Raw genomic sequence first — 60,948 nt, 5'->3', positions numbered from 1 at the left:
TGACTGGCCAAAAGAAAAGATTTATTCTTTAGAGGAGACACAGACTATACCCTCTAAGAATTTATCACCCTATCAGCCATGGGACAGCCCTCACTGGGGCAGAGATTCATCACCTTTGTAAATGAGAAGCAGTAGAATCACTAATTACCATGTTGTGAAGTGTTCCCTCCTTATCCAAGATTTATTTCTCCTTACCTATGATAAAATTACAGGCTACTCTCCTGACATGTAGGAGATGATCCCTAAATTTGTAACCACATTGCCTTAAGCATCCTCATGCCGTACCTGTGCAAAAAACCAGAGTCTCTATTCCATGCAATGTTAATCTGCTACTGACTTTAATCCACATAAAAGATTTTACTAGATGTGATTGTGTACAAAATGAATCCCAGCATTTGGGAGGCTGAAGCAAGAGAATCTCAAGTTTAGAGCCAGCCTGGGCTACATAACAAGTTCCAGGCCATTCTGGACTATGTAGTGAGACACTGACTCAGAAAAGCACACACAAAAAAAGAAATGCCTATCATCCCAGTCCATCCTCCACAGAAAGATTCAAAACAGTCTCCTTCTTCTCCCAGCAAGATATACATCTTATTCATTTAAAGATGTGTAGTTTCTCTATTAGTATGACACAGATGTCACCTCATCAAATGATCAGGCAGAGCAGTCCCATCTTACAGGCCACTCTAGGGCAGAAACCCATGATCCTCTCTCCTCTCTTTCCCCTCCTAATAATTGAGATGTGTGAACCCATGCCACTGTTGCACACATCAGAGTGGTACGCAGCTACTGTGCTGGTTTTCTCAGTTCTCTACATTAGAGCAGAGGTACTGATACCAAACCCCACCCAGTTGCCAAGGTACAGACCTGTAGGTGTAGATTTTCCTCTCCGTAAGATTTTATATTGACCTCAGTCTACATAGACATACAGGTAAAAGACCTTGTTCTAAGGCCTCTTCATAGATTGGTGGGATATTCCCATCTCTTCACAGGGTAGATGCAACACACAATTTCTTATTTAGGAAAAGAGACACTATTATAACCCCACCCCTTGAAAGAGTCTCCCCTCAGTATGGGGGGATTTAATACCAGTTCCTTATTATTATTTTTGTCCATCCTGGGGCTTGTACTTAGGTCCTGGTGCTTTCCCTGGGTTTTTGTGCTCATGGCTAGTGCTCTACCACTTTGAGGTATGGTTCCACTTCTGGTAGTTAATTGGAGGTAAGAGTCTCACAGACTTTCCTGCTCAGGCTAGTTTTGAATCATGATTCTTATTTATGAGCCTCCTGAGTAGCTAAGATTACAGGCATGAGCCACCAATTCCTTATTTAGATCTCAGCTCCAATTCCTTATTTAGGGCATAAAGTTGTACGATAGAGGAATAAGGATCAAGCACCCAAATTAGTGCATTGAGCCACAGACTACCCAGGAATACTTCAGAGACACCCTCTCTTTCGGTGACATAGCACTTGTATGTATCAGTCATATCAGACCCTAGCTCCAGTGTACTCTTCTTCAGTTTAGCAATTAAATTTTTAAGGCTTCCTCATTATATTCTTTGACATTTTATTTTGCCTTTAGAGGGTTTATTGATTGATTGGTTAAGTTGTGTTGGTCCTGGGGCTTGAAATCTGAGCCTGTGAAATGTCTTTGTAATTTTTGGTTTTGCTTTTTTTTGGCTCAAGACCGGTTTTCTACCACTTGAGCTACAGCTCCACTTCTGACTTTTTTTTTGATAGAGATGAGCGTTTCATGCTGTATTGCCCGAGTTGACTTCTAACTGTGATCCTCAAATGTCAGACTCCTAATTAGCTAGGATTGCAGGTGTGAGCCTCTGACGCCCAGCTTTTACGGGTTTGAGAGGGCCTTGGGATTCCTGAGTTTGGCTTCAAATTTCTTGCTTCTATTCCCACAGGAAAATAGCATCCTTGAGGGTACCTGTTTCAAGCTCATCTGATCATCATGGTAAAGCTCCGACACAGTAAGTAGCCTTTCCCACCCCTTCCTCATCCTCTGCTTTTAATAAATATTCATAGTATTTCACAAAAACTCCTTTTTTTAAAGAACTTTTTTTTGACTTTTTATTTTGCCACCCTGGGGCTTGAACTCATGGCCTGGGCACTGTTCTTGGGCTTTTTTCAAGGCTAGCGCTCTACCACTTGAGCCACAGCACCACTTTCAACTTTTTGTGTGTATGTAGTACTGAGGAATCGAACCCAGGGCTTTGTGAATGGTAGGTAAGCACTCTACCATTAGGCCACATTTTTTTTTCACTTTTTTATTTTTTGAGATAAGAGTCCCATGATTAGCCTAGGTTGCCCTTGTATTTGTCATCCTTTTTGTCACAGTCTCCCAAGTGCTGAGATTATAGGCGTGTACAACCTACTTGACTCACAGTAATATTTAAAAATTGCTCAATACATTCTAGATCTCAGGCTGGCTCTTTTACATAGTGAATTGTTGCTGCCCTTATGACCTCCTTGAAAGGTAATGTTTCCCTTTATCAATACTTCCATTTTACAGAGGAGAAATTAAGGCTCAGTAAGATCAAGTGACTTGATTTGAGGTAAATAGCAGTGAATACTAGGTATTAAATAGCAAACGTTTTTTTTTCTTTTTTCTGTCTTGAACTCAGGGTTTGGGCACTGTCCCTGATTTTTTTCCCCCTCTCAAGGATAGTGCTCCATTCCTTGAGCCACAGGTCTACTTTTGACTTTTTTGCTGATTAATTGGAAATAAGAGTGTCACAGACTTTCCTGCCTGAGCTGGCTTCAGTCCTGGGCTGGGTTCATGCCCTGATCCTCATTGGTCCCCAGCCTTTAGTTTACTTTGCTCAAGGCTTGTGCTCTACCACTTGGGTCACCCCTATACTTTCAGTTTTTTTGGTGGTTAAATGAAAATGAGAATCTTAGGAAATTTCCTGCATAGACTGGCTTTCAACCTTAATCCTTGGATACTCTTGAGTAGCCAGCCATACATTTTTTTTTTATTATTGTTAACGTAAGTTGTACTAGTTAAATTCTAGAGCCACACTAGGTTTGAATTTCAGTTCTCCTGTTTGTCCATGCACACAAAACTCCATTTTCCTTGCCTATAAAACAAAGGCAATTAATTACAGTATCTACGTAGTAGCATTAAAAGTTTGTTGATCATGGGGCTTAAACTCAGGGCCTAGCACACTGTCCCTGAGCTCTTCAGCTCAAGGCTAACACTCTACCACTTTTAAAAAAAATTTAGTTGCTTTAATGATTTTTTCATTTTTTATTGTAATTAATATCATGTAACCCTTCTATTAATTACAATAAAAATATAAAAAAATTAATAGAGGGGTTAAAGTTATATTCACCAGATAGAAGGTGCACCAGATAGAAGGTGCATTACTTCACACACATTGATACCCCTTCTCATGTTTTTGTCCCCATTTCCCTCCCCCCAGCCCCCTAGCACTCTTCCACTTTGAGCAACAGTGCCACTTCTAGTTTTCTGGTGGTTAATTGGAGATAAAGGTGTCATGGACTTTCATGCCTGGGCTGGCTTTGAACCAAGATCCTTAGATCAGCCTCCTGAGTATCTAGGATTACAGGTGTGAGCCACCGGTGCCCACCTTTATTAATTTTTAGTAGGTGTTATACAAAGAGGGTTTCAATTCCACAAATTAGGTTATGATCCCTATTACCCCTTCCATTGGTCTCCCCCATCTTAACCCATCCCTGCCTTCAAGTTACATAGTTCAATTTTACATAGTCTATATTAAAGAAAATGACTATATTTGCTCACTCTTCTTTCTCCACTCATTTGCATCTCCCTGTCTTGTTAGTCCCCCCCACCCCCAGCATATTTCAGCTTCTTGGTATTGATTTTCTTATGTGTGTGCTGGTCCTGAGGCTTTAATTTAGGACCTGGGTATTATAATTCCCCCCCCTTTTTTTTTTCTCAAGGCTTGCCCTCTACCATTTTGAATCATAGCTCCACTTTAGGCTTTTGGGTGGTTAATTGGAGATTAAAATTCTCACAAACTTTTCAGTCACAGCTGGCTTTGACCTTGATCTTTAGCTCTCAACCTCTTGGGTAGCTCAGATTTTAGGCGTGAGCCACTAGTGAGTTATTCAAAGGAGTTACACTATTGGACTTCTCCCCTATAATTATCCCAATTTGTGTGAATGCATATACCCCTGTATGTGTTATTGTATATGTTGGTATTTTATTTGTTTTTGTTGGTCATGGGGCCTGGGTGTTGTCCCTGAGCTCTTGTTCAAAGCTAGTGCTCTACCAATTTGAGCCACTGTGCTGGTGGCTTAACTGGAAATGTCTCATGACTTTCCTCTCTGGTCTGGCTTTAAACTGTGATCCTCAGATCTCAGCTTCCTGAATAGCTAGAACTTTCATATATGAGAGCAAAGCACATGGGGTTTGTCACTTGAGCCTGATTTGCTTTTCACTAGGTCCTTCCATTTCTCTGCAAATGATATAATATTCTGATAGTTGAGTAAAATTCCACTATGTATAGGTACCACATAGTCTTGATCCACTCATCTGTAGCAGCAGTTTCTATAACTTGGCTGTTGTGAATGGTATAACAATGAACATGATGTGCAAGTGTCTTAACTATATCCGGATATGTAAAAATCTGGGTAGATGCCCAAGATTAGTATGGCTGGATCATAGGGTAGTTCTTTTTTTTTTTTTTGCCAGTCCTGGGCTTGAGCTCAGGGCCTGAGCACTGTCCTTGGACTTTCTCAAGGCTAGAGCTCTACCACTTGAGCCTCAGCACCACTTCTGGCTTTTTTCTATGTATGTGGTACCGAGGAATTGAACCCGGGTCTTCATGCATGCTAGGCAAGCACTTTAACCACTAGGCCAAACTCCCGGCCCTGGATCATAGGGTAGTTCTGTGTTTAGCTTTGAGGAGTCTTCAAACTGCCAGGCAGAGTAGTTATACTAGTTTACATTGCCACTAACAGTGCAATAGGTTTCCTTTTCCCCCAAATCCCTACTGGCATTGTTAGTGTTTGAATTCTGGGTGCTGGCCATTTTTACTAGACTGAGATGGAATCTTGGTGGTGTTTTGATTTGCATTTTCTTTATGGTGGTTAATTGGAGACAAGAGTCTCATAGACTTTCCTGCCACAGTTAGATTTGAACCTTCTAGCTCTGATCTCAGCCTCCTGAGTATCCATAGCCTTTTTTAAAAAAATTGTTTAGGTTGTTACCAGCTATACTCTGGGGCCACACTAGGTTCGAATCTCAGCATATTAAGCATTTATGTGTTTTTTTGGCCATTCTTGATTTTTCTGAGAAATTTGTATTTCATTTCTTTGTCTATTTATTGAGTTATTAATTTGGGGGAATTTAGATTCTTTCCTTTCTTTTCAGTTTGTGTTCTGGTCCTGGGGCTTTAACTTGGGGCCTGGGTGCCGGCCCTGAACTTTTTTTTGCCATTCCTGGGGCTTAAACTCAGGGCCTGAGCACTGTCCATGGACTTTCTCAGTGCTAGAGATCTACTACTTGAGCTACAACAACACTTCTCCCCTTTTCTATGTATGTGGTACTGAGGAATCGAACTCCAATCTTTGTGTATGCTAGGCAAGCACTCTCTCTACTACTAGGCCAAACTCCTGGCCCTGAACTTCTTTTGCTCAAGGCTAACGCTCTACCACTTGCACCACAGCTCCATTTCTGACTTTTGGAGGGAAAGGAATAGTTTATTGGAGATGATACTCTCATAGACTTTCCTTCCCAGGCTGGCTTTGAACCACAGTCCATAGATATCAGCCTCCTGAATAGGGATTTAGTTTGTTGGGTTCCTTGTACATTCTGTATTTTAAAAAATACTTACGATTTTATCTAACCAGAATTAAAGATTTAACCTTTTATTTTTCTCCAATTGTTTTATGTAACTTGCATATTTTAAAAATTGTTATCATAAAGGTGATATATAGAGTGGTTACAGTTATGTAAGTCAGGTAATGAGTACATTTCTTTTTGGACAATGTCCCCATTTCCCTCGCTCCTGCATTCTCCAGTAGTTTAGTGCCATATATATATATATATATATATATATATATATATATATATATATATATATATATGTATGTATATGTGGCTGGTCACCTGTGGCACATGCTTATAATCCTAGTTATTCAGGAGGCTGAGATCTGAGGATTGTGGACTGGAACTAGCCTGGGCAGGAAAGTTCGTGAGATTCTTATATGCAGGTCATTACAGAAAAAGCCAAAAGTGTTGCTGTGGCTCAATTGGTAGAGTGGTAGATATGAACAAAAAATGTAGTACAGGGAGAATGCCTAGCCCCAGAATTCAAGTCCCAGGACTGGCCAAAAAAATTAATTTCTTTATTTTTCTTCGAAATTTATACCCTGTATACACTTAACTAGTCACCAAGTTGTCTGCTTCTCCTGAGCTGCAGGTCTTCAATCTCTTTCATTGTATGTTAATACTGGGGCTTGAACTTAGGGTGTCATACTCTCACTTAGTTTTTTTTTCTCCAGGCTAGTGCTATGCCACTTGAGCCACAACTCCTCTTCTGGCTTTTTGCTGGTTTATTGGAGATAAGAAACTTACAGACTTCCTTGTCTACAGTCCTCAGGTCTCAGCCTCATGAGAATTACACCTGTCCTCCAGAATTAGACATCCTGCGTGCTAGCATGATAGGCATGTGCTGCCTGTCTTGATTCTTGAACCTCAGGGCTTACGTACTTTCCTTGAGCTTTTTTTGCTCAAGGCTAGCACTCTTTACATCTGAGCCACAGCTCTCCTTATGGCTTTTGGTAGTTAATTGGAAATAAAAAGTCTCATGGCTGCTCTGGCTGGCTTTGAACCCTGGTCCTGAGATCTCAATCTTCTGAATAACTAGGAATATAGGTATGATCCACCATTGTCCAACTGGATTTTCCTTTTGTTTTGTTTTAAAATATGACAACTTTATTCTTGCATATATATATATATATATATTTATATTATATTCAGGGTGTTGTCTGTTTGGGTAAACCCAGTACAGCTAGCTGGATTTTTCTTAACTTGAAAACAGACCACGAGGACTAGTTGTTCTTTTTGCTTTTAGAAGCCTTTTCCTCCCTTCTCACTCTTCAGATGGATAACTCTTTCTCTTTAGATTTCCCCGTCTACCTTGCTTGCTCTCCGAATTTCTCTTCTTACCCTTCCTTGGCTTCCCTTCAGTGCACCCATCCGAACTGAGTTATTGTCACTGTTCATTTGAGGCTCTCTACCACTCCACTGTTAGCTTCTTATTCAAATCTGATATATCATTATTCTTCAAGGACTAAGCATGATCAGGCATCATTTTCAGTATTTGTTGTGTGCCAGGTACTAGTGTATGAGTTAGTACTGCTGGCACCATTCCTTTCCTTACACCAAAATGCCTATAAAAGAAAAAAACATGTGACAGATGCTAAGGGAAAACTAGGGTGTCAGGACAGAATGTCTGTGTGTGTGTGTGTGTGTGTGTGTATGTGTGTGTGTTGGTACTGGGTCCTATACTCAGGGCTTTGTGCCCTGCTTGGTCTTTTCACTCAGTGCTGACACTCTGCCACTTGATGGGCTTCCATGTCTTTATCCTGACATAGTCTACATAGAAAATGTGATCTTAGGACCAGGAGTGTGGCCCAGTGGTAGAGTGTTTGCCTAGAATGCACAAAGCACTGGGTTTGATTCTTTGGTACCATATATACAGAAAAAGCCCGAAGTGGTGCTGTGGCTCAAGTGGTAGAACACTAGCTTTGAGAAAGCTCAAGTACAGTGCTTGGGCCCTGAGTTCAAGCCCTAGGACTGGCAAAAAAACAGAAAAAGAAAATGTGGCATTAGGCTAGCTACTATTCACTTGTGCCTGTAATCCTAACTGCTTGGGGGGCTGAGATTTGAAGATCAATTGAAGCCAGCCTGGAAAGGAAAATCTATGAGACTCATATCATCAATTAGCAGCAAAACGTTGGAAGTAGAGCTGTGGCTCAAGTGTTAGAGCACCTGCCTTCAGCCAAAAATCCAAAGGAAATTGTGAGGCCCTGAGTTTAAGCTCCAGTACTGGGAAAAAATGGCAAAAGTGTGGTCTTGGTAGAGTAGAAAAGAATTATACATAATCTCAGTTACCCTGTGTCCTTTGTGAATGGATTCCTCTAGGGTTTTGGTGAAGAAAACAAAATCAATACAATTGTTTTATATAATCATTAAAATCAAGAAACAAAGCTATATTAGTACTAAAATGAAATAATCATTTTCCAGATAATATCAGAAAAAAATGAATATTTCAGAATGTCTAGTACCCGATGACAAAAATAGTGATCATGGTAGAAAAGACAACAATTAGCTGTTTCAATTAAGTAGGCTATATATGTGTACCTAAGAATCGTGGCAGTTTAAGAAATGAGGACGTTGTATATGGAAAGGTGATTTGGAAAAATTGTATTGTATGGAAAGATCATTAGATGGAAAGGTTTCCAGGATTTCTTAAGGGAAAAAAAGAAAGCAAGTTGCCAATGGGACTGCACTGTATTACCTTTTATGGGAGAGAATGAGAGGGGAGAATAAGAGTATAAATTTGTGTTTGATAACGAAAAGAACATGGATTCTTGTGACCTTAGGGGACCATAGTGTACTAGCGTAGGCGGGGAGACCTTTCAAAATACAATGTTTCATTTTTTATAGTGCTAGATTCTGAAGCCAGCATCTTGTGCCAGGTAAGCATTGTCCTGTTGAGCTATATCCCCAACCTGAAAATATACTTTGGATTTTTGGAACCATCTGACTGTCAATAGTTAAAACTTTTAAAAGAAATGGACTACATGAGTGGTTCAACAGTAGACTATTTGGCTAGAATGTACAAAGTCCTTGGTTAGATCCCTAACTCTGCAAAAGAACTCAGTCCTTGGTTTAATCCCTAACTCTGCACCCAGGCCCCAACTTCAAGCCCCAAGACTGACCAAAATTTTTTTTAAAGAGTACAACAGATAAATGTTCTAACTTAACTGGGTGAGGTGGTTCATGCCTATAATCCTAGCTACTCAGAAGGCCTGAGATATAAGGATCTCCTTTCAAAGCCAGCCCGGACACTAAAGGCCTAAGGACCATGAGACGCATATCTCCAGTTGATTACTAGAAAACCACAAGTGGCGCTATAGATCAAGGGTAGAGCGGGAGCCTTGAGCTGAAAAGCTCAGGAACAGTGCCCAGGCCTGGAGTTCAAGCCCCATAACTGGCAAAAAAAAAAGTACTAACGTTACCCCAAGCATTAACATTAGGAGAAAAAAAATGATGAAAATTAAGTAGGAAAACTCTTTTTTTGTCAGTCATGGGGCTTGAACTCTGGGCCTGGATGCTTTCCCTGAGCTCTTCAACTCAGGACACTGTCCTTGGGGTTTCTCAAAGCTAGCACTCTGCCACTTGAGCCACAGAACCACTTTCTGTTTTCTAAAGGTGATTAATTGGAGATAAGAGTCTCATGGACTCTGGGGCCGGGAGTTTGGCCTAGTGGTAGAGTGCTTGCCTAGCATGCATGAAGACCCGGGTTCAATTCCTCCGTACCACATACATAGAAAAAAGCCAGAAATGGTGCTGAGGCTCAAGTGGTAGAGCTCTAGCCTTGAGAAAGTCCAAGGACAGTGCTCAGGCCCTGAGCTCAAGCCCAGGAATGGCCAAAAAAAAAAAAAAGAGTCTCATGGACTTTTCATGCCCAGAGTGGCTTTGAATTGTGATCCTCAGATCTCAGCCTCCTGAGTAGCTAGGATTACAGGTGTGTGGCCACTGGCACCTGGCAGGAAAACTTTTTATGTGCACACAGAACCAAGACTTACTCTGATAAACTGCAACAGAAATAAAGATTATACTGCCTGTGAAGATTTCTGGGAATGGTGGGGAGTGTTAGGTGCAGCTGTGTGATGGCAACTGTTCCCTGAGCTAAGTACCTACTTTTTATGGTACCAATATGGTGGCTTGAACCCAGGACCTGGGTTCTGTCCCTTAGCTTTTTTGCTGAAGTCTGGCATTCTTCCACTTCAGCCATAACTCTACTTTGAGCTTTTTTTTTTTTTTGCCAGTCCAGGGCTTGAGCACAGGGCTTGAGCTCAGGGCCTGAGCACTGTCTTGGACTTTTTCAAGGCTCTACCACCTGAGCCTCAGCACCACTTCCGGCTTTTTTCTATGTATGTGGTACCAAGGAATCAAACCCGGGTCTTCGTGCCTGCTAAGCAAGCACTCTACCACTAGGCACTTTGAGCTTTTTGCTGCTTAATTGGAGATAAGAGTCTCAAGAGCTCTACTGCCAGGGCTGTCTTTGAGCCTCTACTCAGATCTCAGACCTGAGTAGTTTAGGATTGTAGATGTGATCCATCAGTTCCTTACTTTAATAGTTAATAATACTGACTGATTAAATCTGGTAGGTTTACAAAGAATATTCAGATACATTTGTGTGTGTATGTGGTGTGGGGAATTGAACCTAGAGCCTTGTGTGTACTAAGCAAATGCTCTCTCAACCACTGAGTTATACTTCCAGTGCTCCCAATAAAACTTTATAATTGGGGGCCGGGAGTTTGGCCTAGTATAGTGTGCTATCTAGCATGCACAAAGACCTGGGTTTGATTCCTTGGTACCACATACATAGGAAAAAGCCGGAAGTGGTGCTGAGACTCAAGTGGTAGAGCTCTAGCCTTGAGAAGATCCAAGGACAGTGCTCAGGCCCTGAGCTCAAGCCCAGGACTGGCAAAAAAAAACAAAAAACAAAAAACACAAACCTTTATAATTGTTGAGCATTATTGGATGGGTATTAAAAAGGGAGACATTCTAACGCTTTCAAAGCTTACAGCTACCAGGCATGGTGGCACACACCTCTAAATCCCAGTACTCTGGAGGCTGAGGTTGGAGGATTGTGAGTTTGAGGCCATTTGGGGCTAAATTGTAGGATCGTGTCTCAGAAGAAAAAGATTGCCATTGTCTTTGTCAGTATGGATTATAATTTCCTGGAAGCAGCCTGCTTTTCTTATCTTCTGGAGAGGAATCGAGGCTTTGTGCAAGAGTACAGTGTAAATGACTAGATTTGAGGAGTGAATGAATGAATGGAGAGATCTGCCTTTTGCGTGTTGATGCGCGAGTTGATGAAGTTACTCATTGGTGGATGTAGACATTGAGATACTGGAGATCTATTTTACTTATTGTTGGTACTGGGGCTTGAATTCAGGAGATTTAAAAATAATTCTTGGCATTGGAGGTGTGGTTCAGGTGGTAGACGGCCAGCCAATGAGTGAAAGTGACATACTAAGTTTAGGTTATGTGTTTTGTGGGTGGGGTGTGTATAGGAGAGGATTCTTGAGCTTGATTTTGGTAGCTCACGCCTGTAATCCTAGCTACTCAGAGGCTGAGCTCTGAGAATTGAGGTTCAATACCAGTCTTGTGTTCAAGTCCTGTATCAGCACGCACACGTGTGTACACACACACACACACACACACACACACACACACACACGCACACACACACACACAATCTCTGTACCAGTTGTGCCATGATAAGTATTTCCTCTCAAGCTTTTGGAAATCTAATGAGCTGAAGCTCCAGTGCTGTGAGCAATGTCTGACTCAACCTTCATCCACTCCCTCCTCCCTTCTCCCTTCTCTCTAAAACAGATGCTCTTCCCTGTCCGACTGATGTATTTTCTTTCATTGTGTTCCTGTGTCCAGCACAGAGGCTCAGTTTTCCAGGGAAGTTAACAGATGGAAATTTTTGAATAAATGACCAAACCACGCGCGTGTGTGTGTTGTTCGTCTTTTGGCTTGAACTATGGGCCTGGGCGTTGTCCCTGAGCTCTCCAGCTTAAGGCTAGTGCATTACCACTTGAGCCACAGTGCTACTTCCAGTTTTCTGGTGGTTAATTGGAGATAAGAATCTGACAGACTTTGGTGCCCAGGCTGGATTTGAACCACAATCCTCAGATCTCAGCCTTCTGAGTAGCTAGGATTACAGATGTGAACCATTGGTGCCCAGCTCATTCTCCCCCCATCCACCATTTTTCACATTTTTTTCCAGTCCTGGGGCTTGAATTCAAGGCCTGGGCACTGTCCTTGGGCTTTCACAAGGCTAGGGCTCTACCACTTGAGTCATGGAACTACTTCCAGCCTTTTCTGTGTATGTGGTACTAAAGAATTGAACCCAGGGCTTCATGCATGCTAGGTAGGCACTCTACCACTAGGCCACACTCCTGGCCCAGCAATGTTTTTTGTTGTTGTTGTTTAAACATGAGTATTTTGGAAAATAATTTTAGGTTGTTAGTTTTTATTTTAATTAGTTAATTAATTAATTTTATGTTCATCCTGGGGCTTGAACTCAGGGCCTAGACACTGTCCCTGAGCTTTTACTGATGACTAGTGCTCTACCACTTTGAACTGCAGCTCCACTTCAGGTTTTTTTGTGAGTCATGGGGCTTGAACTCTGCCTGGGTGCTGTCCCTGACTTCCTCAGCTCAAGGCTACCGCCCTACCCTTGAGCCAAGCCCCACTTCTGGTTTTCTAAAGGTTAATAGGAGATAAGAGTCTCAGGTCCTTTGTGCCCAGGCTGGCTTTGAACCTTGAACCTCAGATCTCAACCTCCTGAGTAGCTAGGATTACAGACACCTCACTAGGGTTTTTGAGTAGTTAATTGGCACTTTTCTCCATGGGCTGGCTTTGAACCATGATATTCAGATTTCAGTCTTCAGAGTAGCTAGGAGTATAGGTGTGAGCCAGTCCTGGGGCTTGAACTAAGGGCCTGAGCACTACTTTTGGGCTTTCTCAAGGCTAGAGCTCTACCACTTGAGCCACAGCGCCACTTCTGGCTTTTTTTTGTATGTGATACCAAGGAATCAAACCTGGGTCTTTGTGTATTGCTAGGCAAGCACTCTACCACTAGGCCAAGTTCCGGTCTACTTACAGGTTTTTGTTTTGTTTTGTTTTTGTTAATTAGAGATAAAACTCAGATTTTTCTTCTTGAGTTGGCTTTGAACTGGGCTCATCATATCTCACCTTCCTGAATAGAATTATATGTGCAAACCACTGATTCCCATTTCTCTTTATTTTTTACGGTTTTGTTTTAATTATAACTAGTATACTTAGTGTTGGAGATTCAAACTAGGCCCTTGTGTGTGTTAATCATATGCTGTACCACTGAGCAATGTCCTTAGCCATATTTTTTTTTCTGTCTGTAGTATTACCAGAAAGGAGCAAAGGTGGTAATTGTTGTACTCTTGAAAATGTCTTTTATTTTCACATAAGAGTGATGTATTGGTCAATTAGAAAATTTGGCATGCAACATGTTCCCTTTTCTTAGGATTTTGTACAAGGTGAACATTCCTAATCCAGTGCTCCAAACTCTGAAACTTTTAATGTGCCAGCATGGTGCCTCCAGTGGAAAATTCCACACTGTGAACTTTATAGTCTCATGTACAAAATTACTGAGAATATTATATAAAATTACTTTCAGGTTATAAATATAATACATATGTGTGAAACATAAATTCATCTCTTCTTCAAGATCTCTCTCTCTCTATCTATATATGTGCATATATATATATATGACTATTCCAGAGTCTGAAAATATAGAAAATCAGAAATTTTTTTTAAATGCTGGGTGCTGTTGGCTCATGTCTGTGATCCTAGCTACTCAGGAGGCTGAGTAGAGAACTGAGGATCGAAGTTCAAAGCCAGACTGGGCATGGAAGTCCATAAGAATAATCTCCAGTTAACCACCAGAAAGCTGGAAGTGGTGCTGTGGCTCAAGTGGTCCAGAGTTCAAGCCCCAGGACTGACAAAGTAAATGTTGTTACTGGGGTTTGAAATCATGGCCTGGTGCTCTGGTTTGGCTTTTTCACTGAATATAGGTGCTCTATTACTTGAGATAAGGCTCACATGGGCTGGGAGTTTGGCCTAGAGGTAGAGTGCTTGCCCAATATGCATGAAGATCGGGGTTCTAGTCCTTGATACCACATACATAGAAAAAAGCTGGAAGTGGTGCTGAGGGACGAGTGGTAGAGCTCTAGCCTTGAGAAAGTCCAAGGACAATGCTCAGGCCCTGAGCTCAAGACCAGGTATGGCAAAAAAAAAGACAGATTTTTTTTTTCTTCCCAGGCTGTCTTTGAAGCCTCTTGAGTCGCTAGGATTACAGGTGTGCGCCACCATCGCATGGCTAAATTCAGAAACATTTCTGATCCCAAGGGACTCAACTTATAATGATTTTTCTTTTGTCCTAACTGTTCCAGGTTGTAGCTTTCAGAAGGCTGTTTGCTTTTCTTTTGTTGGAAGCTTATCATAAAAATTTTCTTTTTCTATAGAGTTCAGATGTCTAGTGTGTGTGTGTGTGTGTGTGTGTGTGTGTGTGTGTGTGTGTGTGTGTGTGTGTGTACATATGTACCTGAATTCAGTGCTTCTCACTCAGTTTACTTGCCCATAGCTGGTTTTTTTGCCATACCTCCAGTTTGGCATTTTGTTGGTAAATTGGACTTTTTTTCTCCAAGGTGGCTTTGAACCTTAATCCTCTGAACTCCCATTCCTGAACAGCTAGCATTAGAGATGAGCCTACCCCCCCTTCTCTCTTCCATTTCTGGGGCTTGTACTCAGCGCCTCAGCACTATCGTGAGCTTCCTCAAAGCTAGTGCTCTAGGGACCGGGAGTTTGGCCTAGTGATAGAGTGCCTAGCATGCATAAAGACCCAGGTTCAATTCCTTGGTGTACCACATACATAGAAAAGCTGGAAGTGGTGCTGTTGCTCAAGTAGCAGAGCGTTATCCTTGAGGAAAAAAGTCTAAGGACCATCCTCAGGCCCTGAGTTCAAGCCTCAGGACTGGCAAAAAAACGGTAGGTAGTGCTCTACTACTTGAGCCACAGCACCAGTTCTCGCTTCTTCTATATATGTGGTACTGTGGAATGGAACCTAGGTCTTTGTGCATGCTAGGCAAACACTCTACCACTAGGACATGCTCCAAGCCCCAGCATTGTCCCCAGACCAGTGTTGTTAATTTTGATCTTTACAATTTTGGTTGTACTGATATTTATCCTTAAACTCAGGGCCTCATATTCCCTTGCTTGGCTTTTTTACTCAAAGTTGGTGCTTTACCACCTGGTCCACACCTCCACTTTTAGCATTTTGCTGACTAGTTGGAGATAAGAGTTCCATTGTTTTTTCTGCCCTGGTTGGCTTTCGACTGGTATCCTCAAATCTCCTCATGAGAACTTAGAATTACAAGTATGAGCTACCAGTATCTGGCTCATTTGTGCCTTTTTTTTTTCCTTTTGAGTAGTTTTGTTTCGATTATTAGCATTTCCAAGTTTAAGTGTTTATTTTCATCCATAATTATATTTCTTTGGTTTTTTGTTCTTTTTTTTGCCAGTCCTGGGTTTAAGCTCAGGGCCTGAGCACTGTCCTTGGATTTTCTCAGGGTTAGGGTTCTACCACTTGAGCCTCAGCACCACTTCCGGCTTTTTTCTATGTATGTGGTACCAAGGAATCAAACTGGGTCTACATGCATGCTAGGCAAGCTCTCTACCACTAGGCCAAACTCAGCCCCTGTTCTTTGTTTTTTTGTTTGTTTGTTTGTTTTACATAATCTCTCTCTCATTTTCTATTATTGTTTTACTCAGCAGTGTTCTTTTTTTTTAACTTTTACTATATCGATTACATTCTTATTTAGTATCAACTTCTGGAGTCTTTTTTTTTTTATCAGATCATACTATACACATTCAGCATAACTTCTGTATGAACAGACTGTAGAAATGATCCCTGAAAGTACAGCTGTAAGTTTTTGGGTTGATCTTTCTTCTGTAGCTGCTTTGAAGTACCTTCTTGAATTTCCTCAAGGATTTGCCACAGTATTTTAAGTTGTACTTCCTGTATTAACTTTGCTTCAGTGTAACCTACCCAGTGTGTTTGTGCAGCCTTTGTGTGCGTGTGCGTGCTGGCGTTTGTGTGTGTGTGTGTGTGTGTGTGTGTGTGTGTGTATTTCAAGCTGCTTTTGTGTTTGTGTGTATCCTGACCTAGAACCTCCTCCCCCTCTAGGAATTCCTTTAGCCAGGGAAACTGTTCTTCCTTCAGTGGCCAGCTGTGAAGGGGATGACAGATGGGACTTTCCTTTGAAGCCAGGAGAGGCCTCTTAAGTTCCTGGGCTTTGTTAGGGCATGATGGTATCTGAGGGAGGCAGCAGTTGAGCTGAGTAGGGCATATGTTGTTGGAGGCAGTGAACTGAAACAGGATCAACAGCAAGGGGTAGTTTTTTCATATACACAGATATATGTATAATAATGATCATATATACTGTATTAATATATACTGCTATATAGTAATATATAATAGATAATATAGCTATAATTATGCATATAAATTATGTAGATATATCTACATAAATTATATCTAAATAGTTTTTGTGTGTGTGTGGGGGTCATGGGGCTTGAACTCAGCCTGGGCACTGTCCCTGAGCTCTTCAGCTCAAGGCTATCACCCTATTCTTGAGCCAAGCCCCACTTTCCGTTTTCTAGAGGTTAATTGGAGATAAGAGTCTCAGGTCCTTTTGTGCCCAGGCTGGTTTTGAACCTTTATCCTCAGATCTCAGCCTTCTGAGTAGCTAGGATTACTGGCATGAGCCACCATGCCTGGCTCTAAATAATTTTATATCAAGCAGATGTATAATTATATATCTGTATAGTTTATATAATAGACAAATAATATAATATACATATAGATTGTATATGATATAACATAGTAAAATAACATATGTATATTATATAATACATAGTAAAATAATACACAATTATTATATATTCACACAACATGATAATATTATGTATGGCATATAAAGACATGTAAATATATAAAAGTAATGTTTATATATGATATAAATATGAATATAATTATATAAATATAAAAAATTATAAGTAGTTATAAAAAGAGCTGCCATTCAATGAAGTAGCTTGTAAATACAATGAATCTCAATCAGGGTCATCCCTTTCATCATTCTCCCCCATCCTTTCCCAACCCACCCTTTTCTACAAGGGCTAGATCTTTCTGCATAAGCACATCACCCTCCTGTTGATGCCAGCTGCTGTACCTCACCCCAGCCCAGAATTGTTGAGATGCTATAAGCAGATATTTGGGGCTGAGGATGGAGAGGGAGTCCCAAGCACCCATTGAGGCCACTCTAGAATTCTCTTCTGAATTGTTCACGTTTGCTTTGAAATAACTCTGCAAATATACATACACAGTACTTCTTTTTGTGTCTTTTGTCTGGTGTTTGAACCAGACAGACATGTTTTTTTTATTTTTTAATTTTTTTCTTTATTAACGTTGATTTTTACATCATATTTTAAATGACAGGTTTAACAAAAAAGTGTTCAAGAAGGGAATCTCTATTTACAATCACTGGGACTTAGTATTTAGAACTTAATCAAAATTAGGCTAAGGGTTTGTGTGTCATACAAACATATTAATTTTAGAAAATAAAACATTATGTCTATAGAGTCAAAGGTTTTTATATCTACATAATTATGTTTATATTTCCATTACCATGTCCATGGCATTGGGTATGCAGATATTGAGTCCTTGCTCCTGTACTCTTTGGATCAAATAGCCACATATTAAGGATACCATGTGCCTTTTGTTCCTTAGGTCTTCTCTTGTCTCACTCACCATAATTCGCTCTAGATTCATCCACTTCCCTGCGAATGCCATTATTTTATCTTGTGTGTTGGCTATGTAGAATTCCATTGTGTATATATACCACATTTTCTGTATCCATTCATCTGCAGTAGGCATGTGGATTGTTTCCATCGCCTGGCTATTGTGAATAGTGCAGAGATGAACATAGCTGAGCAGGTGTCCTTATCATATCTTGGGTTATGATGTTCAGGGTAGATGCCCAGAAGTGGTATGGCGGGATCGTAGGGAAGGTCTATTTTCAGTTCTTTAAGAAACCTCCACACTGCTTTCCAGAGTGGCTGAACTAGTTTACATTCCCACCAGCAGTGTAGTGGGGTTCCTCAGACATGGTTTTTGAGGCATCCTAGGTTTCTACATGTGTCCTGGCTTTGATGAGGCTGTCAGCATACATTGGATCGGTAGATGATGACTCTTTCTTTTATTTTGTAGAAAACAAAAAGCCAGGCAAAGGCTCCAAAGTCTGTAAGAAGGTAAGTTGGCTCTACCTTCAGGTGATGTATACCCATTCCTTGGAGACAGGCCAGCCAAAATTGGGTGACACTGGGTAAGATACCATAGTAGAATGAACACAACTGACTTTTTCTAGTGGGGGCTACAGCAGAGACTGAGCAGAATATATTAAATTTCTATCACAAACTATACACATACTGCTTTGATTTACCATGGTAGGGATTTTTTTATGCCAGTATTGGGGCTTGAACTCTGTGCCTGGGCACTGTCCCTGAGGTCTTCAGCTCAAGTGCTTTACCACTTGAGCCACAGCACTACTTCCGGTTTTCTGGTGGTTAATTGGAGTTAAGAGTCTCACAGACTTTCTTGCCTGGGCTGGCTTTGAACTGTGATCTTCAGATCTCAGCCTCCTGAGTAGCTAGGATTACAGGTGTGAGCCACCAGCACCCGGCCCCATAGATTTTTTTCAATGTTGGTGCTGTGCTACTTGAGTCACAGCTCTATTTCTGGCTTTTTGCTAGTTAATTGGAGATAAGAGTCTCACCAACTTTCCTGCCTGGGCCGGCTTTGAACCACGATCCTCATATCTCACCCTCCTTTTTTAAAAAAAATCAGTTGCCTGGCTTGAACTCAGAGCCTGGGTGCTGTCCCTGAGCTCTTCAGATCAAGACTTGTGCTCTACCACTTTGAACTACAGCTCCACTTCCAGTTTTCTGGTGGTTAATTGGAGATAAGAGTCTCAGAGACTTTCGTGGCCATGCTGGCTTTGAACCTCGAGCCTTGGATCTCAGCCACCTGAGTAGCTAGGATTACAGGTGTAAGCCACCGACGCCAAGCTTATCTCAGCCTCTTGAGAGTAAGTAGAATTGCAGGTCTGGGCCACTGGCACCCAGCTGGTAGGGATCATCATTATCATCACCCCTGTTTTTCTTTTCTGTCCTGGAGATGGAATCCAGAGTTCCTTACATGCTGAACAAGTGAGTGCTCTACGACTGAGCCACATGCCCAAACTAATAATTTTTGATTTCCAACAAGTTCCCAATGTGGTCCAAAGACCAAATTTCATGAGCTGTGTTTCAAGAAAGGGTTCCCTCTGTTTTTCTGAAGCTTTCCCAGCAACTCTTGCCTCCTATTCCCCATCCCCGACCCATTGCTTTTCTGAAATCTTTAGTCAGGTCCTACTTGGCTGCAGATAACAAACAGACCTCTCTCTCTCTACAATGGACAGTAGGGACAACACCGTTTTTGTCCACTCCTTCCTTTCCTATACTTCTTTTCTTTTCCTTTTTTGTTTGCCAGAACTGTCCTTGGGCTATGGCATCACTTTCCACTTTTCCTATGTATGTGGTACCGAGGAACCTAACCCAGGTCTTCGTGCATTCTAGGCAAACACTACTAGACCAAACTCCTGGCCCCCCTCTGCTGTATTGCTGTTGCAGCTTTAATCCCTGCTCCCCTGGCACTAGTGTGATTTCTTCAGGCTTATCAGGTTTTACTTTTCTCTTGCATGGTTACCAGCCTACCAAACAAAATGGGAAGAAAACAACTTCCAGAGGGTCCTCGGGTTTCCAGCTTGTTCATGGTAACGATCATTCCAGCCGGGAGGCTGAGTTAAAGAAGAAAAGGGTAAGCCTTTTACCTTGGAAGCTGGGGAAGCTAGCTTTGAATGCTAGGTCTGTAGAAATGTTTTTAGGAGGGTAGAGGCCAGAGTTGTTAGGGTACTGAAGGCTCTTTGTGGATGGTTGAAGTGTGGAATGTCACCTTGATACAGGATTATCTGTCTCCATTTTGGGGCATTCTCTTTCCCTTCCTCATTCCTAGCATTGGATTCATGCTTTCCTGGAGGCATCTCATGCTCTGTCACCAATCTGTTCTCGTCTCTTTCGCAGTTCTTTCCTCTTCCTATATTTATTTGTTGAGGCTGCGTCTCATTATGTTGTTTAGTCTGGCCTTCAATTCTAGGTTCCAACCATCTTTGTGACTCAGCTGTCTGAATAACTGGGTCTATAAGTGCGGACAATGATACCTGACTTCCTCTTCCTGCTTTCAGAATGGTAGCACATTCCAGGATCATGGCTTTTTTTTTTTTAGGTATTTCCTCCTGTAGTACCTTCTCTCTGTGCTTCATATATCACCACCTATTTTTTTTTTGCCAGTCCTGGGGCTTGACTCAGGACCAGGGTACTGTCCTTGAACAAATTTTGCTCAAGGCTAGTGCTCTGCCACTTAAGCCACAGTGCCCCTTCTGGCTTTTTCCTTTCTTCTACTTTTTTTTCCTTTTTCTTTTTGTCAGCTTAAACTCTGGGCTTAGGCATTGTCCTTGAGCTCAAGGCTACCGCCCTATCCCTTGGTCTTCCTCTTTTTTATTTTGGCCAGTCCTGGGCCTTGAACTAAGGGCCTGAGCACTATCCTTGAGCTTTCTCAAGGCTAGAGCTCTACCACTAGAGCTACAGCACCATTTTGCCTTTTTTCTATGTATGGGTCTTCGTGCATGCTAGGCAAGCACTCCACCACTTCACCAGCCCTTCGGGCTTTTTTGTATATGTGGTAATGAGGATTTGAACCCAGGGCTTTGTGCATGCTAGGCGAGCACTCTACCACTAGGCTACACTCCCGGCCCTCCACCCTCTATTTTTGTGCTAGTACTGTAACTTGAACTCCGGTCTTTTTTTTTTTTTTTTTTAATTTCTTTTTTTTTTCTTTTTTTTTTTTTGCCAGTTCTGGGCTTGAGCTCAGGGCCTAAGCGCTGTCCTTGGACTTTCTCAAGGCTAGAGCTCTACCACTTGAGCCTCAGCACCACTTCCGGCTTTTTTTGTATATATGTGGTACCAAGGAATCGAACCCGGGTCTTTGTGCATGCTAGGCAAGCACTTAAACCACTAGGCCAAACTCCTGGCCCGAACTCCGGTCTTTTATTGCTCAAAGCTGACTGCAATTTGAGCCACATATCTACTTCTGTTTTCTTTCTGGTGCTGATCCTAGGGCCTGGGAGATGCCCTGAGCTTCTTTTGCTCATGGCTAGCACTCTACCACTTAAGCCACAGTGCCATTTCCAGCTTTTTGTTGTTGTTGTTGAAATTTTAGTGATAATCAAGAGACTCACAGACTTTCATGCCCAGACTGGCTTTGATCCTTGGATCATTAGATCTCAGCCTCCTGAGTAGCTAGGATTACTGACATAAGCCACTAGTACCCAACTTTCACACATGCACACATGTACACACACATAAATATATACATATGTATATGTATGGACATATACATATTTATATATTTTATAAATATATACATACTTTTATATGTATATAAAAATATATACTTTTCTCTGGCTGCTACTCCAACACTTCATCTGTCTTTCTCTTCTCAAATACTATCGTCTCCTCTCCTGCTTGCCCCTCTCCCACCTCTGATTTGTCCATGTTGTTCTTCCATCTGGCATCCATTACTTCCACTGCAGACGCAGTCAGCTCTAGTCTCAATATGTTTACTTGTTAGGTTGAAGAAATGAGGGAGAAACAGCAAGCAGCCCGGGAGCAAGAGAGACACAAACACAGAACCATGGAGAGCTACTGTCGGGATGTTCTGAAACGCCAGGAGGAGTTTGAACGAAAGGTAAGAATAGCCTTTTGGGTTGGGAGTGTAGCCTAGTGGCTTGCCTAGCATGCATGAAGATCCAGGTTTGAGTCCTTGGTTCCACATACATAGAAAAAGCCAGAAGTGGTGCTGAGGCTCAAGTGGTAGAGCTCTATCCTTGAGAAAACCCAAGGGCAGTGCTCAGGCCCTGAGTTCAAGCCCAGGACTGGCAAAAAAAATAATAGCCTTGGGCCCTAAGTGGGAATAAATGGTGTGGGTTTACTGTACCACTGAAGGAAAATAAAGGTTATGGGGTTAGTGTGTGGAGCAGAGATGGCGGGTGTGTGTGTGTGTGTGTAATAAATGAAGAGAGGAAAGAAAGCAGGGGATCAGAGGAGGGAGGATAAAGAAGGAGTCTTAACTCATGACAACACATTCCTGGAAAATGCTATTTTCAAGCTTTAACCCCCAAGATTAGAAAGTGGCAGTGGATGGGAGAAGGGGGACAGAACAACATGAAGGGAGGCTTGAGAGAGAGAGAGAGAGAGAGAGAGAGAGAGAGAGAGAGAGAGAGACAGAGAGACAGAGAGAGAGAGACAGAGAGACAGAGAGACAGAGAGAGACAGGCCTGTGTGAGGGTTTTAGCTTTCCTGTAGGCCTTCTTACTGTCTGTCTGGCATCTGTTCTTGTCTTACACATAGAATATGCACCTGCCAGCTCAGGCTTGCTTCTCTGAATTCCACTACAGATTTTTGCCTCCCCCATCCCATGCTTGCCATAGATTGTTTTTCTCACAACCCTTCTCTCACATCCCTCCCTTACATATACGCCGGGCACATTCAAGCCTCTGGCTGGTGCTTGAATCCACACATGCATCCTCACTTGCGCACGCCAGAACCATGTGTGTCTATCTATACTTGTTCCACTTCTCATCATTTTTGGTTCATCAAAATTACTTTTAGGTGGGCTGAGACTCACATGGCTTTCCCAGCCTTCTGTGCCTTTTAAAGCCAGGATTTGCTCACTTTGTGTTTCTCTTCTCTTTCTCCCCTTCCTTCCCTCTCCCTCTCATTCTTTCTTTTCCTGCTCTCTCCACTCCCAAATCCCCTTATTTTCTCCCCTCCCCCTTTCTCCCCCTTCTTTCTTCCTGTCACTTTCCCCACCTCTACTCTCCCATTCTCCCTGCCCGTTTCTCTTCCTCCTGCCCCCTCTCCCCCTTCCTCTTCTGCCTCTCCTTCCCTCTCTCTTCCTTTTTCCCTTTCCCTACTTAATGCTCCCACTCTCCTCATTCCCCCCTCCATTTTTCCCCTTTCTCTTTTTTTATCCTTTAGGAGGAAGTTTTGCAGGAATTAAATATGTTTCCTCAACTGGATGATGAAGCCACACGGAAAGCTTACTACAAGGAATTCCGGAAGGTACAGAGACCTATTCTTTTTGGTCCTTTGTGAAAGGTACCAATCAATTTCCCTTCCCTCCCTTACCCTCCCTTCCCTTGCTTTGCCCTTGCCCTTCCCTTTCCCCTTCCCTCCCTCCCCTTTCCCTTCCTTTTCCGTTCCCTTTCCCTTTCCCCTTCCCCTTCCCCCCTCCTCCTCCCACCTTCCCCCCTTCCTCTCTCTCTCTCTTCCTTCCTTTTACTTTCTGTGATAGCACTTGGGCTTGAAACAAAGGCATGGGTGCTCATCCCTTAGTTTTTTCATCTCAAGGCTGGCATTCTGCCACTTGAGCCATACTTCACTTTTTGATTTTTGGTTGTTACTTTTCTTCCCTGGCTAGTTTTGAACTTTGATCCTCAGATCTTAATTTCTGAGTAGGATTACAGGCCTGAGCCACTGGTGCCTAGCCCAGTCCGTTTTCATTTCCTCTTCATTTCTGTTTTTGTTTTCCCCTGACTGAGACTGAGACAATTTCTTTCATGGGCTCAAGTGTCTACTAAACAGTCTGTTTCCTGCTTTCCACCCTTCCCCTCTTCTTTGACCTGCAGGTGGTAGAATATTCTGATGTGGTTCTGGAAGTCCTGGATGCCAGAGACCCATTAGGCTGCCGGTGTTTCCAAATGGAGGAGACTGTCCTGCAGGCCCAAGGCAACAAGAAGCTAGTCTTGGTCTTGAACAAGATTGGTAGGTGTTGGGAAGGATTGGGTAAGGTAAGGAAGACCTTAGAACTTGAAAGACTAGCTTGGACCAGATAGTAATACCCAGCAACTTGGGGGTCCTAATTATAGTCATACAAGGTAAGAATTCTTGTTTGACTTTTCAAAGGCAAGAATGTAATGTGAAGACACAGAGTGTAGCACAACATGAGGAGGGAATCCAGACGCAGGCATATCTTCTTTTTAGTTTCCTTTTCTTGCCATTTTGAGCCATTTCTGCAATTGCACAGAAAATGCCTTCCTCCAAACTGGAGCCCAAAATTACGGTCTAAATGCATGTGAGCTTGTAGGAGTTGCTGAGGTCAGGGTCTTGGCCTACCTGTGCTATTTTCTTTGCTCTCTTGAGTAAGTCATTTCAATTCTAAGAGCTTCTACTTCTGAAACTATGCACTTAACCATAGATGTCTGAGCCTTAGAGGTTTGTTGAATTAACAATAAAGTGCTTAATGCATAACCAGTTCATCTATTCTCTTGATGGTCTTAATGATAGTCTTTTTTTTTGCCAGTCCTGGGCTTGAGCTCAGGGCCTGAGCAAGGTTCTTGGATTTTCTCAAGGCTAGAGCTCTACCACTTGAGCCTCAGCACCACTTCCGGCTTTTTTCTATGTATGTGGTACCGAGGAATCGAACCTGGTTCTTCATGCATGCTAAGCAAACACTTTAACCACTAGGCCAAACTCCTGGCCCTTAATGATAGTCTTTTATTCTTTATTTTTGTGCTAGTCCTGGGGCTTGAATGCTGGGTTTCAGCACTGTCCCTTAGCTTTTTTTTTTTTAATTGAAGGTTAGTGCTCTGTCGCTGAACCACAGATCCACTTCCAGTTTTTAGTAGTTAATTGGAGATGAATGTCTTACAGAACTTTACCTTTCCTGGGTGGGTTTTGAGTAGAGATTCTCAGGTCTCAGCTCCTAAGAAGCTAGGATTATAGGCATGAGCCATCAACACTCAAATGTCTTTCCTTTCTTTGGTGTTAGTATTAGGGCTTGAATTCAGGGCCTCACACTCTTGCTTGGCTTCTTTTGCTTATGGCTGGGAACTCATCACTTGAGCCATACTCCACTTCTGCCTATTTGATGGTTAATTGGACATAAGAATCTCATGGATTTTCATGCTTGAGTTGGCTTTGAACCACGATTCTCGGATCTCAGCCTTTTGAATGGACATGAGCCACACACACAGCTTAATCATTGTTATATGCACAATATAATTTAGTACAAGTAAATTAAATTTATTGATCTTTAATACTCAGGAGACTGAGATGTGAGTAGTGTAATTTGAAACCAGCTCGGAAAGACAAACTCAAGAGACTGTTTTTGTGGATCGTGGGGCTTGAGCTCCACCTGGGCACTGTCCCTGAGCTCTTCAGCTCAAGGCTATGGCCCTGCCCTTAAGCCGAGACCCACTTCCCTTTTTCTAGAAGTTAATTGGAGATAAGAGTCTTAGGTCCTTTTGTGCCGAGACTGGCTTTGAACCTTGATCCTCAGATTTCAGCCTCCTGAGTAGTTAGGGTTACAGGTGTGAGCCACCTCGCCCAGCTTCAAGAGACTTTTATATCCAATTAACCATCAAAAAGTTAAAAGCGACATTGTGGCTCAAGTGCTTTAGCACTAGCCTTGAAGACAAAAGCTGAGGGACAGTGACCAGGACCTACTTCTAGTCCCAAGACTAGCACAAAAAAATTAGTAAAATTCAGTCTAGTTACTGTAGTGAAATGAATAAACATTTATTAATAACTTTATGCTCAAATATGACATGAATTCACATAAAATACAGCACAGTTGCCAGCACCACCACAAATTTTTCACCTTTTGATCCAGGTGAAACAAAGCAGGTGGAGTCAATTGGCTTTCAGGCTCAGTTTGTTAATCTGTCACGGTACTACTTGATCTCCTTTCGAGGAAATGTAGGTGCTAACTACTCATATAAAAAGTGCCCACGAGAGAATAAAATAGGAAGGTGTATATTGATGCTTGCACTGAGTAACATTACTGTCGAGTCAGCCAGTACCATAAATAACTGTATCAGAAGTTTTTCTTATAAACAAACATCTAGAAAATTAAAGTGATTAAAATAAAACGAGAGAAAATTAAATGATTGAAGAGAATTACTCTATTGACATGTCATTTCTTTAAAGGTACATTAACGTCTTTAGGTTTTGTAGGAAGACTAGAATGCAAAGGGCAATTGACTACAGGATAATTCCTAGAAAGATTCTACAATTTGACATTTTTGCAAGACTTGAATTTTCATTTCTAGCAGGGACAGGTATGCAGTGATACTGATGCAATTGTACAATACAGTCCTTATATAATGATCAAATGTATATGCTTCCGTGCCAGAGGTGAATTAGTGATTTGTGAGTCTTATATCTAGAAATGATTAACTAGAAGATTGCAGACACATTTTTTTATATATACGATTATTTGTTTATTTGAAATAGGGAAGGAAAGGGGAAAAACAAGATGGTTGGAAGGGGATGGGGGGGGAATGTGGGAGAAAAACATGAGAAAAGGGGTATCAATGTTCAAGAAGTAATGTATCCACTACCTGACTAATGTAACTGTAACCCCTCTATATGTTTACCCTGACAATAAAATACAATAAAACAGAGTTCCTGAAATGAGGATACATTGTGGTGCTGGAAATGCTGATAGAAGTGTTGGAACTATTGGTGGTGGGAGAGAGATGGTGCCTAGAATGGCTGATTTCTGCTTAACAGATAGCTGTATTAGGGCAGCCAGATTGGAATATGTGTGTGTGTACTTCTGAAGGACAGTGCACATGGCTCAAACTGACATGTGTAGACACATTTATCTGTCTGTCTATCTATCTATCTATCTATCTATCTATCTATCTATCTATCTATCTATCTATTTGTCACTCGTGGGGCTTGAACTCTCTGGGCCTACGGTGCTGTTTCTGAGCTCTTCAGCTCAACACTAGCATTCTAACTCTTGAGCCAAAGCGCCACTTCTGGTTGTCTGGTAGTTAATTGGAGATAAGAGTCTCACGGACTTTCATGCCCAGGCTGGCTTTGAATCACAATCTTCAGATCTCAAGCTCCTGAGTAGCTAGGATTACAGGCATGAGCCACTGCGCCTGGCTTATAATTTATTTTTGAAATTCCATCCAACCTAGATCCAGAGAGAGGATAGGAAATGGAAATCTTTGGTTGGCCTCTGGTATCCTGAGTTGGAAGGATGATATCTAGGACCAAATAGCTAGTTTGTGCATTTTCCTTTAAGGGGATATACTCCCATCAGGGAGGGTCAGCTGGTCTCATAGAGCACATTGTGTACTCAGTAACAAACCTGGAGACCTGATTGAGACCGACAGGACTTGTGGAACAATTTATTGGCAGGAGATGGGAATAACCTTGGGTCTGGGTGAGTGCATTTTTGGAGTGAGCCAAGAAAATGATGTCCTCCTGACAGTCCCATCTGTTCTTGTCCTTCCCAGACCTGGTTCCCAAGGAAGTTGTGGAGAAGTGGCTGGATTACCTTCGCAATGAGCTGCCAACTGTAGCTTTCAAGGCCAGCACCCAGCATCAGGTCAAAAACCTGGTAAGCTTGAGGTCAAGGGCATCTGGACTTCTTAATTTTAGTCTCTGACCTAGAGGTCAAGGGCATCTGGACTTCTTAATTTTAGTCTCTGGCCTGGGTTGGTACTTATTTATCACTTACTGGGCTCTTCAGATTTTTAGTAATTGAATTGGGCTTTCAACATTGAGGTTTTACTCTTCTGAATAGCTTCTTAATTGTAGCTTCATTTTGCTCCTTGAATTGCTCTTCAGGATATGTTTGGTTTTTTTTTTTTTGTTGTTGTTCCGTTGTAAAGTTAATAAATGCTATTTGTAGATTTGAAAAATACACTATAACTGGTTGTTAGCTTTTCAAACCTTGCTTTCATTAATTTTTCTCTTTAAGAAGACAAGACAGGCACAGTGGATCACACCTGCTACTCAGGAGGCTGAGATCTGAGGATCAAGGTTCAAAGCCAGTCTGGGCACAAAAGGACCTGAGACTCATCTCTAATTAAACTCTTACCTCCAATTCAACTCTAGAAAGTGGGAAGTGGGGCTTGGCTCAAAGGTAGGCCAGTAGCCTTGAGCTGAAGAGCTCAGGGACAGTACCCAGGCTGAGTTCAAGCCCCATGACCCACAAAAAAAAAAAGAAGGCAAGTCAGGGGCCGGGAGTTTGGCCTAGTGGTAGAGTGCTTGCCTAACATGCAAGAAGACATGGGTTTGATTCCTTTGTACCACATACATAGAAAAAGCAGGAAATGGTGCTGTGGCTCAAGTGATAGTGCTCTAGCCTTGTGAAAGCCGAAGGACAGGCCCTGAATTCAAGCTCCTGGACTGGAAAAAATAAAGATAAATTGGAAAAAAAGTCAAATTTTGGGTGCCAGTGACTCAGGTCTGTGACCCTAGCTACTCAGGAGGCTGAGTGAGATCTGAGGATCGAAGTTTGAAGCCAGCCCAGGCAAAAAAAAAAATCCATGAGATTATCATCTCCAATTAATCATTCAAAAACTAGAAGTGGGCCTGTAGCTGAACATATTGGAGTACTAGCCTTGAGCACAAGGGGCTCAGGGACAATGTCCAGGTCCTGAGTTTAAAACCCACAACTGAAAAAAAAAGATGCATTGTTTGCATAAACTTCTTTGTTAAATGGCAAAAAAAAATTAATACCTACCCTAAAAATTAAGAAGAGTGAAGGAAGGGGTGACTTGGGAAAGGTGGATGAGAATGTGGAAAGGGGTGATACTGATCAAGACACACCATGTTTACTAATAAACTGCTTTGTTTAATGGCACCTTTTTTTTGCCAGTCCTGGGCTTGAGCTCAGGGCCTGAGCACTGTCCTTGGACTTTTCTCAAGACTAGAGCTCTACCTCTTGAGCCTCAGCACCACTTCTGGCTTTTTTCTATGTATGTGGTACCGAGTAATTGAACCCAGGTCTTTGTGCATGCTAAGCAAGCACTCTACCATTATGCCAAACTCCTGGCCCAAATGGCACCTTCTTTTGTACAACTATTTAAAGATAATAAAAATATTAAAAAATTATAGTACTTGCTAATGATACCATTTATATAGAAATACATTTTCCAGGTAAGAGCCAGGCTCAGTGGTAATAGCACCTGCCTAATAATTGCAAGGCCATGAGTTCTAACTACATTAATTAAGAAGAATGCATTTGAGCTACTCCTCACCCCCTAGTTTCCAGTTTTTTTTATTGATTGGATTAATTTTGCCGGTTTGGGGCCTTAAACTCTAGGCCTTGTTTTCTTCCTCAGTTTTTCCTGCCCACAGTTGCTGCTTTACCAGTTGAGCCATATCTCCACTTCTAGCTTTTTTTTCTGGTTAGGGAAAAGAGTCTCACAGATTTGTCTGTCCTGGTTGTCTTCAAACCTTGCTTCTCAGATATCAGCTAGGATTATAGGCTTGAGCCCCTGGATCCTTCTTTAGTTTTCATCATTATAATCTCTGTGTCCACAGATGCTATTGTGGATGGCTTCTTGGTATGTGAGCAAGTATTGGTGTAGAAATGGAGTGGCAGACAGACAGTGATAATTGCTGTTCATAATGATTATACAATTTACCTTCCTCCAGTGGGACAAATGATTGTGTTGGGGCTCTTTTTCTACATCTTTGAAAATGTGTGATGCCATTAAACTATTTTTTTTTCTGTAGACAACCATTGTTAACAGTGGTATGTGATTGATTTTCTCTCAAGTCAACATTTTCCAAACTAAAATCCTATATTAACAGGATCAGTCTACATTGAATTTTTTGTAGATACCATTACTGTTTAAATCCTTGAGGAACATGATATCTCATTTATAGATATTTGGCCTTCTTTCTGCAGTGCTGGGGATAATGAACACATGGCTTTGTACAATCTAGGCAAGTGTTCTGAGTTTCACAGATCTCCCCAATTTTTGGTCCTTTTTGGTTATAAAGATATAAACAACCTTTTTGTCTTTTTCTTTTTTTTCAATTGTTGTTGTTGGTCGTAGGGCTTGAACTCTGGGCCTGGGAGCTGTCGCTGAGCTCTTCAGCTTAAGGCTAGCACTCTACCACTTTGAGCCATAGCACCACTTCCTGTTTTCACACTTCCTGTTTTCACGTGTTTAATTGGAGATAAGAACCTTTCACGTGTTTAATTGGAGATAAGAACCTCAGGGACTTTCCTGCCTGAGGTGGCTTTGAACTTCCATCCTCAGATTTCATCTTTCTGAGTAGCTAGGATTATATTGGTCAGCCACCTACACCTGGCTTTTATTTTAAAATTATTACTAAGTAGATGTGCAGAGGGGTTGCAATATCATAAGTCAGGTTATGAATACAATGCTTCTTGCCCATATCCTTTATTCTCCCCTATTTTTCCCCTTCCTTATTGTCCCTACTCACAAATTACCTACTTAAATGTAATGACTGTGTTTGTTCACCTTTCCTTCCTCTATTCCTGTGCTCAAATTTTGCCCTTAAATATCTTTTTGGAACCACTGTTTTCTATTTGTATTCTACATTAAAGGTATGTCTTTTTTGGGTAGTAATAGGGTTTGAACTTAGGAGCTCATGCCTGTAAGGAAAGTATTCTACTGCTGAGCTACGCCTCTCGCCTTATTTTTTACTGTTTTTTTTTGCCAGTCCTGGGGCTTGAACTCAGGTCCTCAGCACTGTCCTTGGGGGTAGAACTCTACCACTTGAGCCACAGCACCACTTCCAGCCTTTTCTGTGTGTGTGGTTCCAAGGAACTGAACCCAGGGCTTCGTGCATTCTAGGCAAGCACTCTACCACTAAGCCATGTTCCCAGGCTCCTGTCTTGGAATCTTGATAGTCCAAATCTCAGCCTCCCTCATAGCTTATGACAAGCACACAGTGCTATAGTCAGCTAAATATGTGTCTTTTTTAGGTTAGTCTCAATTTTGTGATATTAGAAAAAGTGCTGTGGTAAATAAGGGAAGTGGGAGAGAAAGGGCATTCTGGGAAAAGAGATGCCATTAGCAATAGATATAGAGGTTGGAGTGACTGTAGACCAGGCACCATCTTGTCTCTACATGGATAAGAAGAGGATTATAGCTGATATGCACCTGAGGGCCCTGAGCCTGGGAAAAAGGAAGTAGGCTTTATGAAGCATATACCCTGTGAGAAGAAAAACTGGAAGGTCAATTTTGCCTACTTAGAACCGAGATGTCGTGTTGCCTCTTATGTAGATAGTACGAGCTGGTTATCGTGCAGGCACTGGTAGCAGGTGGCTCAAGCTGTCATCCTAGCTACTCAGGAGGCTGAGATAGGAAGATTGTGGTTTAATATCAGCCGGTGCAGATAAATCCAAGAAACTTTTACTTCAAGTTAACCAGCAGATAAAGACCCTGTATGTATGTCTCTTATGTATATTATGCTAGACCCGTAGATTTCTCTTAATATAGTATCGAAGTAAAAAAAATTCTAGCAGAAAATCATACATAGAGGCATGATTCAGCTGGTAAAGCACCAGCTGTGAGGGAAAAAAATGCCGATGGAGTGTATAAGGCCCTGAGTTCAAGTGTCAGTAGTGGCATAGAAGGAAGGGCAGGCAGGCAGTTAGGTAGGCACAGAAATATCGGGACAAAGGGAGAACTAATGAGCCATGGTTCTCAGTAGACACTATGTTAGAAATTAACTAAACAACTTGTGGGTGGGGATGGGAGGGAAAAACTGGGAGAGAGGGAAAGGAGAGGTAAAACTGTCCCCAAAGAAATATACTCATGCTTGCTTAGCATACATGAAGCCCTGTGTTTTATTCCTCAGTACCACATAGACAGAAAAAGCCAGAAGTAGGGCTGGGAATGTGGCCTAGTAGTAGAGTACTTGCGTAGTATGCTCGAAGACTGGGGTTCGATTCCTCAGTACCACATAAGTAGAAAAAAAAAGGCCAGAAATGGTGTGCAGCTCAAGTGGTGGAGTGCTAGCCTTGAGAAAGCCCAAGGACAGTGCTCAGGCATCGAGTTCAAGCTCCAGGACTGGGGCTGTGACTTAAGAATGCTATCCTTGAGCAAAAGAAGCTCAGGAACTGCATCTAGGCCCTGAGTTCAAGCTTTAGGACAAGCAAAAAAAAAAAGAAAGAAAAAATATAAATACACGCATTGCCTGTTTTGTAACTGTAACACCTCAGCATATCACCTTTGTAGTAACAATAAAATGACTTTTTTCCCAAAAAGAAGGGAGGAAGGATCAATGTGTGAAGCAGGAGTAGGGAAGAGGGGAAACTGGAGATACAAAGACAGTGAAGGGGAATGAAGAAGCAGTATCCAGAGCCATGTGAAAAGCCTCCTGTTTAAGTTGTGGAGCTCAGTGATTACAGGAGGGTCCTGAAGGTTCTGTAGGTTAGAAATCTGGGTTCCAATGGCCTCTCACACTTAATGTTCTGTGTTATCCTTTGCCTTCCAGAACCAGTGCAGTGTGCCAGTGTCACAGGCCTCTGAGTCACTACTGAAGAGCAAAGCCTGTTTTGGAGCTGAAAACCTCATGAGAGTTCTGGGAAACTATTGCCGCCTGGGTGAAGTGCGCACCCATATCCGTGTGGGTGTTGTGGGTAAGGCTTGGTGAAATAGCCATGGAAGCTTTGTTCCTTTTGGCAAGGAATTCCTTGGGAGAAGGGAACCTAGGAACTAACTGTGTATTCCCTCTTTGAGGAGAAATGGAGTGGTTCAAGAAGGGTTTTTTGTTGTTCATGGGGTTTGAACTCTGTGGCCTGGGCACCATCCCTGAGCTCTTTTGCTCAAGGCTAGTGCTCTACCACTTTGTGCCATGGTACCACTTCTGGTTTTCTGGTAGTTAATTTGAGATAAGGGTCTCATGGAGCTCCTGCTTAGGTTGGCCTTGAGGATCTCAGCCTCCTGAGTAGCCAGGATTACAGGCATGAACCACCAGCACCTGGCTAGGAGGTACTCTTGAATCCTTACTATATATTGAATGTGAGAGCCATGGAGCAATCGTGGTGCTATGCTTGGAAATGGACCTGTCTCCTCCTGTCAGAGCTGAGAGGAGGAATCGTGACTATCTAGCTTTTTTAAGAATACTGATGCCCAGAGAAGGGAAAGAGAACTTGTGGTTCTTAGCCTTGTGTAAGACAAGGCAGAGCTGGGGCTCAAACCCTTAGTATCACAAGAGGGTTCACTAGAACAAACAGGGAGATGGAGAGAGATAGAGACAGATGATCAGGGAAAGTGGTGACAAGAGATACATTGGAGAGTGTGACACTGAGATGTATAGATTCTGCTAGACACAGGAGAAGACAGAAAAAGAGTCAGGAAGCCAGATGGCAGAGTTGTTCAGGAGTGGAAAGTACAGATAAATTTAAATGACAGAGGCATGCTGCCGGAGAATGAGAAATAAGAGACAGACACACATATACAACCTCAAAGAAATACCAAAAGGGACACTGAAATGTGTCTATATATGGAGACCTACAGGGGAGATGTGAGAGACATATCTAGGTATGTGGCTGTGTGGACATGGATAACCAAAGGAAAAAAAAATCTCCTAGCCATAGGAATGGGGACAGATTCACAGATATACCCACAGAACAGGAACCAAGTACATTTGTTTAGATCCCCATGTAAATAAATGGGGAGACATAAAAAAAGGAAAAGGTGTTGGAGGTGTGGCCCAGTTGGTAGAGCCCTAGCCAATGAGCAAAAAGTATCAGGTACTAAGTTTGAGTTCTAGCCTCAGACCCATAAAAAAAGGAGGAAAAGAAATTGGGCATTGATGGCTCATGTTTATAATTCTAGCTACTCAGGAGACTGAGGTCTGAGGATCAAGGTTTGAAGCCAATCTGGGCAGGAATCCCCCCCCTCTTCTATCTCCAGTTAATAACTAAAAAGCTAAAACTGAAGGCATGGCTCAAGTGGTAGAGTGCCAGCTTTGAGTAAAAAATCCAAGTGAGAGCTCTAAGTCCTGAGTTGGAGTCTAATACAGGTGCATGTACGTACACACACACACACACACACACACACACACACACACACACACACACACACACACACAGGAAATAGCGGAAAAAGAGCCTCATTAAAACAAGCTCATGGGCTTGTTTTATGCGTAGAGACAGGCTACAAAGAGGAAGAATAGGCTCAGAAGGAGTCTGACAACAGTATTAGAGGGAATTACAGAAAGACAGAATTGCTGGAGTGGAAACCAGGCACCTGTGGCTCTTGCCTGTAATCCTACCTACTCAAGTGGCTGAGATCTGAAGATCACAGTTCAAAGACAATCCGTGAAGAACACTTTGAGAGACTCATCTGCCAATTTAACCAGCCAAAAGCTAGAGGTAGCGGTGTAGTAGAAGTTGTAGGGTGCTAGCTTTGAACAGGGGGTGAGGGATCTAAGCTAGAGCATGAGCCTTAGTAAAGCACAGTACTGGCAAACGAAAGAATTGCAGGAGTCTAGAATATTAGAGAAAAAAGGACAATGGCCAGAAAAGAAAGGATGCTTAGAGACAGACAATGCAGAGAAACAGAGTTGCTAGAGAAATAGACTGAGGGAGAGAGATCCAAAAAAGGGAAAGAAAACACAATGACCAAAGAAACACCCCAAGGGGGGAGGGGTACAGAGACTTCCTGGTATCCTCCAGGAGCATAAGAGAGTGGTATACAATGGTAAATTGGAGCACACAGAAGAGAGGGAGGGAGGGAGGGAGGGAGAGAGTCCCAGAAAAAGAGAAACTATCTACTGGCAGAGAACAGCATATATAGGTGTCCCAATACAAAAACATACCCTATAGGGAAAGACAGTTGCATAAAGAGATGGACATCTGGAGATGAAGCCTTTGTCCTTTGGGAAAGCCCACACTAGAACAGATGGCCCTCTGTTTCCTCCATTTCTGGAAGTCCCACCTTCTCTTGGATCACGTTTACAAGACCTTACATGGTGTATTTCTGCAGGCCCATTGTGGGTGGGAGATGAGGGGTCTCATGTAGAGAGCAGGCATGCTCATAAAACAAAGAAATTGGGAGAGAGCTAGAATGGCTCTATAGGGACTTAATTGGTCAGGGAGTGGGGTTTGAAGGCAGGAAGCCAGGTTCTATTTTTGGTTTGTCCCTGACCTGGTCACTGCCTCTGCCAGGACCTCCCTCACACAGGCAGGCCTGAATGTTTCTGAGGGTTCTTTCTGTCCTGAACCATCCGCTGCTGCTTTGCAGGCCTTCCCAATGTTGGAAAAAGCAGTCTGATCAATAGTCTGAAGCGCAGCCGTGCATGCAGTGTGGGAGCGGTTCCTGGGATCACCAAGTAAGCATTTGCCTGCTCTTGCACTGTGTAACACCTTGATATTACTGTTTTCCTCAAATCCCTTGCCTTCCGTCTCCTGTCCCTATCCTAGTTTTGGACCGTTCTCTGAGCCTCTTAGGTGTGTCCCTGGCTCTCTGATGGGTACTTTCCAGTTAGCTGCTTGAAACCTCCTGACAACAGCAAGCTTAGGCTCCTCAAGAGTAGCTTGTATTGCCCAGATGAAGCAGCTGAGGCCCAGAGAATTCTGTATCTGTCTCCTGTGGGCGAAGTTAGCTGTGACAATCAGCTGGAGGATTGGTTTCCCTCCCTTCTCCTTTGCCTTCCCTCAACCTACCTAACCCAGCCTGCCTGCCTGCCTGCCTGCCTGCCTGCCTGCCTGCCTTCCTTCCTTCCTTCCTTCCTTCCTTCCTTCCTTCCTTCCTTCCTTCCTTCCTTCCTTCCTTCCTTCCCTCCCTCCCTCCCTCCCTCCCTCCCTCCCTCCTCTCCTTCCCTCCCTCCTTCCTTCCCTTCTTCCTCCCTCCCTCCCCCCTCCCCCCTCCTCTCCTTTACTCCTTCCTTCCTTTTTTGTTATTGGCCGGTCATGGGGCTTGAACTCTGGGCCTGGGCACTGTCCCTGAGCTCTTCAACTCAAGGCTACCACCCTACCCCTTGCCACTTCTGGTTTTCTAGTGGTTAATTGGAGACGAGTCTCATGGACTTTACTGCCCTGGCTGGCTTTGAACTGCGATCCTCAGATCTCAGCCTCCTGAGTAGCTAGGATTTATAGGCGAGAGCCACCGTGCCCAGCACTCCTTCCTTTTTATTTTTTTGCCAGTCCTGGGCTTGAGCTCTACCACTTGAGCCCAGCATCACTTCGTGCTTTTTTCTATGTATGTGGTACCAAGGAATTGAACCCTGGTCTTCATGAATGCAAAGCAAGCACTATACTACTAGGCCAAACTCCCAGCCCTCCCTCCTTCTTTTGAGGTCAGATCTTACAGTCTTTATTAAAAGGCCAGTGACTGCATGGTTGATTCCTGTCTGCAAGACCGCAGCCAGAAAATACAATTAACACAGTTAGGAAACAGGCCAGAGAGGAAAGAAACAACAAAAACATTACCAACAAGCCAATTCTTCTCCAATGGAGAGCTGAATTGGGATGCCATGGTGACTGGAAAACAGCCAGGAGACAGGACACTGGATGGGAAAATGGAGACATGTGGCCTGGCATCCCACCTTTCTTTTATCCCAGATTCATGCAAGAAGTTCACTTGGACAAATTCATCAGATTGCTGGATGCTCCAGGCATCGTCCCCGGACCCAACTCAGAGGTGGGCACCATCCTACGCAATTGCATCCAGGTGCAGAAACTGGCCGACCCTGTGACTCCAGTGGAGACCATCCTGCAGCGCTGCAACTTGGAGGAGGTACACAGAAGGGCTTCTGCTGCACCCACAATGTCTCTTGCTTTTATTTTTTTGTCTGGGGCTAGAACTGAAGGCCAGGGTACTGTCCTTGAGCTTTTGAGGTGGTAGGACTACAAGCATGAGCCCCTGGCACCTGACTGAACCTCTACTCTTAACTGCTACCAGGGCGCTTTGCTTGTTTTTCTTCTCCCCTTTTTGATGGTATTAGAGATTGAACTCAATGCCTTATTTCTGCTACACAACTGCTCTGTCACTTGAGCCCAGTCTATAGTCTTTAGGTCTCTCCCCCCACCAGCACTACTTCTGGTTTTCTGGTGGTTAATTGGAGAGAAGAGTCTTATGGACTTTTCGTGCCTGTGATGGCATTGAACTTCAACCCTCAAATCTCAGACTCCTGAGTAGCTAGGATTACAGGTATGAGCTATCAGTGCCAGCTTGCTTTTTAGTTTTTAAAATAGGATCTTTTGTACAGACTGATGTTGCATTGGCAGACTACCTCTGTCTTCTGAGTAACTGGGATTAAATTCATGTACATACATACCACGACACTCAGCTTCTTTTTGAGTTAGTTTCCTTAATTTTCCTGTACTGAATCATGATCTTTTGATTCGTGATGTTTCATTCTCTACTACACGAGTAGCTGGGATCATAGGTGTGTGTCACCATGGCTGGAAGCATTTTGCCCTTCAATGTGATTTTTTACCTTCTCCCTTTCACCAGATCTCCAGCTATTATGGCGTCTCAGGATTCCAAACCACTGAGCACTTTCTGACAGCTGTGGCCCACCGTTTGGGGAAGAAGAAGAAGGGAGGCATATACAGTCAAGAACAGGCAGCTAAAGCTGTTCTGGCTGACTGGGTGAGGTGAGGAGTAGCTAAACTTGAAATTTGCTTGGAGTCTGGCTATTATGGCCCATCTGTGTTTATTGCAGCTCAAAGGGAAATCCCATTTCCTGAGTCCCAGGGTAGGGGACAGAATTACAGCAGGTCTTGCTGTGGATTTTATGCCCAGTGCTGTCTGAGTTTTTCTGTTTGTTTTTTTTGCTTACAAGCCTATATTCTCTCCCTCCCTCCGTCCCTCCCCCCCCCCGCCTTTCTCTCTTTTGTGTGTGGGGTCAGTTGGCACTTGAACTCAGGCTTGAGCACTGTCCTTGAGCCTTCTAAAGCCTAGAGTTCTACCACTTGAGCCACCACACCACTTCTGACTTTTTTATGTGTATGTGGTACCCGGAATCGAACCCTGGTCTTTGTGCATGCTAGGCAAGCACTCTACCACTAGGCTGAACTCCCAGGCCCCCTCCCCCATTCTCTTCATGAATGGTTATTTGTTCTCTTAATGACATCACCACAAATCATCCCTCTTCTCCCAATGCAGTGGAAAGATCAGTTTCTATATACCACCACCACCCACCCACACTCTGCCTGCCCATCTGAGTGCTGAGATTGTGAAGGAGATGACTGAGGTCTTTGACATTGAGGATACTGAGCATGCCAATGAAGACACCATGGAATGTAAGTGTGGATGAATGAGGGAACTGGATTTTGTCTTAGACCTGATAGTAGAGCCCATATTTTATCTCCCCTTTTTTTGAACTTTTGATTAGATTAACCAACTCTAAGCTTAATTTAATTTCCTTCAAGTTAGAGAATACTACTATAGGCCTTGGGATTACTTGTTGGTACTGATGATTGTGAGGTTTTGGAAGATTAAAAATGTGGACTATTGTTCTTAATGTACTATGATGTTATTTCTCTTCCCGTTTTTTTTTGCCGTTATGGTTAATTATGTTGTTACTGTATCTAACTTTGTTACCTGGTATATTGTATCTATGTTTATTTGAAATAGGGAAGGGAAGGGGGAAAACAAGATGAGTGGGAGGGTGTGGAGGGAGGGAAACAGGGACAAATCATAATAAGGCTGGGTTTTTCTGTGTATATGGCACCGAGGAATTGTACCCAAGGCTTCATGCATCTAGGTGAGCACTCTATCACTAGGCCATTCACCCCGCCAATATCATTTCATTTATCTGTTGTGTTTTTTTTTGCCAGACCTAGGGCTTGAATGCAGGGCCTAGACACTCAAGGCTGGCATTCTACCACTTAAGCCACAACTCTTCCACTTCCACAGATTGTTCTTTTTATTCATGTTAGTCAAAATATATGTAAAGCCAGGCTTTGCTAGCTCATGCCTATAACCCTAGCTATTCAAGAAGCTGAGATTTGAAGATCATAGTTCAAAGGCAGAATGAGAAGGAAATTCTGTGAGACTCATGTTCACTAAAATTATCAACAAAGGCCAGAAATGGAGCTATGGTTCAAGTAGTAAATCACTAGCTGACCATGAGCAAAAGAAGCTCAGAGACAGAGCCCAGGCCCCGAGTTCAAGAGTCTCATGGATTTTTCTGCCTGGGCTAGCTTTGAACCCTGATCCTCAGGATTATAGGCATGAGCCACCAGTGCCTGGCCCCTTGATGAACTTTAGTTTCTGCCTCTGTCATATGGACAGTTGAGAGGGGTTGAGCTCAGATTCTATAGATGATAGTCCAACCTGGGCGGATAGAAAGACAAGAGTGGCTCCCTCACTGAGAATTGCTTTTTCTCTATGTGTGTCAGTCCGGTGGCTTGAACTTAGCATCTAGCTGCTCTTGAGCTTTTCTGCTCAAGGTGGGTGCTCTACCACTTGAGCCACAGTTCCATTTCCACCTTTTTGGTGGTTGATTGGTAATGAATGTCTTTGGTGCCTAGGCTTGCTTCAAACCATAATCTTCAGATCTCAGCCTCTAGAGTAGCTGGGATTACAGGCATGATTCACTGGTACTTTCACCAAACTCATGCTTTTAATCTTTTGTCATATAGCCTAGAAGCAGGAACAAAAGTCCCCTCACCCTTGTAGGTCATATGACTTCTCTGAGGGTCTTCTTTTTTTGCTGAGGCATGACTGATCAGAGTATTGCAGTAGCTTCCTGACAATGGTGTTGTGTGAAAAGGTTTAGCCACCACATGACAATGGCATTGCTTCCTTATGTTAAAGGTTTGGCCACTGGAGACTCTGATGAGCTGTTGGGTGACACAGACCCGCTTGAAATGGATGCGAAATGGCTTCATTCTCCAATGGTGAAAATAGCAGATGCTATTGAAAATAAAACCACCGTATATAAGGTACCTGTTTGCTTCTTCATGACAATCCTCTCCTGTACTCAGGGTTCTAGAAAGAAGTTTGTCCTTTCCATTTTGCCCCCACAAGGAGTGATTAGTTCCCTTAGTCCTTGTCAGCTTCTGAGTGGTTGAATGTGTCTTTTGTCAAATAATGACAGGGCCAAGGAGGATCTTATATCTAGTAGTTTCCCAGCCCATAGAACAGCTATCAGTCTAGTCATCCAGCTATTCAAGTTCCAAATTAACTCTTCCTTTCCCTGACTGGTATCCGAGACTCCATGTACTAGTATTACTCACCAAGTCCTGTGACTTCTCCCTCCTGAATGTCTTGAAAAGCTGTCATTTGTGTATGTGTGTGTGTGTATGTGTGTATGTGTATATATGTGTGTGTGTGTATATGCGTGTGCACATGTGCTCACGCATGTGTGTTTGCTAGTCCTAGGATGTGAACTCAAGGCTTGGATGCTTTCCTGGAGCTTTTTAGCTTAAGGCTAGTGAGTGCTCTACCACTTGAGCCACAGCTCCACTTGTGTCTTTTTGGTAGTTAATTGGAGATAAGAGTTTTAAGGACTTTGCTGCCTGGTTTTGCATCAAAACACAACCCTCAGATTTCAGCCTCTAGAGTGGCTAGTATTATAGGTGTTAGCCCCAAGAAGCTGTCATTTTCTTATCAACCCTACCATTACAACAATCTGAGACTAGGCTTCTAGTATTAGCTCACCTGGACATCTTGTCCCATGTTTTTTTTTTCATATAATTTTTATTGTAATTAATAGAAGGGTTACATTACATTCGCCAGATGGAAGGTACATTACTTCACATACATTGATACCCTTTCTCATGTCTTGGTCCCCATTTCCCTCCCCCCCACCCCCACCCTCATCTTGTTTTTTGTCCCATGTTTTTATTTATTTTTTATGACATTAGGATTTGAACTTGGGGCCTCATCATTCCTAGGCAGGTGCTGAAGCAGTTTGACCCATGTCTCCAGTCTTTTTTTTTTTTTGCTTTATTTTTCTGGTAGAGATTTTGCCTTTTCTGGCCTTTGACTGCAATTCTCCTATCTCTCATTCCAGTATAGCTGAGATTATAGGCATGTACCACTATGCCTGGCTTGTTTTTTTCCCCCAAGTCCTGGGGCTTGAACTCAGGGCCTGGGCACTGCCCTTGAGCTTTCTCAAGGCTAGTAGCACTGTACGACTTGAGCCAAAGCACCACTTCTGGCTTTTTCTGTGTATGTGGTACTAAGGAATCAAACCCATGGCTTTGTGCATGCTAGGGAAGCACTCTACTGCTAGGACACACTCCAGCCTCCCCTCCCCTCCCCCATCCTGGCTTTTTGTTAAGGTCTCACTTTTTGCCTGGTCTGATCTGGAACCACAGTCGTCCTGGTCTTTGCCTCTCAAGTAGTTGAGATTATAGTTGTGAGCTGGAGCCAAACTGCCAGCTATCTCATAGGGTCTTTAAAATACATACCAGTTCTAGGGCTTGAAGTCACGGCCTTGAGCACTTGCTCAGTTTTCTTGCTCATGACTAGCTAGTATTCTAGTACGTGAGCTAAGCTTCTCTTGTGACATCTTGCTGGTTAATTAGTGATATAAAGGCTGCCTGGGCTGACTTTTAGCTTTGATCTTACAGCCTCCACAGTAGCTAGGATTATAGGTGTCAACCATTGACATCCAGCTTGTCCCATGGTTTCCTTTTTTGTGTGCTGGTTCTGAGGGCTTGAACTCATGGCCTGGGTGTTTTCCCTGAGTTCTTTTGGAGTTAATTTGGAGATAAGGCTGGGTTTTTCTGTGCATATGGCACCGAGGAATTGTACCCAAGTCTTCATGCATCTAGGTGAGCACTCTATCACTAGGCCATTCACCCCGCCAATATCATTTCATTTATCTGTTGTCTGTTTTTTTTTTTTTTTGCCAGACCTAGGACTTGAATGCAGGGCCTAGACACTGTCACTGAGTTTTTCTGCTCAGAGTTAGCATTCTACCAATTGAACCACAGTTCTGCTTCTAGCTTTTTGGTTTTTAATAAGAGATAAGCATTTCATGGACTTACTTATTTTGGCTGGCTTTGAACCATGCTCTTTAGATGTCAGCTCTTTTTTTTTTTTGGGTGGGTCATGGGCTTGAATTCTCAGCCTAAGTGCTAACCCTGAGCTCTTCAGCTCAAGGCTACTGCCCTATCCCTAAAGCAACAGTCCCACTTCCCATTTTTCTAGTGATTAATTGGAGATAAGAGTCTCACAGTCTTTAGTGCCTGGGCTGGCTTTGAACCTTGATCCTTTGTAGCTAGGATTATAGGTGTGAGCTACCGTGCCCAGTTCCTTTAACTTCTCAACAAAACGATTACCCTTAATTTTAAACAAACCATTGAAAATATAGCTTTATATTATTAACTTTTGTGGGGGGTGTTGGTGCTGGTATGGGGCTTACACTCAGTGACTCACATCCTTGCTTAGCTTTTTTTTTTTTTTGCTAGTCCTGGGCTTGAGCTCAGGGTCTGAGCACTGTCCTTGGACTTTCTCAAGGCTAGAGCTCTACCACTTGAACCTCAATACCACTCCAGCTTTTTTGTATGTATATGGTACCGAGGAATCGAACCCGGGCCTTTGTGCATGCTAGGCAAGCACTCTACCACTAGGCCAAACTCCGGCCCCTTGCTTAGCTTTTTTTTACTCAAGGTTGACATCTACCACTTGAGTCCCCAGCTCTACTTCTGCCTTGTTGCTGGTTAATTGGAAAGAGGAGTCTCAAAGACTTTTCTTCCTGGGCTGACAGATCCCCAAATCTCAGCCTCATGAGTAGCTAAGATGACAGATGTGACCAACACATCTAGCTTAGTTTTTATTGTTGTTGTTATTGTTATTATTATTGCTAGTCCTACGGCTTTAACTTTGTGCCTGGGCATTGTCTCTTAGTATTTGTACTCAAAGGTAGGGCTTTACCCTTGAACCACAGCTCTCCTTCCAGCTTTTTGCTGTTAATTGGAGGTAAGATCGTCAGGGAGTTTTTGGCCTGGAATGGCTTTTGAACCATGATCCTCAGACTTCAGCCTCCTGAGTAGCTAGGATTATAGGCATAAGCCACTGACCCCCAGCAGTCTGAACTATTTTTTAATGTATTTTTTAAAAGACTGCAAACTTATTTCTTTATTTTTAACAGCTTTCACTTTACCATTTTGGCTATGCCTCCAGTCTAGTGTTTTACTGATTATGTATTATGAGTCTCATAGACTAAGGTCCCAGACTAGTTTGGAATTGTGTTCCTTCAGTTCTTATCCCGTTGAGTAGCTAGGATTGCAAATATGAGCCACTAGTGCCCAGTGCAGATAATTATTTTACATAAATTACTAGCAGGCTATTCGCATTGTTCTGTACTTTATTTCACCTACAAATTCATCTTGGAGCCTGTTCTGTGATTACTTGTTTTGGTGGCTAGATAATATCTGGGATTGTTTCTTAAGCTAGGAAGAGAGGAGATCAAGCATGTATATTAGAACAATTACTAAGAAGAAGAAAGTTATTGGAGTGGGGGCAGGGAGTTCAGGAAGGAAACTGGCCTCTACTCAGTCCTTAAAAGAAGGTATCTATTGAACTTGGGCAGTGGCAGGAATTACATTATTCCTGTCTTTATATAATTTTGGAGATTTCCCTATTGCCTAAAGGGAAACCTGTTTCAAGTTATCTTCAAGGCTAATATTTTTTTTGCCAGTCCTGGGCTTGAGCTCAGGGCCTGAGCACTGTCCTTGGATTTCCTCAAGGTTAGAGCTTTACCACTTGAGTCTCAGCACCATTTCTGCCTTTTTTCAATGTGTGTAGTACCGAGGAATCAAACCTGGGTCTTCGTGCATGCTAGGCAAGCACTGTACCATTAGGCCAAACTCCTGGCCCCGAAGGCTAATATTTTACTGAGCCGGTATGTCTCAGAGAAGACCATATATCTCCATCATTTTAACTACAAGTTCCTGGCTCAGTCAGGGCCCTCAGCAAGGCCACCACATGGTACAACTCTAAGAGACTTTATTTAGGTTTCCTGTCTTGTGAACGATGCTGCTGCCACCAACCACAGAGTTGTAGTTTTGTTCAGACACATACCTTGCTTACCTTTCCCTTGCTCTAGTGTAGTGGGTGGTCTGGAAGCAGGCCTCTCAGGTTCTAGTTTCATTCTACAGCTGGCTTAGCTAGGTTATCACAGATAACTTGTTTGTCTTAGCGCGAGCATGCGCACATGTGTGCGCACTCACACTGGGACTTAAACTCAGAGACTAGATGCTGTATCCCTTAACTTTTCACTCAAAGATAGTGCTCTACAACTTGAAACACACCTCCACCTCTGGCCTTCTGCTGGTTTATTGGAGATGAGAATCTCACAGACGTTCCTCCCCCAGCTGGCTGTGAACCATGATCTTCAAGGTCTCAGTCTGCTGAATAGCTAGGATTACATGGAGGTGCCACGAGTGCTCAGCCCGTCATATCATTCTTCCAAGGATTAAATTAATGAATATATGTGTACAAAGGAGTCAATATCGTCATGTAAGGGATTTTTGATATCTGAGAGGTGAATTGTAAGATGATTTTGTTGCTTCATCAATATCCTAGACTGTACTTATAGAAAATAAGACAAGTATCTCTAATGAGACTGCCATGTAGTCCATTGTTGCCTGAATTATGTTTATGTGATATATGACTGTATATATGTACCCGTTTGTGTGTATGCTTAGAGCATAGTGTTTTCTGTGTTTTTTGAGTGTTTTGTGCAGAGTGCCATTCTATCAGTGGTATGTTGTCCATTCTCATTGCTCTTAACCTCTCAGTCATCAATTCTTCTTTTGTTTTTGCCAGTCCTGGGACTCCCGGCCCTGGGCACTGTCCCTGAGCTTCTTTTGCTCAAGGCTACTCTACTACTTGAGCCACAATGCGACTTCTGGCTTTTCCTGTTTATGTGGTACTGAGGAATTGATGCATGCAAGGCAAGCACTCTACCACAAAGCCACATTCCAAGCCACTAATGGGCAGGCAACATATATTTGATTTGTAAGATATACTCCTTGTTTGGATTGCTTCTTGAGTATGAAACTGAGTCTGCCCCACCCAGAGATTGGCATGAAATAGGTGCCAGAAGTATAGCCTCGTGGTAGAGTGCTCCCCTAGCATGCGCGAAGCCCTGGGTTCAATTACTTGGTACCACATGCACAGAAAAAATTGGAAGTGGTGCTGTGACTCAAGTGGCAGAGCTCTAGCCTTGAGCAAAAAAAGTGTCCAAAGACAGTGCCCAGGCCCTGAGTTCAAGCCCCAGGACTGGCAAAAAAAGAAAAAAGAAAAGAATTTGCTGAGTTGAGTAAGACCTTGAAGCAAATCCAAGCACCAGTGGCTTACACCTGTAATCCTAGCTACTCAGGAGATCTGAGGATCACCATTTGAATTTCACCTGAGCAGGAAAGTCCATGAGAGTCTTATGTCCAGCAAAAATTTAGAAGTGGAGCTGTGGCTCAAGTAGGAGAGTGCTTGCCCGAGCACAGAAGCTCAGAGATAGATAGCACCTAGGTCCTGAATTGGAAGTCCCAGTACCTGCAGCCCTACCAAAAGTCCTTGAAGCAAAGGGTCATTCTAATACCAATTATCATTAATTGAAGTTGCATTCTTTCAGAAGCCATGTCAGCTACCCCCTCATTTGATAAGAGTAGTAGACTCAAATTGAGGTAACCTAAGTAGCTGATGGAGCCCAAATTGGAACTGAGTTCTCAATGGCCCCAGACCTTCTCTTCCCACCCAAGCCTGTCCATGCCTCCTCTGTAGAAGTCTTTGGAGGGTTTTAGAGATCAAGATCTCAACATTGTACTCTTCCTCCCCAGATTGGAGAACTCACTGGCTATTGCACCAATCCCAACCGTCATCAGATAGGATGGGCTAAGCGCAATGTGGACCAGTACGGCACCAGGAACAATGGTGTGATAGATGTCAAATCAGTGGATCGCCGCCCGATGCTGCAGAGAATCATGGAGACGGACCCTCTGCATCAGGGCCAGGCTCTGGCATCTGCCCTGAAGAATAAGAAGAAGATGCAGAAGCGTACAGGTGGGATTGCCTGACTTCCCTGTGCTCTGAGAAGGGCCTGCCTAGGCTTGGATTTGGGGGCTCCTCAGTAAGCATCTATGTGGCCCAACTCCAGGCTAGGGATGGGTTTGAATGTTCCATTCCTAACAATTGGTTCTCAGACTGTAGATTTCAAGAAAATTATGTAAAGTGTTTGTTGAATCTCAGATTTCAAGGACCAAGTGGTAAGAGCACGACCTTCATACTATCGGTGAGGCAATAGCAGCATTAAAAAACCAACCTCTGGGGGCTGGGAGTTTGGCCTAGTGGTAGAGTGCTTGCCTAGCATGCACGAAGATCCAGGTTCGATTCCTCAGAATCACATACATAGAAAAAAGCCAGAAGTGGTGCTGAGACTCAAGTGAGCTCTAGCCTTGAGAAAAGTCCAAGGACAGTGCTCAGGCCCTGAGCTCAAGCCCTGGACTGGCAAAAAAAAAACCAAAAAAACAAAAAAAAACCCTCTAAATTACAAAAATCACAACAAAAAACCCTATAGATTTCTGGAGACCACTGATGGAGAACCACAGGCCTAATCTGTATATCATAGAGTATCATTTATCAGGAGAGTTCTATGTGTTAGTTTGCATGTTATATAACTGTTTTGTACCAGTTCTGGGCCTTGATCTCAGGGCCCAGATGACTTTTCTGAGCCATTTTGTTCAAGGCTGGTGCTCTGCTACTTGAGCCACAGCACCACTTCTGGCCTTTTCTGTGTATGTAGAACCAAGAATTTCTTAATACTAGGCACACACTCTGCCAGTAGGCCACACTCTTGCCCTCCCCTCTTTTTTTGGTGTTGTACTGCAGTTTGAATTCAGGGCTAGGCAGTGTCCCTGAGATTTTTCAGTGCGAGGCTAGAGCTCTACCATTTGAGCCACTGCACCACTTCTGGCTTTTCTGGTAATTAATTGGAGATAAGGGTCTCACAGACTTTCCTGTTTTGTTTGTCTTTGAACTGCAGTCCTCAGATCTCAGCCTCCTGATTTAACTAGGATTATAGGTGTGACATGGGTCAATCCTGGGGCTTGAACCTAGGGCCTGGGTGCTATACCTGAGATTCTTTTATCAAAGCTAGTGCTCTACCACTTGAGCCAAAACACCACTTCCAGCTTTTTTCTAAGTGGTTTATTAGAGATACTCTTACTTAACTTCCCTGCCCGGACTGGCTTCGAACTGGCTTTGAATTCTGATCCTCAGGTCTCAGCCTCCTGAATAGCTATGATTACAGACATGAATCACCAGAGCCCCATCACTTCTTTTTGTTGATTAATTGGCTATGAGAGTCTCATGGACTTACCCTTTCTGGCTGGCTTTCAACTATGATCCTCTTCATATCTTAGACTGCTAAGTAGCTAGGATTACATGAGTGAGCCACCAGCGCCCAGTTACCAGTTGTTTTGAGTAAGTAAGCAATATTTTGTGCAGGTGAAGCCAGGTACAGACCAGCTCTGACAGGCCTTCTGCTGGCAAGCCAGTCACCAAAAGATTGCCTGTTTTTCTTCCTCTACAGATAAAATCGCCAGTAAGCTATCCGACTCTATGATGGCAGCCCTCGACCTTTCTGGCAATGGTGATGACAGTGCTGGAGATTGATCTGCTGACGTTGATCCCCTCTGCTCCAGTCACGGATTCCTGTGGGATGGGAGAATACATATAGATTGGTTCTCCCGGAAGTACCTATATATTAAAAGAATACGTTCACACCTTTACCTCCTCCTCCCCACGGCTCCCTCCATTCTCTCTGGTAAAAAGAGTCCCAAGAGGCTAGAGCTGCCAAATCCAATACCTTGTATTTAATCCCTCCTCTTGCTCAAGAGGAACCTATCACCACAGACTAGATGCCAATAATATATTCCCCATCTCCTATCCCAGGGTTCCAATTTTGTAGTTTGAGCTGATATGAGGGCTTATTTCCCACCAAACCATGTTGGACAGCTGAATGTATAACTAACTAGAGATTAGACCACTGGTTGTTCTGAGAATCCTGAGAAGGATGTGTTTTTCCCCCCTGGCCCCCCGCATTCCACAAGAGATTTAAGCACCAGGCAATTCCTTCAGTGGGCCCCTGGCCATACAACTTATTCCCAATTCCGCAGGTCTCCACCTGGCTGGCAAGTGGGGATTGTATGCATTAGTGATGAACCTTCTGAATCTGGAAGGGTCTGGAGATATTGTGAAGAGAACATAGCAGACTAACTGGTGCCGAAGGGTTTTAAGGCCTCATTTTGTTATTGCTCTTGTTGACAAGAGAAAATGTGTTATCTATTGGTGGGGCATTGGATGCCTTAAAGAAAAGTCCAGTCTTGTCACTTGTGTGCATAGGGACAAATCCCTTTAACTCAAGTGATTTGCTGGGCCACACCTTCATGTGACCTTGTGTCATGCAATGCCATCATTTAAATGGCATCATCCAAGAGGGTTCTGGTAGAATTTATTCAGAGTGGTCCTCAAGAAAGCTGCTAGAGTTGGGAATGTATGAGCTGACTCTAACCAGTGTCTAGAAGCCACTCCATTAAAGCAGAATTAATTAACAATTCTGGGTATCCTTGATGCTTATCAGGGAAGCACTTAGGGGCCCTGGGTTACCTTTTTTTTATCACTACAGAAAAATTCTTGATTGCCTGTAGTGGTTCGGCCCTGTGATAAGGCATCATGTTACTGTAGGTACTTGTAGTGAAGCAAAATGTCTAATGGTTAAAGAAGCAAAAAAGGAAGCACAGTCCCTTTGAAGAGCATATTCCCTATGACCTTACTGTCTTCCATCTGGCCCCACCTGATGGGAGTTTCCTTTACCTCCCAATGGCGCCACCCTGTGACCAACCTTTGACAGGCAGGCTTTTGAGTAATACTTGGGGATCCAGACAAGCACAAGGCCACAGAGATGATTTCAGTGGTATTCCAAACAGAAACAATCTTTTCCATGGATTTTTTTGATTCATGTTCCTGCTGTCTACTTGAGCTAGACATTGAACGAGATGAACATTGTATTACTTGTCTTTGCCACTTCTCAAGTTCCACAGGAAATTGGACTAGTGGCTAAACCAGCCTTGACCCTTGTCAGTCTGGAAATCCCTACCCCCTCATTTACATAGGTAGAATCTAAGAGGGAGAATGTGATAAGTACTGAAAAGCCATTGGCTGTAGGACGTCCTGGTGGTGAAGGGCAGACCCTTTGTGTATTCAGGGGCATCCAGAGGGGATGATTATTAATTGATCGCAAACCACTGAGCTGTGCGAGTCTATTATTGTTTCCTTTATTTTATTTTATTTTGTTTGGGGTCTGGTTGCTGTTTTTGCTTAAGGCTAGCATAGCTCTACTTCTACTGATATTTTTCTATGTGTGGTTAATTGGATAGAAGCATTTCACATACTTTTCTAGCAGGGCTGAGTTTGAACTCTGATCCTTAGATATCAGCCTCCTTTTAAATAGCTAGGGTTATAGGCATGAGCCTCCAGTGGCTGGCGTCTAGTGCCTCCTTGAACCCTTGATACAGCTCTGGCAGTAATGGATTACATTCTGAATATTGACAAAATGTACTTAGATTTGGGACTTGAGTATAATTAAAAATTAAAATCCTGTGTTTCCTGGTGGATACGCCATGCTGCCCCCTTAACAAATGGGCATGGATTATTTATCTCATGTACCAGACTTGTGATGGAGTCATTTAAATGCATTCGATCTTTTTTGGAGGGGAAGGGGAGAGAAAAAATAGGGTCTTGTAAAGCTAAGCTCCTAGAGTTTCCTTCAGTGATGTCCAACCATTTCATACCATCATTGTCACATTATCATTATCCTGATAGATGATAATGTCAAGATGAAAAATTGGGTCAAGAACTAAAATGATCATGGTACAATAAAAATGTTAGAGTCTAGATATTCTACCAATAGCATATCAAGGTGTTTTCTTTTCCTTCTGTATTTCACTCTATAGCTTATGCTGGCCTTGAACCCATGATCTTCTTGCCCCTGCATTCCAAGTGCTAGAGTTACAGGCCTGTGCTACCACTCCTGGCTATTGCTCAAGTTATTTACCCCAATGCTGGGAGTTGTGCATACAAGACAGGCACTCAACCACCAATCTACACCCCTTCTCGAGTTTTTATTTTTGTGGCTCTAAAGTAAGGTCAGTTTATTGCCCAGTTCTTGTTGCTTACCAAGTCCCAGACACAAGGAATGGCTGGAGACAAAGAACAGATGAGCATCTCTGTAATTTACTTTCAACCAGGCTCTGGAGTGCTGTGAAGTCCTCTCAAATTTTTCTTTAAAAACGATTTCTTTAGCGTTTTCTCTGTCCTTAAAAAAAATCAGATCAGATGGAAGTTTGGCCTAGTGGTAAGTGTGCTTGCCTAGAATGCACGAAGTCCCAGGTTCTATTCCTCAGTATCACATATATGGCAAAAAGCCAGAAGTGGTACTGCGGCTAAAGAGGTAGAGTTCTAGCCTTGAGAAAGCCCAAGGACAGTGCTCAGGCCCTGAGTTCCGTCCCCACCACTGGCAAAAAAAATCAGACCAAAGTTAACACACAGTAAAGGTCACCCTTTAAGTTCTGTGGATTTGGACACGTGTCCAGAAGTACCCATCATTGTCATCATTATACAGAATGCACTTTTTAGAGTCAGCTCCCCCCACCCCCAATCCTCAGGCTCTTTCCTTATGCTTTGTTGGTGTGAATATCATATAAATAGAATCATGGGTAGGGTTGTTTTAAATCATTAAGTCTTTTAATTGTTCATTTTTAAGGAGTGAAACCTTGTATAGCCTAGGCTAGCCTTAAACTTAGGAATATTCTGCCTCAGGCTCCTCAGTAGCTGAGACTACAGGCATGCAGCTGTGGCTAGCTTCAGAACTTGTGGGGTTTTGTTTGTTTGTTTTTGGTTCTTGCTTTACTGGCATTTGACCATGTCATCTTGTGCTTGCTTGAGTAAAGTTGCCATGTGAGCCACACCCCCAGTACCACTGGCTTTGAAAACTTTTATTTGTAAGTTAGCATCTGAATTAGAAAGTGTGTAGTTCTGTGAGCTTTGATAAATGTATAGAGCTGTGTTAACTACCAACACAAGAACAAAACATTTTTTAGCTTTCTCCCAACAGATTTCATTTCCTGCTATTTTAAGAGTCAAGTCCAGGCCCCTATACCTTGCAATGACTGGTTTGTTCTTAGATCTTAGAATTTGTGTTTTAAAAAATGGTGTGTAAGTGGAATTGCACAGTACTTAACTCTTTGAGATAACTTGCTATGAATAAAAGATTTGAGATGTATCCATGCTGTTAGGTTTATCAGTAGTTCTTATTTCTGAGCCTTGCTCTATAGTGTGGATGTACTGAACATTTATTCATTCTCAAGTTGGGGCACATTTGGATTCTTTCCAGTTTGGGGGCACTGAATAAAGTTGCCATAAATATTTGTGACTTTCTGTGTTTTCATTTTACTAGGGTAACTAGTTGTTGGATTGTTGAGATACATGCCCAATGTATTTTGAGAACCTGCTAAACTGCTTTCAAAGTGGCTGTGCCATTTGGCATATATGTCCTTATATGACTGGCATATTTCACTTCCTTCAAAAGCTCATCTGTATTGTAATATATGTCATAAATTCCTTTTTGTAAGGCTGAATAGCATTGCCTTGTAAGTAAAACATTTTTTTCACCTTTTGAGGTATAATTTGACAAATAAAAATGACATATTCAAGGTGTACACTGTGATGATTTATTTAAAGTTGAGGTGGGGAAGGAACCTGAGACTTTGTGCATGCTAGACAAGTGTTCTACCCCCGAGACCCAGGCCTAACCTCAGTTCAGTGCTTTGATATATGTACATATCTTCCTAGAAAACATTGAAGTGCTTTCAGAGTAACTACAGTTGGATGTGCTCATCAGTGTATAAAAGTTTCACTTCCACATTTTCAAGTTGTGTATGTGTACATTCTTTTTTTTTTTTTTTGCTAGTCCTGGGCTTGGGCTCAGGGCCTGAGCACTGTCCTTGGACTTTCTCAAGGCTAGAGCTCTACCACTTGAGCCTCAGCACCACTTCTGGCTTTTTTCTATGTATGTGGTACCAAGGAATCGAACCCGGGTCTTCGTGCATGCTAGGCAAGCACTTTACCACTAGGCCAAACTCCTGGCCCTGTATGTGTACATTCTTATGCTAGTGATCGGGCTTTACCTCAGGGCCTGGGCTGTTAGCTTTTTCTGCTTGAGACTGGTGCTCTATCATTTAAGCCACAATTGCACTTGTTTTGTCTTTCTGAATAAGTCTTATGGCCATTCCTGCCTAGGCTGGCTTCGAACTACAACCCTCAACTCTCTGCCTCCTGATGAGTTAGGATTATAGGCATGAGTCATTAGTGCCCTAGCCAGGGTTTTGTTTTCTTCTTGTGCTATAGAACCTAAATTTGAGCGTGCTAGGCTAGCACTCTGTCACTAAAATGGAAGAATTGAGAGAGGATTGCCACTATCAGTAAGTTCCTGTCACCTTACTATTAAGGGATAGTAAGAATACTTAAGATTGACTCTCTCAGCAAAATTACAAGTATACAATTTTAAGTCACCATGCTGTATATTAGATCTCCAGATGTTCATACTTGAACTCCAAGTTGTATCTTTTGACACCTAAGATATTTTATTTTACATGGTGCTACAGATAGGCCCTAGGGCTTTTGCCTTCTACCACTGTTTACACTACTTACATCACTATCATGTAAGAGTTAACTTTTTTGTGCCTATCCTGGGACTTGAACTGAGGGCCTGGATGTACTGTCTGAGGTATTTTTTTGGGGGGGGTCTTGGGGCTTGAACTCAGCCTGGGCACTGTCCCTGAGCTCTTCAGCTCAAGGCTACCACCCTACCCTTGAGCCAAGCCCCATTTCCGTTTTCTATTGGAGATAAGAGTCTCAGGTCCTTTTGTGCCTGGGCTGGCTTTGAACCTTGATCCTCAAGATTTTTCCTCAGATTTCAGCCTCCTGAGTAGCTAGGATTACTGGTGTGAGCCACTACGCCAGGCTCTGAGGTCTTTTATTTTAAACTGGCTGTTGCATGGGTACTGGGACATGAACCTAGTCCCTAGGGACTGTCCCTGAACGCTTTTGCTCAAGTCTGGCATTGTACCACATGACCCACAGCTCCACTTCTGAGTTTTTTTGGTCTTCAATTGGAGATAGGAGTCTCTTGGACTTTTTCTGCCTGGGCTGGCTTCGACTCACGAATCTCAGAACTAATCCTCCAGAGTAACTAGGATTACAAGCGTGAGATGGCAGCACCCAGGTTCTTTACCTCTTCTTTGTTTTAAAACTAATGAATGAGCATTGATTTCTTTGTTTATCCTATTTATCATCAGATGATATTCTTTTTTTCATATATTTTTATTGTAATTAATAGAAGGGTTACATGATATTTGCCAGATAGAAGGTACATTAATTCCCATACATTGATACCCTTTCACATGTCTTGGTCCCCATTTCCCTCCCCCCAACCCCCACCCCTCATCTTGTTTTCCCGCATTCCCTATCCAATTTCAAATAACCAAATACAAATATATCCGATATATCAGGTAACATCAGATGATATTCTAATGTGAGATTTTAATCTGTTAATATAGTGAATTATTTTTGTGCCAGTCTTTGGGCCACTCAGGGCCTGGGTGCTGTTCTTTAGTTTTTTTTTTCTATTTTTTAACTCAAGGCTGGTGCTCTACCACATGAGCCACAGCTTTACTTTTGTCTTTTTTGGTGGTTAATTGGCGTCTCAAGGACTTCCTGCTCAGTGACTTTCAACCGAGATCCTTAGAACTCAGCCTCCTCACTACCTAGGATTACAAACATAAACCACCAGCATCTGGCTAGTCTTTTTTTTTGTATTTGCTCTGCCCTGCCAAGATAAACTTCATATCAACTTTTATTCGTGCGCGTATTGTTGGATTCAGTTAAGGAGAAGCATGATGGCTACAGTATTGTCTTTGATGAAGTAAGTGGGAGTGGGGGAATTAGGTGTAGGGTGGGATTAGTGGCAGTGTTGGCTTTAGGAGTAAATTTGGTAACCATAGTAACCAAGATGGTATAGACAAGTGTAGATGGGCTGATGTAGGGAGAAATTGTGAGTGTTTTCTTCTGATGGCTTCTAGATTTGATGTGCTTAACTAGTCTAACTGAAAGCATAATAAAGGTAGAGAAGGATGACAAGAATGCCAAGTCTGGGGAAGTTTAGTAGAGTGATTGAGGGCTGTGTCTTTCTTTAGGTGGGGATTTTGGCCAGACATGGAATGTTCTGGAATAGAGGAATGCTATATGTTCACAGATGGAGTTTTGATTTGATTTGGTAGACAGGGTAGTTGACAAGAATGTGCTTTAACTCTACAGGAAGCTGACATCTTACATTTGTGGTTCAAAACCAGCTCAAGCAGGCAAATCATGAGATTCTTATCTCCAATTAATCAGCAAAAAGCCAGAAGTAGAGTTATGCTCAAGTGGCATACCTTGACTGAAAAAGTCAAGCGGGAGTTTGTAGCCCTGAGTTCAAGCCTCAGCATAAGCACATATACACAAAAGCCAAAAACAAGTTTTTATTGGCAGAGCCTGATTTGTACTGAGTTGGCAACTGTGTGGCTGAGGTGACATAACTTTATTCATAAATTCACTTATTTAGGGTTTTTTTTTGTGTGTGTTAGTGTTGGGGATTGAACTCTGGGTGCTGTCCCTTATCTTTTATTGCTCACTGGTCTTGTGCTACCACTTTAGCCACTGCTGTGGCTTTTTGGTGATTAATTGGAAACAAGAATCTCATGAATTTTTCTGTTCAGAATGGCTTGGACCACAGTTATCAGGTCTCAGCCTAGTGAGTAGCTAGGATTACAGGCACGAACCATTAATTGGTGTTTGGCTTACTTTCTTATTGAAGAAATATTCAAAGGAGCCCAGAGTGTGGCCTAGTGGTAGAGTGCTTTCCTAGCATGAATGAAGCCCTGGATTCAATTCCTTGGTACCACATACACAGTAAAAACGGGAAGTGGTGCTGTGGCTCAAATGGCAAAGTGTTAGCCTTGAGAAAGACCAAGGACAGTGCTCAGGCCCTGAGTTTAAGCCCCAGCACTGGCAAAAAAAAATAGTGGGGCATTGGGGATCAGGGCCTGAGTGAAGATTACTGTAGAATGGGCTGGCAGCTCAGGAAGCACTGAGACCCAGGCAAAAAAAAAGGCACTGACTGGTAGCACAGTGGAAATGGGCCTGACTGGGGAGGGATAGAGCAGAGTAACATGCTAGCTGTTTTAGGAAATTGCTTACATACAACGGGTATGAACAAATAAGAACAAGCTTTGAGGATAATGAATTCTGGAATTCTCCTTGTCAAGGAAAGGGAGTTACAAATATGGAAAGCATTAAAAGGGATGTAATTTAGTAATAAGAAATAGTGTGAATTCATGATTATATATATGCATATATATGCTTATAAATATAATTGTGAGGTTTTATATATAGGACTATAGACACAGTATGTATGTATGTATGTATGTATGTATCTATCTATCTATCTATCTATCTACTTACCTCCCTCCCTCCCTTCCTCCCTCCCTCCCTCCCTCTATCTGCTGAAGGAGTCGGGGATCAAGCAAAACCCAGAAGTAATAAAGATACCTGGTACTCATGATTTTGCTTTCTTCATTATACAATTATTCCCTAAAAGGAAATTGGATCATTGGAAATATGGTTTATTTTAGTTCTATTATTGAGAAAAATACAAGGTGAACTTCTGTGTGTGTGTGTGTGTGTGTGTGTGTGTGTGTGTGTGTGTGTCTGTCTGTCTGTCTGTCTGTCTGTCTGTCTGTCTGTTGTGGGACTTGAACTGTGGGCCTGGGCATTGTCCTTGAACTCTTCAGCTTAAGGCTACAGCCCTACCCCTTAAAACACAGTGCCACTTCCGAATTTGTTTTGTTTTAGTAGGCCTTTTTTTTTGCCAGTCCTGGGGCTTTTTCTCAGGGCCTGAGCACTGTCCTTGGGCTTTTTCAAGACTAGAGCTCTACCACTTGAGCCACAGCACCACTTCTGGCTTTTTCTATGTACGCTGTACTGAGTAATCGAACCTGGGTCTTTGTGCATGCTAGGCAAAACACTCTACGACCAGACCAAAATCTAGGCCTTTAGTAGAATTTTAAAACTCAGGACACAATTGTAACCCAAGATGATAGTTTTGATAGATAAGACTCACAAACTCCGAAAGTCCTCTTCCATGCTACTTTTCTCTTGGGATTCACACCTTGGAGTAATCCCTGACAAAAAGAAGAACAAAAGAAGTTCTAGGATATAGCACCTAGGCCCTGAGTTCAAATTCCAGGAACAGCAACCAAAAAAAACCCCAAACAAACTCAGTTTCTTTCACACATTCTGTTCCTCTGGAAAATTTCCTGAGCTTTTCTATGACTTAGCTCTCTCATCTTAAAAATTAAATGTTTATAAATAGCCTCCACCTAAATACATTATTTTTAGAATTCAGTGAATGAATGCATGTCAGATGCTTATCATTCATGATTTCAAAATGAAGCACATAGCCAGTAAATTTTAGATTCACTGCTTTGCCTGAAATGGTTCATTGCCTGAACCTGTATGAGACAGGACCTCAGTGATTGTAGCTTTTCTAGTCATATGTTACCAATGTCTTAGAGGAGACCTTGAAAATGTGATCCCATCAGAGTCCTATACCAGGAATTCTACCAAGAGTGACAACACAGTAAAACATCACTAAGTGAAACCTATTCTTTTATATATGTGCTGGAATTGGGACTTGAAGTCAAGACCTTGTATTCTTGTCTTCCTTCCTTCCTTCCTTCCTTCCTTTCTTTCTTCCTTCCTTCGTTCCTTCATTCCTTCCTTTCTTCCTTCCTTCCTTTCCTTCTTTCTTTCTCTTTCCTCTCTCTCTCTTTCTCTTTCTTTCTTTCTTTCTTTCTCTCTTTCTTTCTTTCTCTCTCTCTTTCTCTCTTTCTTTCTTTCTCTCTCTCTTTCTTTCCTTCTTTCTTTCTCTTTCCTTTCCTTCCCTTCCCTTTCCTTCCTTCCTTCCTTCCTTCCTTCCTTCCTTCCTTCCTTCCTTCCTTCCTTCCTTCCTTCCTTCCTCCTTTCTTTCTCTCTTTCTTTCTTTCCGGGTTATGGGATTTTAACTCGGCCTGGGCATTGTCCCTGAGCTCTTCAGCTCAAGTCTACTACCCTACCCTTGAGCCAAGCCCCACTTCCTTTTTTCTAGGGGTTAATTGGAGATATGAGTCTCAGGTCCTTTTATTCCCTGGGCTGGCTTTGAACCTTGATCCTCAGATCTCAGCCTCCTGATTAGCTAGGATTACAGGCGTGAGCCACTGCACACTCACCGGCTCTTTCTTTTTTTGTTGGTTGTGGGGCTTGAACTGTGGGCTTGGGCACTGACCCACAGCTCCTCAGCTCAAGGCTACCACCCTACCCCTTTAGCCACTGCGCCATTTCTGGTTTCCTGGTGATTAATTGGAGTCTTACAGACTTTACTGCCCGGGTTGGCTTTTAACCTTCATCCTCAGATCTCAGCCTCCTGAGTAGCTAGGATTACAGGTGTGAGCCCCTGGCGAATTCTTGACTTTTTCTGAACAAATCTGATGCTCTACAACTTGAGCTACACACTTCTGGCTTTTTATTGGTTAAAGAGAAACTTTTTGTTTGTTTGTTTGTTTTGCCCTCCTGGGGCATGGACTCAGGGCCTTATCACTGTCCTTAGGCTTTCTCAAGGTTAGCGCTCTACCACTTGAGCCACACCACTTCCCGCTTTTTCTGTGGATGTGGTACTGAGGAATCAAACCCCAGTCTTTGTGCATGCTAGGTAAGCACTCCAGGCCAAACTCTCTGTCCCAAAGATAAGAATCTTTCCTGGCACCCATGGCTCATGCCTGTAATCCTAGCTACTGAGGTGGCTGAGATCTGAGGATGGTGGTTTGAAGCCAGTCTTGGCAAGAAAGTGTGTGAAACTGAAAATCTTCAATAAACTACTCAGAAAAAAAAACTCGGAATGGTGCTGTGGCTCAAATGGTAGAGCACTACACGAGCAAAATAGTTCAGGGACTTAAACCATGAATTCTATCTCCACAACTGAAAAAAAAGGATAAGAATGTCTAGAATTTAACTGCTTGGGCTGGCTTTAAAAGCTACAATCCTCAGATCTAAGCCACTTAATTTGCTATAATTAAGCCAGACCCAAGGAAACATAGACTCCATGGTTTCCCTCATTTGTAATAATAAGTATACATTTAGGATTTTCCTAGCAGAGAATCACGATAGCTCAAAAAACTATGTACATATGGCCATGTGGGATGAAGCTAAGTAAAATGGAACTCCAGGATATGGAAACAAGAGGTTTCTCTTTGTGGTTATTGTCTTTAATGTAGTATATGAAGTTATTTCCTTTCCCTTTATTCCCCTTATGTTTTATCCCCTGTTGTTACAGTATCAGACTTTAGTACTTAGTGTATTTATTACTAATGTATTAAGTGAAGTAAGCCAGACCCAAAGAAACATTGTCTCCATAGTCTCACTGTAATTTTTTGTGTATGCTGGTACTAAGCTTAAATTTAAGACTTAGGTGCTGTCCCTGAGCTTTTGTGACCAATGCTACTGCTATATCATTTTGATCCACAGCTCCACTTTTTGTTTTGTTTTTGTTTTTTGTTTCTGTGGTTAATTGGCAGTAAAGTCTCACAGACTGACCTGCCCAGGCTGGCTTTCAACTTTGATCTTCAGTTTTCAGCCTCCTGAGTAGCTAGGATTACAGGTGTGAGCCACTGCCTGTCTGTAATTTGTTTATATAAACTAAAATTATTAACACATATAAATTGTACATATGCTTCAGAAATAGAAATATCACATCTTTTCTTTTATATATGGAATTTAGATTTTATATATGGTATCTAGATTTTTCTTTCTGTTGTGGGGCTTGAACTCAGGATCTGGGCACTGTCCCTGAACTTTTCTGTGCTCAAGACTAGTACTCTACCAACTTGAGCCACAGCACCATTTCTGCCTTTTTCTGTTCATGTGCTACTGAGAACTTGAACTCAGGGTTTCATGCATGCTCATCAAGCAGTCTACCACTAAATAGACTACACATTCTCAGTCCCTGATAAATATTATGCTATATGATCAGAGGCACATAGGAATTGCACCTTTGTTTTCCTCAACTAACAGCATCCTCCTTTGGCCAGGCTTACTTCTTACCATAAATTGGAGGTGAGCATAAATAATTGTACACATCAGTGTCCAAGCTTCCTTTTGCTTAAATATTCTCAGGAGTCTATGTCTAAGCCTTTCCTTTTCCGTGGCATCCTCCTGTAGCAGTCTTCCACTCAGACACTATGACAGGGTGTCCCTGGAATTGTTGAACTGGAATTTGTTTCTGGTTTGCATGTCCCCGAAGAATCCTTTCAAACAAATAGGCCATGTTACAAGATGGAGCTTAGCTACAGTATTCAGAGATATAGAGAATGACAAAATGGATTGTTTTTCTCCCAATACTAGAATAACATACAGGAATTGTTAGTGCCACACCACATTACCTCACTGGTTTCTTTCTTTTTTTTTCTGGTACTTGTCCTAGGGCTTGAACTCAGGGCCTGGACACTGTGTCCAAACTTTTGGGCTCAAGCCTGGTGCTCTACCACTTGTCGCTAAGAGTCTCATAGACATTCCTACCCGGGGGGGGGTCTTAAAACAATGATCCTCACATTTCTGAGTAGCTAGGATGATAGGTGTGAGCCAATAACACCTGAATCACTGGTTTCGTCTTCTCTGCCAGTCTGGGAGTTTGAACTCAGGGACGAGGTGTTCTCCCTTAGCTTCTCACTCAAGGCTAGCACTCTACTACTTGATCCACGGCATCACTTTCTAACCCTTTGCTGATTAATTGGAGGTAAGAGTCACAAAGGAGGCTAGGAGCATAGCCTAATGGTAGAGTGCTTACTTAGCATGCATGAAACTCTGGATTCAATTCTTCGGTACCACATACACAGAAAAAGCCAGAAGTGGTGCTGTGGCTCACATGGCAGAGCGCTAACCGTGAGCAAAATGTGTCCCAGGACAGTGCCCAGGCCCTTAGTTCAAGATCCAGAACTGGCAAAACAAAGCAAAACAAATAGATGTTAGAAATATTGATGGACTTAGTTGGAAATCAGACATTTCTTTTAATGTCTTTTTAAAATTATCTCTCCCCTGAGTTTTTCCATCCAGCCTATGCATTTCCTGTAAGAAGGGAAGAAAAATCATTTACTTTGGAAAGCAGATGAAGGGAGTTTTCTCAGAAGCTAATACTTTGGAATCCTAGGGAAAGTCTTTGGTAACAGCTTTCTGAAACCCGGGGAATATAACTGGATAAGTAAAAGGTTTCCAGTAAGTATTTGCTATGTGCCAAGCAATCTGCTAGATGTATTCTGGATTTCATATTTGAAATTTGTCCATTCTTCTGTGCTTTCAATATAATCATGAACTCAACTTATCTTACATGCGGTATTAAGCACTAGGCTAGGAACAGTGAAGAATACTGAATACCAGCTTCTGATGGACAAGGAATGGAAAATAAGGCATTCAGTGTGCTCTGGGCACAGGGAGAGGGCCTGGCAAAGGCAGTGCCTGCCATGTAAGCACCACAATCAGGCTACAGAAAGGGTTATACTACCAACTGATGTTCTTTAAATATTTATTCAGCATTTATTTGGCTGAGGGCAAAGAAAACACAGGTTTTCTTTAATACAAACTGCAAACTTTTTAGATGTCCAAAATAAAGAAAATATTATATGCACGGAACTTAACCTAATATTTTAGCTTAATTAGAACTGCCTTTCATTTCTGAATTTTTCCATTGCTTGCAATTAGTCATTCCCATGACTAAGGATGGAATAACTAACTGTCCATAGACAAAGAGACAGGATATGTCTTGCATAAATATATTTGAACTATTTTTCTTTTGCCAGTCCTGGGGCTTGAACTCAGGGCCTGGGCACTGTCCTGGGACCCTTTTTGCTCAAGGCTAGCGCTCTACCATTTGAGCCACAGTGCCACACCTGGCTTTTCCTGTGTATGTGGTACCAAGGAATCGAACCAAGGGTTTTGTGCATGCTAGGTGAGCACTGTGCCACTAGGCTATGCTCCCAGCCCTTGAATGATT

The 60,948-nt window shown here is 42.6% G+C and overlaps 1 protein-coding gene and 1 pseudogene across 1 annotated transcript; one reads left to right on the top strand and one right to left on the bottom strand.

Moving 5' to 3' along the window:
• Window positions 1-1,915: 1,915 nt before the first annotated feature.
• Gnl3l (G protein nucleolar 3 like) lies at window positions 1,916-47,506 on the top strand. Its single transcript, XM_090326928.1, has 15 exons — window positions 1,916-1,981; window positions 18,122-18,162; window positions 19,661-19,768; window positions 21,638-21,754; window positions 23,047-23,130; window positions 23,697-23,832; window positions 27,324-27,427; window positions 32,299-32,443; window positions 35,055-35,142; window positions 36,374-36,548; window positions 37,269-37,411; window positions 37,923-38,059; window positions 39,579-39,706; window positions 45,557-45,779; window positions 47,308-47,506. The coding sequence occupies exons 1-15, from the start codon at window positions 1,963-1,965 to the stop codon at window positions 47,388-47,390; spliced, it is 1,731 nt and encodes a 576-aa protein (XP_090183054.1). The 5' UTR covers window positions 1,916-1,962; the 3' UTR covers window positions 47,391-47,506.
• LOC150040848 (small nucleolar RNA U3) lies at window positions 15,683-15,779 on the bottom strand (annotated as a pseudogene).
• Window positions 47,507-60,948: the final 13,442 nt, after the last annotated feature.

The sequence above is a fragment of the Megascapheus bottae genome, chromosome X (genome assembly GCF_031878675.1).
Source record: "Megascapheus bottae isolate mThoBot1 chromosome X, mThoBot2.hap1, whole genome shotgun sequence".
In the NCBI taxonomy this organism is placed as follows: Eukaryota; Metazoa; Chordata; class Mammalia; order Rodentia; family Geomyidae; genus Megascapheus; species Megascapheus bottae.
This window is presented reverse-complemented; position numbering and strand designations above follow the sequence as displayed.

Bases quoted from the DNA above. Each gene is read 5' to 3' on its own strand.
- Gnl3l (XM_090326928.1), top strand. The intron at 21,755-23,046 runs GTAAGAATAGCC...TTTATCCTTTAG, and splicing joins AGGAGGAGTTTGAACGAAAG to GAGGAAGTTTTGCAGGAATT. The intron at 23,131-23,696 runs GTACAGAGACCT...TTTGACCTGCAG, and splicing joins ACTACAAGGAATTCCGGAAG to GTGGTAGAATATTCTGATGT.